The sequence below is a fragment of the Homo sapiens genome, chromosome 16, assembly GCF_000001405.40.
Source record: "Homo sapiens chromosome 16, GRCh38.p14 Primary Assembly".
NCBI classification, from domain to species: domain Eukaryota; kingdom Metazoa; phylum Chordata; class Mammalia; order Primates; family Hominidae; genus Homo; species Homo sapiens.
In genome coordinates, this window is record NC_000016.10 from 22,942,852 (window position 1) to 23,014,940 (window position 72,089).

The following is a 72,089-nucleotide window of genomic DNA, read 5'->3' on the forward strand; positions in this document are numbered from 1 at the left end:
TCTGGGAACCCACTAGATACTCTCTCTTACCCCAGCCCAGAGGACATCTCTTTTTCTTAATCTCAGGGAAGTCTCTCTCTCTCTCCTTTCTGAGTCATCTAAGCCATTCCGCCTCCTCCCACAAACCTATCCTCTCATGTTTAAGTTTTCAGCAACAAAGACATAAATCTTGGGGGATACTTCTGCCTTCAGTCCTGACACATTCCTCCCTTAAAGCAATCAACCACCAAGCCAGCCACCTGCCTGCATGGAAGGAAGGAAAAGAGAGAAAATACAAATTAATGTCTCACAACAGTATCCAAGCAGTACCATTTGAGAAATTCTGATTATATATTCTATCTACCCAGACAGTCTGTCTTTCTAGGAACACACTTAAGGCTATACATTCCGAGTGTTGATGGTCTGTTTAAAAAAAGCCTTGAAGATATTCACTCGCCCACCAACTCCTCACTGGGTCAGCTTGGAGTGTGTAAGGTGGTTCAGGGAGAAGGCAGGTGGATGAGTTTTTGGGAGCGCAGATAGAGCTGGGCAGGATCCTGGTAGACTGACCTTGTCCTGCAGTTTGTGTCTCAAGTCATTTTCTCTGGGATGTGAGGAACCCCTCTGAAGAACAAAATCACCATGTTGCATATACTGAAACACAACCACAATACAGTGACGACATGAAGCCATTGCCTACCTTGGTTTCCATTTAGTCACCAAATGGAAGAAAGTTAGTGGTTGCCTACTGCATGTCCAGATCTCTGCTGGAACCTGGGGAAGTGCCAAATGGTCATTCATTTTAAAATTTATTTAATTGATACTTTTTCATTTATTCAATTGATTATGACAAGCACTGTTCTAGGCTAGAGGGATATCACAGAAAACAAGATAGCCAAAGTGTCTCCTGGGCATAACCTTTTAGAGTAGAGGACATAGGATAAATAAATAGGCAAATAAATTGATGACATAAAGAAAAGAAAGAACAGTAGGGGGATACAGAAGGATGAGGGGCTGTATTTTACGTAGGCTGATCAGGGAAAGTCTCCCTGATGAGGTGACTTTAAGCAGAGATCAGGATGACAAGAAGATGGGAAGGGAATAACATTTCGGGCAGAGAGAGTAGCAAGTGGGATCGCACTGGGTGAATGAATAACTGAAAGGAAGCCCGTATGGCTGAGTGGCAAGTCCTGAGGACAAGAGGATAGGAGATGAGGTCAATGAGACATGAAAGGGCTGGAATCTGTAGAGCCTCTAGTCATTGCAGGAATTCTGACTCTCTTCTAAGTGCCATGAGAAACCATGAGAGAGTTTTAATCAGAAGAGTAACATGATTTGTTTCAGAAAGATCTCTCAAGTTCAGTGTGCAAAATGGATTGTAGGGGGAGAGATGAGCATGCGACCAAGGCCATCTGGGAGGCTGGGGCAGTGGTGCAGGCAGGAAATGATAGTGGCTTGGATCAGGGTGTGGGCAGCAGAGATGGAGAGAAAGGGACACATTCAGTATGTATTTTGGAGTTGGAGGCGGCAGGTCATGCTGAAGCACAGGATGTTGAGGAGGAGGGAAAGAAAGGAACCAAGCATATTTAAGACATTGTCCCTATTCTAGAGAAATCCACAGTAGATTACAAAAGACCCCTTCCCACACCCAGGCAAAGTAGAGGTCAAGGTCTCATCTATTTCACACTCACACATCTTTATTATTATCAGTCTCTAGTCTTTGCTCTAAGAAACTTCTGAAATCCTTTATTTTCTATTAAATGCCAAGGACCAGTTTCTTATTACCTGGCTTGGAACTTTCCAGAAAGATGTATGTTTACACGCTCTGGTTGCCTGCTCATGACAATCTAAAGCTTAGATTTCTACCCAGGTGGTCTCATGGGCTGGAAAAGACTTCCACCAAACTGGGATCTCTTTGGGTTTGAGGAAAAGCAGCCTCGGTAGTGGAAGGGATAGTGGTTGGATTTCAACTCCAGCATCCCAATGACACCAGCCTCTGCACAAATTCTTCCCAGCGATGGTGAGCTCATTACCTCCAAATGGCTTTAATCACTTTGACTACTAGCTCAACTTCCCTGGTGAAAACTGTTCTGTGAACCAAATATGAGAGTTCATACATCTCTTACTTGAACTTATTTTTCTTCAATGCAAAAGGAGGTGGAAGAAGATCAGGAATTGAGGTCTTGAGAAGAAACAGAGATTGAATAGTCCCTGGACAGTGTCTTCCATTCTCTCTCAGTTTTGCTTCATTTACTAGATGACCCTTTCTGAGGGAAGATGAGAATAACCCTCTATACATGCAGTGATGACAAGGTGCATTAGTCAGCATAAGCCAGTTGCTGTAACAAACAATCTCAACATCTTAATAACAATAAAACTTTGTGTCTATCTTGCTTAAACCACAGTCTGTGGCAGGGTAAAGATGGCCAAACATTCTTTTTGGCCATTCTTTTGGTTGAGAGGGGAGATCCTTTTCCCTTCCCTGGAACCTATGATCAAATCTATGATTGATTGGATCAAAGAAATTTGTCAGAAGAGATGCTGTGCCCTTTTTAGGCCTTTAAGAGAGGCCAGACAGCCTCTGCTTGCACTCTTGAGGGGATGCTTTCCCCATGTGAGAAGTCAGATTACTCTGAAATTACCATATTGTGAGGAAGCTGAAGCCAGTCACAAAAAAGGCCACGTGAAAAGAAAGTGAGTAAGAGAAAGAGAGGTGCTGGCTGGCACCCAGCTGTTTCAGCCATCTCAGCACAACCCCCACACATGTGATGAGAGAAGCTATCTGGGACATTCCAGTCCACATCTCTGTGCCTGTCTCCCTCATCCTAGCTCAAGCTTCAAGTAACCCCCAACACCATCTTTCTTGGCTATCACCCAGATAAGATGGCCCCAGCTTCTGTGAGCAGGAATTCAGACAACAGAGGCCTCATGAGAATAGCATGGGCTTCTTTAGCTTTGTAAAGACAACATCTCCACGTGTGTGTGTGTGTGTGTGTGTGTGTGTGTGTGTGTGTGTGTGTGGTGTTAATATGTGCAGGATGTCCAGAGGTCAGAGGTAACCCCAGCAAAACCCCCAGGAAAACCATGATACACAAACTTGCTGTTTTTTTTTTTTTTTTTCAAAATTGCTCTATTTTATTTTATTTTATTTTATTTTTTTGCCCACAGCTTTATTCAAAATTTCTTTCTTATAGACACTTTGGTTGCTTTTCCAACCAAATTATTATATTAGCCATGGGTAATTCACTTCCCAATTGGTCTCTGTTGCTCACATTAACAATTCTTACTATTTAGTTACTGAGTTCTATTGGGTGCATTGCAGTGACTAGCTACAGAGCATGCTGTTAAGACCCAAACTCAAAAACCCAAATTGCCTAGGTTTGAATTCAGGCCATGCCACTTATTACCTGCGGGACCTTGAACAAGTTACTTGACTTCTCTGGTTCTCAGTTCTTCATCTGGAAATGTGGATAATAAGACTACCTACTTCACAGAGTTACTGTAGGGATCAAATGAATTAATATATATCAAGCAGTTAGTACGGTGTCTGGCACAAATATTAACTTTTATTGATAATGTGAATGTGACCAGCAAGGATGAGGTGCTGAGTTGTGATTGGTTGAACTGGCTTAGAATCTGATCGATCCTAATGTCCATGAGTGTTGGTGGTTCTTAGATTGGGTTCCCTAGGAGCCTCAAAATAATGATTCATCTGAAGGTAATTTACTAGGCATGCTCTTAGGAAAAGCCTGCAGGGGAGTAGAAAGTAGGACTGGGAAGGGAAGGAATGAAGTCAGGATGTGGCATCAAGCAGAGTAGATTCTGCTTATGCAGCAGAACCTAATCCTAACAAAACAATGATGCATGGTCACAGCTCTGTGAACTCCACTGTATCTGTATTAGTTAGGTTTCATGCTGCTGATAGACACATATCTGAGACTGGGTAATTTATAAAGAAAAAGAGGTTTAATGGACTCACAGCTCCACGTGGCTGGGGAGGCCTCACAATCATGGCAGAAGGTGAAGGGCATGTCTTATGTGGCAGCAGGCAAGAGAGAATGAGAGCCAAGAAAAAGGGGTTTTCCCTTATAAAACCATCAGCTTTCATGAGACTTATTCACTACCATGAGAACTGTATGGGGAAAACTGCCCCCACGATTCAATTATCTCCCACTGGGTCCCTCCCACAACAGGTGGGAATTATGGGAGCTACAATTCAATATGAGATTTGGGTGGGGACACAGCCAAACCATATCAATATTTCAACTTCACTATGTCTTAATATTACTCTAGTTAACCTTTATTGAGCAAATGTCATGTGCCAGGCTCCATGCTAAGTGATTTACATACATTATCTCATCTAATTTTCCCAACCTGATGAGCTATTACATAATACGTCCTAACAGGTAAATGATACATCAACATTTTCATTTGTTTTATGTAAATATCTAATGATGTTGAGTTTATTAGATTCTGCAGATGAAATATCCCCAGACACATTGTCATCTTCTAAATAATGCTGAGAAGATATGTACATTTATATATTGGCCAACACACACTTCTCTAGTGCAATGAAATTTGAACCACAGTGATGTGCAATTGCAGATTCTTCATTCTTAAAAGAGGCTAAAAACATCTAATTGTAATGAAGTTTGATGCCCATGATTTGGCAAGGCCCAAGGCCAGTGATGCCCTGAAGGTTTCATGCTGTGCACTAATTGATCAGAGTGTGGAGCACCACATTGAGTCTATCTAGGCTTAGCGGGAACGATTGTGTGGATCGATTAGTCCTCTGCATGGCTTAGGATCGGCAGCAAACTGTGTGTGCCAATCCTGTAACAGCAACAACAACTCGAGGAAGCTACTTTATAATTCCATTTTGCGGATGAGGAAACTGAGGCCCAAGGAAATAATTTTCCTAAAGTCACAGTTAGTAAGAGGCAAAGCTTGAATCACCCCTAAGTGTGTTGGGTGCAGGGCTGATGCTGGCAGCTCTCATGTTATTATGACAGCACCCCCTAATGTGACACCAACCCCTGTCTGGACCTTCAGCAGAAACGGGATAATGAGGGCTGCTTCTGGTTGGAGTTGCAGCCCCTTTCAGCTCCAGAATCCAAGTTCCACTTTTCTGAGCCCATCCTCCAAACACTTCCAACCACCCCAAGAGTTCCTAGGATCTGGGGGCTCCAGGTGGAGTCTCCTCCTTCCCCAGCATTCCGCGGGACTGGGAGGACTTGTCGTGGCCTGGCTTCCAGAGCATGCCTTTTGGCATGGCCGATCCCCAGCGGACCCTCCACCCCGACCGCACTGCACTCAGGGTCGTGCAGGTCCAGCACTCCAGTCCTGTCCTCCCCGGGTGAGGATTGATCCCGGCGCTTCCCTCAGCCACCTCTGTCGAGAGATGCAATTTACCACCAGCTCGGAGGTCACCGTAGAGGAACCCGGCCGCCTGCAGGCGCTTTTCTGCTGCTGCAAAAACCACTGAAAGGGCCACTTTGTGAGCCGCAGCGCTGCTTTCACAATCAGAGGAGCAGCCATGGGTCCGCAAGCTCTGGAGCCTCCTTGCGACTCCCCAGTAGGCTCGAAATCCCAGAAACCTCGGCTGCACCCCGCTCCGCGCATTCAGGAGAGGCTATGCCAGGACTGGCGGGCAGAGCGCAGCCTGCACGCGCGCCCCATGGCGCAGGATGGGGAGGAAGACGCCACAGAGACCTGCCGACACTCGTCATCCCTAAGCTGCCTGCACCCCTGCTTTGGGCCAGGCATGCCTGAGCGACTCACTCCCCTTTCGATCTTTGTATTAATAGCAGCTCTGTGAGGGAGCAGGTACTGTTACTATCGTGCCCATTTCTCAGAGGGCAAAACTGAGGCTCTGGGAAGTTAAATGACTTTCCGGAGGTTTCTCAGCAGGAAGGAGCAAAAACCTGGATTTAAACTCGAATAGTTCAACTCCAGAACCAATGGTTTTAAGGTAATCCCGGGTGACTCCACAGCACCCACAGTTTGATAAAGATAAAGTCACGATTTCAGCCTCAAAAGCCAACTGCACAGGGATCATGCGCCACGTGGCTTAACAGCAACAAAGGTGACAGATCCTTGGCCATAAGCCCTTCCCACTCTGGTCGCCTGTTCAACTGCGCCACCTACAGGTTGAGTTGCTCACTGTTTCTTTGGAGCCACATGGAGTTCGTTCATTCCTTCCTTCGTTCGTTCGTTCATTCATTCATTCATTCATTCATTTGACGTGTCATTCCACAGACATTTATTAATTTCTGTTCTGAGCCAGGAGCACGGAACTGGGCAGGATGCTGGGGTACAAAAGATGTCTATAGTCTAGCACAGGAGACAGACAAACTACCATAATACAGGATCAACTGATAGTGAAAAGGGAGAGAAGGAAGGAGGGCTGCCTGGAGGAGCAGTCTTTTCAGTTAAGATCTGAAGGATGAGTAGAAGTTATCCAGGCAAAGTATGGTCAAGAAGTGTGTACCAGGGCCAGGCACAGTGGCTCACGCCTGTAATCCCAGCACTTTCAGAGGCCAAGGCGGGAGGATGACTTGATGCCAGAAGTTCCAGACCAGACTGGGTGACACAGTAAGATCCTGCCTCTACAAAACAAATTTTTAAAAAATTAGCCAAGCATAGTGGCTCACATCTGTGGTCCTAGTTATTCAGGAGGCTGAAGTGGGAGGATCACTTGAGCCCAGGAGTTGGAGGCTACAGTGAGCTATGATTGTACCACTGCACTCCAGCCTAGGTGACAGAGCAAGACCCTGTCAAAAGAAAGAAAAGGAAAGAAGGAAGGAAGGAAGGAGGGGAAGGAGGGGAAAGAGGGGAAGGAAGGAAGGAAGGAAGGAAAGAAGGACAGAAGGAAGGAAGGGAGGGAGGGAGGGAGAGAAGGAAGGAAGGGAGGGAGGAAGGAAGGAAGGAAGAGAAATATGTTCCAGGCAGAAGAAACAGCATGGATGAAGACCCCAGGGTGAGCACAGACACAGCACAGACTCTCAGTCCTCAGTTATAAGAGGAACCAAGCCAAGTTCCACGTGACTGACACACAAAGTAAGAGATGCCAATGAGTGGCTTCCATGTTTTCTGTCATCTCACTGCCTCCATTATTTGAGATGGCCAATCGAGGTTGTCTCAGCCTTATGCAAAGCATAATGCAAGTATAGTTTGAGGCAAGGGTGCAGTCATAGCTCATGGTAACCTCAAAACAGCCTGCCTTCTACACAGGAAAACCTGAGCCCCCTCTGGAGAGAGGAAGAGTGGTAAGAAGTGGTGGGGGAGGAGAGCAGCTCATAATGGGTCTTGCAAGTCAGGTTAGCTCATTTGGCCTTTTTTGAGCAAATGGCAAATGGCAAATCATTAAATGTGTGGTGATAGGACACTAGACCAGCTTCTCCTTCTCACTGGAGAACTCTGGGAACAGAGAGACCGCTTGGCTGCCTTTAGGTTCCTAGGAAGCCTGGACCAACAAATGCATGCTTCTCAGTTTGGAACTTGTAACTGAGTCCAGACTTGGACCGCTCACTGCGTAACAGCCAGTAAGTTGAGAGACAAGTAGTCAGAGCAAGGAAAGCGACTGTATTTTGGAAAGCCAGCAAGCTGAGAAGACGGCAGACCAATGTCCTAAGAAGCTGCCTTAAAAGGCATGAATCTGGGCTGGGCACGGTGGCTCACGCCTGTAATCCCAGCACTTTGGGAGGCTGAGGCAGGCGGATCATGAGGTCAGGAGATCGAGACGATCCTGGCAAACACGGTGAAACCCCGTCTCTACTAAAAATACAAAATTAGCTGGGCATGGTGGCACGCACCTGTACTCTCAGCTACTTAGGAGGCTGAGGCAGGAGAATCGCTTGAACCAGGGAGTCAGAGGTTGCAGTGAGCCAAGATCGCCACTGGACTTGAGCCTGGTGACAGAGCGAGACTCCGTCTCAAAAAAATAAAAAAATAAAAATAAAAAAGGCATGAATCTGAAGCTTCTTTTTATATTGGGGAAGGGGGAACAAGGTGGGGTTGAGCTCAGTGGGAACTGGTGACCACAGACATCTGGGCATCAGCAGGAGTCCGAGGAGGTTGCAGAACTTCTTTGTCCTTGGTCAGATCACGATGCCCCTATAAATATTTAATTCAACATTGTTGTTTGTATGTACATCCTCATCTCCTTGGGTTTTAGTTTTGGGAAGGGGCCACTCTCATCCTTGCTTTGAAATTAAATTAGAAACAACATTTGTCCCATAGTTAGCTTGGCCTATGTGCAGGATTGAGCAAAGGCAGTTCTCTTGTGAGGTTAGAAGCAAGATGGAGCCAGCTACGTCAGATTTCTGTCACTGTTACAAAATCATATGACTTCTTTTTTCGAGGGCGGAGGAGGATGTTGAAGGCAGTCGCTCTAAAGGCCAGGAAAGGAGAGGATGTTTCTGCCCATTGCCATTGGTCTATCAGCACCCATTGTCCCCTGGAGCAGGACCCGAGGGAAGGACTCAGTCCAGAGCTGCTCACACTTTGCCAACCTTGCCCCAACCATCTCCAGCTGCCTCATAAGCCTCCTTCTCCTAATAGAGACCAAGGGGCCCCTGCAACAGAGATACCCCAACTTCCTCCTCTCTGCAACCAGATTCTTGAGCATCTTCCTGCTCTCCTTCCAGACCTCGTCTCCACTCCAGGAGAAGCATCTCCTCTTTTCCTTTGAGTCTAACTTCTCTGTCCTGTTTTCCAAGACTGACTTCCACCTATTGTCCCATCTCTCTTGAGTCTTCAATATTTTTTTCATCCTCCCCCTGCCAATGGGCATACTTAAGTTTCCAGAATTAAACAAACAACTCTTTTTTTCATCCTGGCCACCATCTTTCCTTTTCTCTCTCCTTTTCTCTACTGTCACACTTTTCTCCACAAAAGCAACCTCTGTTCATGGCCCTGCTTCCTCATGCTAGGGAAGTTTGTGTAACATCAACAAGGCTACCACTCCTTAAGCATTCCCTATCTGCCAGTTCTGTGTCACTTTGTATACATCGAGCTCATTCATTTCTAATACAGCCATGTGAATTTTGATCATCCTCATTTTACAGATAGGGAAACTGAGGCTCAGGGGAGGGACAATGAAGTCAATTGCTTAGTCATACTACTGGCTCCAAAGCCTGCCTCTAACCACTCTGCTCCACTGCCCTAATGGGCATCCTATGAGAGTAGCCGCCTGTCATTCCTTGATGTATCCCTAGTATACTTGAGGCATTCAGTAAATATTTAGTGACTGAATCAATGTTCAAATACTTTAATGACTTTTTGCCAGCTTGTCTAGAGGCCTTTCCTGCAAAGTTTTATAATTTAGTCATAAATATATTTGGTTGTAATGTTATATGTTTCATTATGTCTCGTGATCCCAAAATTACTTTATGAATTAAATATCTTGAAAAATAGAGTGGAATTCAATACAATTCTGAACCCATCTACCACATGTCTTCATCCTTGCTGTCAAAATGCCAGTGCCTTCTTAAACAGGAGAGAACATTGACTACATACAAACTTGGTTTAGCTCATGAAGTTTACTCAGACATGCATAGTACAAAACAAAAAAAAATCAAGGAGACAAAAATAATCAAAAGGGATGAATTTAGTAAATCCTGTACAAAATGCTGCAGGTCTGAAAATATTTATTGGAAGAAATATACACATTCAAGAGAGGTTATTCAGCAGACAGAAGAGAAAAAAGGCACCACAAAGATAAAGTGGTACAAATTTGGAAAAATGTTTCACAGAAGTAAAAAATTGTTTGAAATTCCTTTAGGCAAAGTGAAGAAAATATCCTTTCATTTATAAGACCAGGAAACCAAGTGACTGGCTGCAGATAAATGAGCTAGTGTCAATCAGAATGGGTTAAGTCCTGCTGCAGGAACAATCTCAAATCTTAGTGGCTTGACACAGCGAAGGTTATTTCTTGTTCATTTCACATTTCCAGCACAGGTTGATAACTGCTCCATGTTATCTTAATTCTGGGACTCTGGTTGATAGCACATCCTCTACTTAAAATATTACTAAGAGAGGCCGAGCGTGGTGCCTTACGCCTGTAATCCCAGCACTTTGGGAGGCTGAGGCGGGAGGATCACAAGGTCAGGAGTTCAAGACCAGCTTGGCCAACATAGTGAAACCGCATCTCTACTAAAAATACAAAAAAATTAGCCAGGCATGGTGGTGCGTGCCTGTAGTCCCAGCTACTAGGGAGGCTGAGGCAGGAGAATCACTTGAACCTGGGAAGCAGAGGCTGCAGTGAGCTGAGATCAAGCCACTGCACTCCAGCCTGGGTGACAAAGCGAGACTCCATCTCAAAAAAAATAAAAAAAAAAAAGAATACGACGAAGAGGTTCTTAACTGTGTACTAGCTTTTAATGGTTCTGCTTAGAAGTGACACAAGTCATTTCTGCTTACATTTAATTGACCAAAGCAAATTTCGTGGCTAAGAAGGAATGATTGGGCTCCTGGCAATCTCTGCAATATTGTTCTCCACCTTGCTGCCACAATCCTGAATGTGGACACATCTGCCTTCTCCTACCCTCCCCTACTGGCCTTTGTGGTGCTACCCTGTCTTGCTATGTCCATCTTTGCATCAAGACTTCTGGGTCTTGGAGGCTGGCCTCTCTTCCTCCTCCTTTACCCCAAAGTGCTTCTCAGCTTTCTGCTCTCCTTGCCCAGAGGTGACATGTAAGCCACATCCAGCAAAAAAGATGTGTTTTGTTTGGCCCATACAGGGTTGCTCATATTGTTTGTAATTTGTTCCCAATATTTAAAAACCAAACTGAATGCTCTTCTTCAATTAATTGGAGGATCTGGCCACACTGGACCACATTCCTTTGTGGACACAGGTAGCTCAGCTGAGTAAAGCTGGCCCTGTAGAGGAAGCAGGTGCTTGCATCTCTCCCTGGGCCCACCTGGTCCGCTGATGCTACTTATGTTACTGAATAAGCCACCCGGGAGCTCCAGATTTCCCCCCTGGGAAGGGGGAATCGCCTTAATTTAGTTGGTATCTACATGCAAATGACAATTTAAATCACAGTGCAGTCATGATCTCTTACCTGCATTTCAAGCCTGGATTTCTAACATCTATTAATCCTTCCTGCTCCCAAGACCATTTCGATGTGGCTCATGATTCTGCCATGTTCAAAACTATGGGCCTCAGGTGAGTTACTTAATCTCTATAACTCCTTAACTCATATGTAAAAATAAGAAAACGAAGTTACTATAAGACATAGGAACTTTACGACCCCCTGGTAGGATGCACTGAGATGAACACAACCTCATGTTGGTGGAATCCTTGTCTAAAATGCACAAGCACAATTTAATCATGAGAAAACATCAGACAAACCCAGATTGAGAGACAGTCTACAAAATAACTGACCAGTGCTCATCAAAAGTGTCAAGGTCATGAAAGACAAGAAATGGCACAGCCTGGAGGAAACCAAGGAGGCACAACAATTAAATGCAGTGTGGGCTGGGCGTGGTGGCTGACGCCTGTAATCACAGTACTTTGGGAGGCCAAGGCAGGTGGATCACTTGAGGTCAGGAGTTCGAGACCAGCCTAGCCAATGCAGTGAAACCCTGTCTCTACTAAAAATACAAAAAATTAGCCTGGCATGGTGGTGCACGCCTGTAATCCCAGCTACTCGGGAGGCTGACACAGGAGAATCACTTGAACCCAGGAGGCAGAGGTTGCAGTGAGCCGAGATCGCACCACTGCACTCTAGCCTGGGCGACAGAGTGAGGCTCCATCTCAAAAATTAAAAAAATAAAAAAAATAAAACAAATGTAATGTGGGATCCTGGACTGGATCATGGAACAGGAAACAAACATTAGGGGAATCATTGGTGAAATTTTAGTAAGCGCTATTACAGTTGGGACAATTCTATTAAATAAGCGACTTAGCTGTTTCATAATTTCTTAATCTTAATTTCTTGGTTTGGAAAATTGTACTATGATTAGGTAAGATGTTAACATTAGGGGAAGTTGGGTCAAGGGTATACAGGGAACTGTCTACACTATTTTTGCAACTTTTCTGTAAGTCTAAAATTATTTCAAAATAAAAACTTAAAAGTAAAGTTATTGGCTGGGCGCAGTGACTCATGCCTGTAATCCCAGCACTTTGGGAGGCCAAGGCAGGCAGATCACCTGAGGTCAGGAGTTCAAGACCAGCCTGGCCAATATGGCAAAACCCCGTCTCTACTAAAAAAATACAAAAATTAGCCAGGCATGGTGGCAGGCACCTGTAATCCCAGCTACTCAGGAGGCTGAGGCAGGGAGAATTGCTTGAACCCAGAGGCAGAAGTTGCAGTGAGCCGAGATCACGCCACTGTACTCCAGCCTAGGCAACACAGCCAGACTCTGTCTCAGGAAAATAATAATAATAATAATAATAATAATAATAAAGTTATTATAAAAAATTTGTGTCATGGGATCATAATGATGTGAAAGAGATCATATACATGAGGAGCATGGCCCTGCAACCGGTCTGCCTGTCTACTCCTTCCTGCATGGCGGCCTGCCTTCTGCAAATGCTCTGTAAGTATTTGACATATTGAATTAGCTTGAGAAAAAGAAAAGGGAAAGTAACTGTATATAAGTCACACTATTTAATTCTTACAATAACCCTCCGAGGAAGGTATTATTATCCTCATTTTACAGTTGAGGAAATTGAAGTACAAAAGGGTTTATAGCTTATGCACTTGAGCACAATTTGTTTCTGCCAGGTCTGCAGTGAAATGTTTCTTGCCCACAATGCTTCCATCCCAGGGGAGCATCCCTCCGTTCTCCCAATGCCCCCAAGCCCCCCCTTTCCAGCTTCCTGGTTTGTGCTTACAGAAAACAGGGCCGCTTCTGCCAGCTTCCTGCTCCAGCACTTGGATTTCATTAGCAAGCATAATTCTAATTGAACTTTCATTCACTAGCCTTAGCTTGGCAATTAATCAAGCTTCTCCCAAGCTCGGAGCCTATCTTTACTTCCTTTCAGAGTGAGAGAGGAAAGCAAATCTCAGTCCTCATTCCTGGGGCAATGTACCCTGTGCTTATGCTGGTTTCTGTGTCTCTGTGCGTTCCCAGGACACTGTACGCTTAGTAATTTCTAAAGAAGGCTGTTAGATTCAGATGGTAATCTCAGCCCCCTTCTGGCTCATTCCCTGGACTCTTGGCCTCATTAGAAATCCTCTCATTGCCTGCCTCCAGTCTCTCACTTACAAGTAACTGTTGGCCTCTGCTCTCCTGCCTGCCAGAATCTCAGAGCACCTCGTTTACTTTTTCCTTAATGTAACATTTATTGTCATTTCCTCCCTGTTCTCTGATTAAAGAAGGAATAAATGTTCATTGCAGAAAAATTGGAAAATGTGAAAAATCACAAAGATGAGACCAAAACTCAATCATAATGCCACCAGCCGGAAATAAACACTGCTAATACATGCAGGTGCAGGTGATGCTTGTCTTTCTTAAAAGCGGCTTTAGTGCAAATTACATATTATATATTAGAAGCCCTAATTCAGAGATCCAAAATGCAAGTTAAAAACAAGGCAGGGTCACTACATTTCACAATTCCAGGGGGTACCATTCATATTGTAGTCTACAGGAATGGCTTCCTCTGAAGTTTATGCAGTGCACGTTCCGTGTTGCTGTACTTGGTGGCCATGTGCAGGGCCCAGGAAGATAACACAAAGTGAGTTGTAGGTAAACTAAAGGGCCAGGGAAGCTCCTGGGAACTGATACAAAGTAGGGTTGTGGGACCACTGGTGCCAGAATATGTGATTTTTCAAGAAGAGCTGGAAAACAAACAGACCCAATGACTCCAGTGCATCCCAGGGCTCTTCTGTCTCGTAGCCCAGCTTTTCCTCTTCCCATCATCTTTGTTTTTCCCACAGAGTGACCCCAGGAGCCCTCTTATGTAGAAAGCGTTGCTCTGATTGTCCTCTGGTTGGGCAGTGGCAGAGGCCATCAGCAAAGCCCTTCTCATCCCCTGCCACTAAGCCCAGGAGGGAAAGTCGTTTCATCTGCCCCTTCCCTGGCACTCCACAACGTGGAGGATCTAAGGCTGGGGGCTACCTAACCATCTGCTGTGGCTCCTGGGGAGAGAGGGAAGAGAGTCAGCAATACCTGGGTAAGGAGAGAGGCTCACGTCCATTTTCCCATCATCACTTCTAAGGGGAATGGCTGTCATGTTCTTTTCTTTGAGGGCACATTCATTCATGTGACTATTTCCTTAAGATGTGTCCCACCGTCCTCAACTGTGAGCTATGTGGGAATAAGAAATGAGTCTGAGGCAGGGCGCAGTGGCTCATGCCTGTAATCCCAGCACTTTGGGAGGCCAAGGCAGGAGGATCACGAGGTCAGGAGATCGAAACCATCCTGGCTAACACGGTGAAACCCCATCTCTACTAAAAATACAAAAAATTAGTTGGGCATGGTGGCACATGCCTGTAATCCCAGCTACTCCGGGGGCTGAGGCAGGAGAATCGCTTGAACCCAGAGGTGGCAGTGAGCCGAGATCATGCCACTGCACTACAGCCTGGGTGATGGAATGAGACTCCGTCTCAAAATAAATAAATAAATAAATAAAATAAAATAAAATAAAATAAAATAAAATAAAATAAAATAAACGAGTCTGGCTCTGTTCCCCAGCATGTCCCTGTGCTCAGCAGAGGCACTGGCACAGAGCAAATACACAGTGAATACCACTGAATGGATAGAAGAGGGGCACGCCCTGTGCTGTCAACATCCTCCTACACTGAGGTGCAGGCGGAGCACTGCCAAAGAGTCTCCCCTCCACAGAAGATCTGCAGCAACCATAAGTCAGGATTTTCATTGTTTTTAGCACTGTAAGAATAGGAATACTTTGTCACATGTAAGCCTAGTGCTGAACTTTCAGAGAGCCCACTTTCAAAGACACTTTCAGCAAAACGTTATGTATAAAAGGGGAACTTTGTAAATATTCTTTCAATCTTTTTAACTATCTCTCCATGTGTGTAGAATACTTAATATTTCATAATCACACCTTTCATACAACACACGTTATAAATATTTTCCTATGACAATATTCTTCTATAACATTAGTTTTAACAACTGCACAGAATTCAATTGCATGAATGTACCATAATTATTTCCTGTTGATGAGCATTTAGATTGTTTCCAATTTTTTGTATTGTAAATAAATTAGTGATAATCATCTTTCTCCAGAAAGGTTTGTCTGTATCTCTGATTATTTTATTTATATCATTTATATTATAAATTTATTTACTTATTTTATGTTAAACTACCTACTCAAATGGTATGCCAATCTGGATGCACAAGTTGCCCTATATAAAGATTGTAACTAATTTCTTTCTTTTTTTTTTTTTTTTTTTTTTTGCTTTGGAAGACTTATTTGACTTTATGTAAATACTCATTCTTGTTGACTGTTTCAATTATTTTTCTTTCATCTTTTATTTTAGAATCAGTGAGTACATGTGCAGGTTTATTATAAAGGCATATTGCGTGATGCTGAGTTTCAAAGTATGAATGAATCTGTTACCCAGGTAGTGAGCATAACATCCAATAGGTAGATTTTCAACCGTTGCCCTCCTCCCCACTCCTCTGTCTGATGTACCCTCGTGTCTATTGTTCCTATCTTTATATAAGATTGTAAAAAATTTCCACATACAGTATATAAGTGCTTATTTCCTAATCCCATGATCCACTATAGACTTAGTGCTAGATCATAGGATGAGACACCTAAACAGTCCTTCAAATGACTGTTTAGCATCTAAGTACTTTGAAGCATCACTAAAGTACTCAAATATTACTGAACATTGTATTCACCAAAATTCCTAAGGAACAAATAGATGGTCATTGAACCACTGTCTAAGAAGGATGGTCCAATTAACTATAGGGATATGATTTTGCTCAGTGGGACATTCATGCAAGTTCTGGGTCAGAACTGAATTGTTGGGGCATCTGTGGAGAGGCTGAAGTCTACTCCTTTCCCACTCTTCCCTACCAACACCCAGCCACTCTGCTTTATAAGTACTACATAAATGTTTAATGAACATCAATTTTATCATATAGAGTATTGTGTATTAATTGGAAGATTATCCATGATAAACTGATAACTGATTAAAGAAAGCTGAAGAATATCTTTTGTACTTTCTACTTTTTAAAGAGAAGGGGAAACCTATGTAAGTAGCCATACATTTCCATATGTTTATATAAGCAAAGGAAAATATAGACAGTTACCATACAATAGTTTTAACAGTGTTTATTAGGGATATTAGTTTGGAGACGGGTAGAAAAGATTATTAATTTTACTTTAGATGCTTCAATTGCATCCATTTTTTAACTTGTTTCAACGAGCACATACAACTTCTATAATTCAAATGTTTAATATTTAAATTAGGTTTGAAGCGGCACCAAATTGTAGTATGCTGACAAGAGCCCACATCTCATTCATCTTTGACTAGATATTGTTATCTTTTAAGATTTTTTTTTATTGTTTTTTGTTTTTGTTTTTTGAGATGGAGTCTCGCTCTGTTGCCCAGGCTGGAGTGCAGTGGCATGATCTCAGCTCACTGCAACCTCTGCCTCATGGGTTCAAGCTATTCTCCTGCCTCAGCCTCCCGAGTAGCTGGGACTACAGGCATGCATCAGCATATTCAGCTGATTTTTGTATTTTTAGTAAAGACAGGGTTTTACTGTGTTGGCCAGGCTGGTCTTGAACTCATGACCTTAGGTGATCTGTCCACCTTGGCCTCCCAAAGTGTTGGGGTTACAGGTTTGAGCCACTGTGCTGGGCCCTTTCTGCAATGTTTTCATCAGATTTTGTTGTCAGTTATGCTAGCTTTATAAAACTATTTGAGAAACATTTCTTCCTCCTCCTCCTCCTCCTCCTCTTCTTCTTCTTCTTCTTCTTCTTATTCTTCTTCTTCTTCTTCTTCTTCTTCTTCTTCTTCTTCTTCTTCTTCTTCTTCCTCTTCTTGTTCTTCTTCTTCTTTTTTGCTCTAACTCTTCTAGGAGTCTGTAAATAACCTGCTCTTTGCATGTTTAACAAAACTCATCCATAAATTGTCTGAGCATACAATATTTTGGGGAAGTGGGGTTTTGTTTGTTTACAACTTTTACTATTTCTTTCAGGGCTACTTGTCTATTTACATTTCCCACTTCTTTCTTTAGTCAATTTTATTCATTTGTATTTTCCTTCAAAAAATCTAGTTCATCTAGTTTTAAAATTCATTTGCATTATCTTATAGTATATCCTTTGGTAATTCTTTTAAAATAGCCTCTAAGTCCATAGTTCTAACTCCTTTTCCATTCTGAATTTTGACTATTTTCTTATTTTCCAGAGATTTGTCTATCTCACTGGCCATTTAAAGAACCAGATCTGGGATGTAGCTATCAATTTTTATTGGTGTTAGGTTTTCAGATTCAATGTATGATTCTTTAAAGTCCTCCTTCCTGCTTTGCTTAGGTTTATTTTGTTCACCTTCTCTTTCTAATGCTTGAGGTCAATCTCATTTCACTTATTTTCACTTTTTACTCATCTAATGACTAAAATATTCAAGACAAGTATTTTTCCTGAATTCAGCTTTAGCTTATCCCATAAAATCAAAGATGTTGATTTCATTTCTACTTTCTTTGAAATGGTTTATATCCACAACTGAGTTTGTAAGAGACAGTTTTATGGTTGTTTTTTAAAGAACTGTTTTAAAGATTATTTTAAATTAAAAGTAGGTTCATTATAGAAAATGAAAAGAAGGGGAAAATTGTCCAGAATTCTACCACTCAGGTGGCTGCATATGTCTTTCCAGTCATTTGTGCCTATGGTTGCTTCTTTCCTTTTTAAAAAATTGTATTATCTATTTTATCTTAAAGGCCACTTTGTTCCTGAGACATTATAAATGCCATTATTAGGGCCTCTTGCTAGTTTTGAAGGTTGTGACATTTTGGGGTCCCATAGTAACTTACCTGAACACAGATTGTCAGGCAGATTTTAGGAAATTTCATTGATATCTTTTTTCCTTCCTTATGAGAGTCAGAAAGCGAAACTGTGACAAAGATTTCATATGAGAACATATCACTCTGCCTTCATCTCCCCTGAAGAACTTCATCTCCTTCTCATCAAGCTTGAAGACAAAGAGAGCATGAAAAGGTTTCCCATGCCCTCCTGTCCAGGACCCCCGGCTCTTCCCTAGCTTCCCATCATTTACATCCATCTTCTGTCAACTGGACAAGTCACATCACTTCTTCTGAGCCTCACTTTCTTCATCTGTACAATAGGGAAAATAGTAGTCCCTGTTTCATATAGTGGCAGTGAGTTTTAAATAAAATAATGCTCATAAAGCACTTCACACAGAGCCTGGCACATAATAAGTACTCACTAAATGAGAGCTGTTGCTGTTGTTGTCATTACTCCCACCCCTTTTCAAGCACACAAGATGAATAAAGAGCTCACTTCTCAAGTGAGACTCAGGGGGACCTCAATGCCTGCTACTCATCTGCAGTTTTACAAAAGCAATTAAAGCTTGCCTGTGATTGTGTGTCTCTTGATCGTCCTTGAAGCTGAGATGCCCTATTGAAAGAGGAAGTCAGTGCCCTTCCCTGCATTCTGGTGCTGTTTATTATGCCAGAAAGGCTGCTCAGGCTCATTACTGCTGCAGAATACAGGCCCCCAGGGGCTGAAGTGGAGCCGGATAATTACCAACAGATCCCTAATACGTATGGACTCAGTGGAAACAAGTCAATCAGGAACACGGCATTTATGTCTAAACTATTCCCATCCATGCTCAGGGGCATGAGAGACTGCTAATGAGGGCCACACTTCTGAGGCTGAGGGCCATGACCATTAGCTCCACCCTGAGAGCTCTGTGCCTAAAAGAATCCTAACAAGTGGATCCTCTCTAAACCTCCTGTGTTAGTCTATTTAGTGTTGCTATAAAGGAATGCCTGAGGCTGGGCGGTTTATAAAGAAAAGAGGTTTATTTGGCTCATGATTCTGGTGGCTGGAAAGTTCAAGACTGGACATCTGCATCTGGTGAGGGCCTCAAGCTGTTTCCACTCATGGCAGAAGGTGAAGGAGAGCTGGCTGTGCAAAGATCATATGATGAAAACAAGATGCTAGAAAGAGAGCAAGGGGAGGTACCAGGCTTCCTTTAACAACCAGCTTTTGCAGGAACTAATTTAGTGAGAACTCACTCATCCCCAAGGTAGGACATCAATCTATTCAGGAGGCATCTGCCCCCATGACACAAACACTTCCCATTAGGCCCCACCTCCAACACTGGGAATAAAATTGCAGCATGAGGTATGGAAGGGATAAATATTCAAATTATAGCATTGTGCCCCTGGACCCCCAAAACTCACATCCTCCTCACATGCAAGATACAATCATTCCATCCCAACAATCCCAAAAGTCATAAATCATTTCAGCATCAACTCAAGAGTCCAAAGTCTCATCTGAGACTTAAGGTAAGCTCCTTCCAGCTGTGATCTTGTAAGGCCAAAAACAAGTTATTCACTTCCAAGTTACAATGGTTGTACAGGCATTGGGCAAATATTCTCATCCCAAAAGGGAGAAATCAGCCAAAAGAAAGGGGTAACAGGCCCAACGCAAATCTAAAACCCAGCAGGGCAGACATTAAATCTTAGAGCTCCAAAGTAATCGCCTTGACTCCATGCCCTGCATCCTCAGCATACCAATACAAGGGGTGGGCTCCCAAGGCTTCAGGCAGCCCCACCCTGATGGCTTTGCTAGGCATAGCCTACATGACTACTTTCATGGATCAAAGTCTAAGCCAGAGGCTTTTCCCAGGTGAGATGAGAAGTGGCCGGTGGCTCTACTATTTTGGGGTCCTGATGGTGGCCCCATCCCTGCAGCTCTGGTGTACAGTCCGGGTGCCCAGGCAGGAACCTGCCTCAGTAGTGGAGTCATCACTAAGAGTTCCCACCTAGGCAATGCCTAGTAGAGCTGCATAAGCCTTGCAATGCCTCGTAGAGCTGCATAACAGATTCCACATAAGCCTTGGTGGCTTCCACCTCTGAAATCTAGGTGGAAGCCACCAAAGCTTATGGCTTGTGCCCTCCAGAGCAGTGGCTCGAGCAGTACCTGGGCTGCTTGGAGCCAAGGCTGAAGAAGAAATGGCCTGGATGCAGGGAGCAACATTCCAAGGTGGCACAGGGCAGTAGTACCCCAGGCCTGTCCCCTGAAAGCATCCTGTCCTCTTAGTCCTCTGGGCCTGTGATAAGAGGGGGAAGCCTCAAAGTTTTCTGAAATGCCTTCAGGACCTTTTCCTCATTGTCTTGGCTATTAGCACCTGGCTCTTTTTTAGTCATGCAAATTTTTTTAGCAACTTGTACTTCCCACCAAACCCTTGAATTTCTCTCCTGAAAATGCTTTCCTTTTCTACCACATGGCCAGGCTGTGAACTTTCCAAATTTGTATGCTCTGCTTCCATTTTAATTATAAAGTCTGCCTTTAGCTCATTCATTTGCTGCTGTAATTCACTGTAAGCTGTTAAAGTAATCATGTCACTCCTTGAGTGCTTGGCTGCTTGGAAATTTCTTCCACCAGGTATGCTTGGTCATCACTCTTAAGCTCAGCCTTCCACAAAGTCTAAGGTCATGGACACAGTGCAGCCAAGTTCTTTGCTACAGTGTAACATGGGTAACCTTTGCTCTAGTTCTCAATAAGTTCTTCATTTCCATGTGCGACCTCTCTGGCATTGCCCATAATTTGCTTTGCTTTGCTTTGCTTTGCTTTTTTTTCTTTCTTTTTTGACAGAGTCTCGCTCTGTCACCCAGGCTGGAGTGCAGTGGTGCAATCTCGGCTCACTGCAAGCTCCGCCTCCTGGGTTCAAGTGATTCTCTTGCCTCAGCCTCCCTAGTAGTTGGGATTACAGGCACCCACCACCAAGCCTGGCTAATTTTTGTATTTTTAGTAGAGGCAGGATTTCACCATGTTGGCCAGGCTTGTCACAAACTTCTGACCTCAAATGATCCACCTACCTCGGCCTCCCAAAGTGCTAGGATTACAGGTATGAGCCACCATGCCCAGCTGTATACTGTCTATATTTCTATTAGCATTTTGGTCACAACCACTTAACCAGTCTCTAGGACGTTCCAAACTTTCCCTTGTCTTCTTCTGAGCCCTCTAAACTCTTCCAGGCTCTCCCCATTACCCAGTTTGAAAGGTACTTCCACAATTTCATGTGTGTTCCCCACTCTTCTTCCCCACTGAGAAGACTCATTTATTTTTTTGAGATGGAGTCTCGCTGTCACCCAGGCTGGAGTGCAGTGGCACGATCTCAGCTCACTGTGGGCTCTGCCCCCCCCCGGGTTCATGCTATTCTCCTGCCTCAGCCTCCCAAGTAGCTGGGACTACAGGCGCCTGCCACCTCACCCGGCTAATTTTTTGTATTTTTAGTAGAGACGGGGTTTCACCATGTTAGCCAGGATGGTCTCGATCTCCTGACCTCTTGATCTGCCTGCCTCGGCCTCCCAAAGTGCTGGGACTACAGGCACGAGCCACTGCGCCCGGCCGAAGACTCAGTTTTCTGTCTTATTCCGTCTAGTGTTGCTATAAAGGAATACCTGAGGCTTAGTAGTTTATAAGGAAAAGAGGTTTCTTTGGCTCACAATTCTAATGGCTGTAAAGTTCAAAACTGGACATCTGTGTATGCTGAGGCTGCATCCATTCATGGTGGAAGGTGAAGGGGAGCTGGCTATGCAGAGATCACATGGCAAGAGAGGAAGCAAGAGAGGGAAGGATCACCAAGTTCCATTTAATAACCAGTATTTGTGGGAACTAATAGAGTGAGAACTCATTCAACCTAAGAGAGGGTATTAATCTATTCATGAGAGATCTGCTTATAAATATGCTCTGCTTCCCTCCATGACCCAAATGCCTCCCATTACACCCCACCTCTAACACTAGGCATAAAATTGCAACATTTGAGGTTTGGAGGGAACAAATATCCAAACCATAATACTTCCCAAGGGCTGATACCAAGGGTGAACTACAAGGCAAACTGGTTTAATTTGATGTCAGAATCTTCTCTGACTTCTGACCTGCCCTCTCTAGTAATAAATCTGCTTCTTTCAGAAATGCCACATTTAAGGGAACTCTGAAGCAAGCCTCCCTCCTTTTCATCTTTCTTTCCCTCTCCTGCTCAGCTCCACTTCTCTTCCTCCATTATTATCACAGGTAGTGTAATTTTTAAAATCAGCAGTGACTTCTGAAAGCCATCTCACCTCCACTCACCAATTCTCTCGGGCTGCAGCATTGCCTTGAGCTAATGTGGCTTCATTTCTAATGTTTGCTATCAGTACGGCATGCAGGCACACAATTAAATCTAAAAACACAGTTGATTAGAATTCCTGACAGATTGCCTCCTCCAGAAGTAAGAATTTCAGTCCACAAATTAGAGGTGCAGTAAATCGAGCCTTCTGGATGGTTCTATAGCTGATCCTTATTGGTATCCCAAGCCCCATTTGCTTTGAGTGGTGAAAACACGATCTCAGCTGCTCAGGGAGGACCCCTACTTGTTCCCCGGGTGGGAGGGGCAAAGGAACCAAGTGCCAGAGGGTGAACTGGTCCCTTATCACTGCCTGCTGCCCACGCTGGCATGCCCCAAGCTACCCTGCTCTCTTGCCTTGGCCATCGTCCATCATCCATGCATAGTCCTTGCTGAGATCTGCTCATCCCCACAGCAAAGTCACACTGGGTCCAGTCAACCAGGTATTTCCAAACCCTTCTCTCCAAATAGCAAACAGTCACATGCTTCTCTGCTGTACCATCCCTCCTCTGGAGCACTAAAACCCACTAACTTGATGGACAGGAAAAGCAATGACATATGGGGATCCTTGGCTAATATCTAAAATGATTGCTCCCCTCCAAGTGTTACAAAGGGAAAATGGAAAATGGTTGAGAGTCAGTCAAGCCATCTGATAAGGAAGACCCCTATCACTTGGGAAGTGTCTGTAACACAGGTATGACAATTTTGGACACAGCTGCTGCTCCTGAAAGGAACATGATAGGGTGAATCAGTAGAGAAGATATTACCTGTGGACATTAGCACCAGGGAGGGAGCTTCATCTGGACTCAGGGCCAGCAGTGGCTTTCTTCATCCCAAAATTCTACAGAAACATAAAGCATACCTATGAGGAGGAGTAAATAATTCCACAGAGGGAATTAAGCAGCAAGACTTTTTTTTCTCACCTAAGGCTGTAGTTGCATGTGTGATTATGTGTCACCCAGGTAACAGTTGAGTCCACCATGCAGTTGAGTCCACCATGTACCTGCCCATCCCCACTCCTGGATTGCAATTTGCTTTTGGAATTAATTATTTGTTTGTCAATACCTACAAATTATGGCAGACCTTGTGCAAACCTCAGAGGCAGCTAGGGCTTCTTGGGCTCCTGTAAATCTATAGCCTGACCTGGAAACTTGAAGGCAGTTCATGCCACCAGGCAGCTCTGTCATTCTTGGCCATCTTACAAAATGCAAGCAGCTTGGAGCATTTATTCTCTGGAACTTTCTCATCCCCACAGTATCCTGAGCTTCTTCCTCATCAACTCTTCCAAATTCAAGCAAAAAAAGAAGTCCATGGCATCTGGTCGTATCTCCCTCCAGCCTCATCACTGACATCCAAAACCTCCTCGACACTCCCCAGCAGCTTGGGTAATTTCAGTGTCTATGGAGAGGACCTGTCCAACAAGAGGCTCCCTGTTCTTTGATGCTGCAACTTTCCCCATTTCAACCAAAGCCATGCCTAGAACTTCTTGGCATCTCTTATAAGTGTTCCATGCCATAAATGCTCAATTCCCCAGCTGCAATATCTTACCCTCCCCACTGCTGCCTCGTGCGTCAATGACATTGAAGCCTTTAGGGTCTTGTCCTTCTCTTTTTCTCAGACTGTGAACTGCTAAGCTTCACATTCTTCCCTAACCAGCCTAGACCCCACAACTCCCCATTTCAACTACTTGCTCGCTACCCACACTCTCAATCCCCTTGTCCCTCTGTCACCAACTGCCTATACCCAGAATTTGTTCAGGCTGCTAAACACCTCTGCAGAAACTCCTATGGCCAATCAGTTCACTGTCACTACAAATACATGATCTCCAGCATCAGCCTCACTCTTGAGCCTATCTATCTAGGGATCATTTAAAGAAGGAAATCAAGCATAAGTATGTTTTGGTTTACTTGTCAAGCTCAATTAAACCTTTTAGCTTCCCTGAAATTTTGATGCTTGTACTTAGGAGAACCTGAGGCAAAGGTAAGATCAACCTTTGACTCTGACCGAAGTAGTAGTAAGGTCCTTTCTTTAACAGATTCTGCAGGTTACAGCACTGCAGCCATTGTTCCATTTAAGAGACCACAATCCTTGCCCCAGGGACAGTTTCAGAGGCTTCTGAAATCAATTCCTGACTATGCTGCAGTGGAGATTGCATTGGAGATTGGTGATAGCATTTCTCACAGACCCCCTCATTGATCACTGTGTCCTTGCACTGTGACCTATGGAAGCAAAGGGTTGTTCATGCATGGAGAAATCAGCATTCAGGGCAGGAGCAGCCCACATGTCCAGAGGTGTTCTAATCTCTACAGTGAGGAGGGGCTAGTCTCTTTGACAACAGATCTCCCTATCTTTAGAAGCTAAGAGCAAATCAACATCTTTGCTCATGAACAAAATTTACTAGCCTGATCCATGGAAGTGGTGCATGAGGCACTCATAAAGAGTCAGCCTTTTCCTAGTAGGATGAGCACGTATAACCCTTTTTATGAAATGCATACAGCTCATTGCATTATAATTCCTTAAACAATGAGACAGCTGTGCTATCTAGATCTAATTTAGCTCTAGCTGTCAGGGCATGAATTAATCCAGCCCTTGGCCCACATGGCTGCCTTGATAAATGCCTGAACTATGGCCTCACCTTGGTGGCCTGTGTGGCCTGAGTGATGGGGCTCACTTGGCTTGTCTGCTTCTAGAACTCACACTGTGATGTGGTCACTCACCCATCTCCCTGTCAGCAAATCCCAGGCACAGGAAATGGGAAATGAATAGCATGGGAGAGCTCAATCTGGTGCAGTTAATGGGAATTATACTAATTGATAACCCAGACCAGAGTTCCAGCCATACTCCTATTTTCCATTTGGAACTAAATGAGATAACAAAATATAAAGGATTTAAAACAGGGCCTGGGACATAGCAAATTCTCAGCAATTGCTAGTTGGGCAATAAAATTAGACAGTGTAGTGTGGTGGCTCAAAGCATGGACTCTGGAGCTAGATTCTTTTGCTTAAAATCCAGCTCTATGGCTTGTAAACTGTATGACTTTGGTCTAGTTACTTAGTGTCTTGTGGCTCAGTTTCTCTTCCTTGAAATGGGAATAATAATAGTTACCAACCCATTAGCTTGTTGTGGACAGCACTTAGCACATAGAAAGCACTTGATAAGTGATAGCTACTTTTATTAACTAACTGATAGAAATGAAGGGCCTTTTGGAGACTGTCTCATTGTCTTCCATTTTTTTTTCCCTATTATTTTATCCCCGCCCACCTTGCAATACCCCAACCCAGCATCAACGTACCCTCTGCTGTCTCTGCTGGGGCACTGGGGAAACATTTTCATACCTCTTTAGCTTGGCCTCTGTGATGGATTAGAAATGAATACAAATTCTTTGAAACATCTCCCTTTGGAAGGTAGAGCTTAATGCCCTGGCCTATAAATCTGGAATGATCTTAATGACTTGCTTAGCCAATAGAATGTGGCAAAAGTGATGTTATGAGACTTTCAGGACTAGGTCAAAAGCAGCCTTTCAGCTTCCGCTTGGATCTTGCAGAAGGCTTGCTCTTGGGATGGACTTTCTCAGAAACCAGCCTCTAGGCTGCGAGAAGCCCAAGCCACATGAAGAAGCCATGCACAGGCAGCCACAGAACCAGAGCCAAATTCCCAAGTGTCACTCAGCATCAACTGCCAGACATACAAGTGAGCCATTTTTTATATCTGGCCCAGTCGAGCCTTCACATGACAGCAACCCAGCTGCCACCTACCTACAACTGCACAAGAGACCCTAAGTAAAAACCACCTGGCTGAGCCAAATCAACCCACAGAAACTTGACAGATCATACTAAATAGATGTATCAGCCATTATGTTTTTGGATGGTTCATTACAGCAGAAATAAATAACCAGAACAGTGTCCAACCTGAAAGAGGTTTTCAGTACCCCTGGATGTCCTCCCACCTGTCTTTGCACCATTCCTTCCTCCTCATCTGAACCTTCACCCCTCGCCACCTGCCCCTCCCTTTGCAGCAGTGCATCTCACGGTACAGATTAGAGTTTAGCCTGCAGAAAAGGCAGGGAGAGGAGGATTGCTTAGAATGCCCATGGGGCATTAAGGGTTGCAAATCTCTCAGAAATCCAACAGCAGGAATCACTCCAGCCAAGTGGATGAGGCTGGGAAATGGCAGGTGAACAGAATTCAAGGAAGTTCGAAGTATTTCTCTTCCCCTGCTGTCATCCACCATACATTCCAAAAATACTTGCCAAGTGCCCATTCAGGTTTGCTCTCAACTCAACCCTCCAATATGTGCCTCTCTTGGCTCTTCACATCTTCTGATGCTTCCCACCAGTGTCCACATCATCTACACTTTATCTTTAGTTTACATTATAAATCCTGTTGCTCCACAACTGCCCCTTGTTCATGACACACACTTTCTCCCTTGCAGGGGCCCTATTCAATGTGATGACCTCTCAAAATGCAATTTGGCCACTTCAGCTTCAGCTTAATGTCCCAGGCCAAATTCCTGAAAGCAAGAACTGATGGGCCACCCCTTGGGCCAAGTGTCTATCTCTGGTCCGATCAGCATTCAGAAAAACACACGTGGTTGTGGGGTGTTTCCTAATAGGAAGGGCGGACAGAGTGACAAGGCAGGTGCTTGGAAAGCATAATGACTCAGTGATTCTTGGCACAACCAACTTCCCATCTCAGGTTTTTTTTGTTTCCTCCTGTGTAGAATGAAATTGTTCCATCAAGTGGGTGGAAGGAGGGATTGCACCTGGTAGATGTTCCAGAATCTAAAAGTAGTTGAAGCCTGTAAAGTTTGGGAAAGAATACCTGCTTTATTTTTCAATCCTCAAGCAACCCTACCCAGTAGCAACTGGTATTATCTTCATTTTACAGTTGGGGAAACTGAGGTGTGGCAAGATTAAGTGGCACATTCAACTCACACAGCCAGTAAGTGACTCAGCTGGGACCCAGACACAAATCTGCTTGCCATCAAAGCCTGTGTTCTTATTCATTCCCTGTACACCCTTTATCTATGCCACAGTCTGTGTGCCCAGGAGGAAAAAAATGATATAAAATGAAAAGGGTTGAGAAATACTAGAACAGTCTGTAATATTTCTTTCAGCACTCCATCTTCCTCTCTTATGCTGTAATATTTTGTTCTGTTAAGCATTTCAGGACACCAGCGGCCTGGTAAGTAATAATGAGCTGGATGTAAACCAAAGGCCTCAAGGAGAGATGACTGCTCACAATGACATCTCCCCCCATGGGACAGTTTCACGATATCACATAACACAAGGGTGGGGAGATGCCTCCATCCCTTTCTATTAATACCATTCAGTGGAAATTTTAAAGAAACAGGACTTCATCAGCTGCGTGGGTGGAAAACTGGCCAAAGGACTTAGTCTCTGTAACCCTGAGCGCCCTCCAAGGCTGTGCATTCAGAGCATGTCAGGCCAATGAGCACCCCCATTAGCTGAGCAGCCCCTCTAATTAGCATAGCCCCTGAGGAAGGAGGGCAGAGGCCTGGGTCAATGCAGAGAGGGTCCTGCCCTCCCTGTGGATCATGGTCTGGAGACCAGGTTTCACAGGGTCTCCAATGTGCATTTGAATGTCTTGCTCTGTGCTGTCACTCCCTGGCTTGAATACAGATTAACCCTGCTGAAAGACAGCAGCTGCTGCAGGGAGGGGGCTGACTGGAGCCTAATGTCTGCCAGAAGATGGAGAATTCCTCCACCCAGGGGCTCTCAGCTGGGGCTCCCTGAAACTAGAACACACTTAAGATATCAGTAACAGGGGATGGCACCCAAAACGAGGGAGGAGCGCATGCTTATGACACTTAGCATTCAATAATTTCCAGAAAAACTTTGTAGAGGTCTTTACATTTACCAATTTTGTTCAAGCAGTTTTTGTTTTAATTACACATGGCATAGGTGGTGGAAATCATCATCTTTCATGATAGCTGTGCTCATGTATAGCAGTTACTATATCCCAGGCACCATTCTGAAAATTCTTAAAATATTAACTCATTTACTGTGTACATGAATGCTGTAAATTACATAATCCATTTTTGTCATTATTTCACAGGTGAGGAAACTAAGACACAGGCAGGTTAAAGAACTTTTCTTTCAGGCTAAACAATTAAATGATGAGGCTTGGATTTAAACCTAAACAAGGGTGCATTGCGGTTTTATCAGTTAGCTTCTGCTATGTAACAAACATCCCAAAACTTAAGGGTTTAAAATGGCATGTTTATTATTCTTAATGATTATGTAAGTGACATGGTTCTTTTGGTCTGGGTCATCTCAGCTGATCTCTTTGGTCAGCTGGCAGCTCTACCAGGGCTGGATGGTCTAGGACGGCCTCATCCATGTGTTTGGTGGGTTGGCTTCAGGTTGGCTAGGGTGCTGGGAATGACTTGGCTGTGTGTCCCTCATCACCCAACAGGCTGTCCTGGATTTATTCACATACGGGTGTCACAGGGTCCTAAGATGAACAAGAGAGGGAAGATTCTCAATAAGCAAGTGCTTTTAGAGCCTCTGCTTGTGTCATATTTGCCAATGGTCCATGGGGCAAAGCAAGTTACCAGGCCAGCCCTGAGTCAGTGTGGGAGGGGAATACCCAAGGAATAAATAGTGTCTATTTTTACGATCTCCACAATAGTCTGAAATCTGAACCATTCATTTGTCTGCCTCATAGGCTTCTAATAGTCTTAACCCAATTTTGGTTCTCAGCGGAGCCCAGAGCAGGAATAATTGAGAGAAAAATTTCAACTATTTTCCGAAAGGGGTCACATACTCCTCACCCATGCCCAAGTCATTCGTGCCTTTCTTCCATTGCCCCCACCTAATTGTCATCCCCGCCACCACCACCACCATTGTGCGGAAACAAAATCTGATTAAGTGCTCATGGATGGAAAAGAAAATGGATTGTGATTCAGGGAATTTGAATTTAGTTACTCGAAACTAGCTGTGGGACCTCGGGCAGGTCACCTCGATTACTCTGACCCTCAATGATTTTTACTTTTTCAATGTAATAGCCCCAATTTTTCTATAAACATGAATTCAGTTCCCACTGTGTACTAGGCATTGCACTGAACAACACAGATACCATTGTGAAAACAGACACAGTCCTTGACTTTATGAAGCATATAGCATAATGGGATAAACAGATGTTTATCAAATAATCTCCATAATGGCATATAATTACAGACTGAGATAAGTGGTCTGAAGGACAAGAGCCCAATTCTATGAGAAGTTACTACAAAGGAGTCTGGTGTAGACCATGAGAGAGGAGCATGAAGGAAAGTCCCCGTCAAGTGAAGGACAGTTGAGATGAAATTAACTGGGAGGACCAAGGCAGATGACATTGAACCCAGAGTTATTGGGAGAAAATTCTCCATAGATCTCTTGTATTTCTGCATGTTTCGAAAGCAGAGGGCCTGTCTGCCTTTGTCTTGGGCTATATTTTCAAGGATATTTGGAAAACAACCTTGAAAGATAGAGATGATATCTTCCTCTACAGTGATGGGTAGGCATGCTCACTGCCCAGTGTAGAAGATTCAGTTTCCAGCTGGGTATGGTGGCTCATGCCTGTAATCCCAGAGCTTTGGGAGGCCAAGGTGGGAGGATTGCCTGAGGCCAGGAGTTCAAGACCAGCCAGGGAAACATAATGAGACCCCGTCTCTAACAAAACAAATTTTTTTCCAATCAACTGGGCATGTACCTGTAGTCCTAGCTACTCATGAAGCAGAGGCAGGAGAATTGCTTGAGTCCAGGAGTTTGAGGTTACAATGAGCTATGATTACATCTACTGCACTCTAGCCTGGGCAACAGGGCAAGACCCTGTCTCTAAAAAAAAAAAAAAAGAAAAAAGAAAAAAAAAGAAAAAGATTCAGGTTCCCTTTTCACATCACACTTTTGGAACTGGGGCTTAGAGAACCAACACAAAAATGATGATATTCTGGATTCTGCTATTGCTATGAGTCATAAACTATCCTTTGTCTCTGACCCAGGTGTCTCATGTCTTTTGCAGCATCCTTGAAGTTATGGCCAACTAACAGGTTAGCTTGCAAGGAAGCTAAAACTCAGATCCTTCACAGTTCTTAATATTTTCAGGTTCCCTGAAAAAAGTGACATACAAACTGGAGCTTAAAGGATGAATAAAGCAGGAGGACAGAGGGAAGGAAAGGAATTTTAGGCAGAGAATATATGCAAAGACTTGGAGGTGATGAAAAGCAAGGACACACCAAACAAAATTTGCTCAGTCTAGCAGGACTACAGAACCTGGTGATGAAATGGAAAGAGATGAAGCCAGAGGGGTGGGAAGGAGTGGGAAGATGGTGTTTAGGTATGTTAAGCAGGGAGACTTTATCCTGAAGGCAAGTGTAAACCACTGAAGGCTATTTGGGGCAGACTGGACTCAAAAGACATTGAGGGAAATTTTGAATGCCCTCTACCACCTTAGCCTCCAGAACATTTTCTACCTCAATACTGCCCATGAAATAGCCTTGGTTGCAACTTAGGTTGGCATAGCAACTGATGATGTGGTTGTTTTCACCACAGCTTTATTTTTATTATCTCTATATTGTCAAGCTGGCCCTAAGTGTCTGGACAATCACAGAGCACTGGATGTGGGGAAGAGAGCTAGAAAGCCAGCCTCCCTCTGGCTGAAGAGTGAACAGCAAAAAGAGGTAATTTCTTTTACAAGACTGAGACCACTAACCAGTCCTCTGTGGCCTGACTAGTGACTACTTGTTTAAGCCAGTCAGGCCAGGCAAAATAACCTCTTCCCTGCAACTTATGCAATACATAGTGAGAGATATTACACTTGGGGCTTCAGAAAGAACTAATTTCTCTTATTTGAGTGTATGTGGGATATACAGTATATTTGAGTGTAGAGTCAGACCACTTGGGTTTAAATCCTGGCTTTATGACTTCAGGTAAATGAATTAATCGCGCTGTGCCTCAGTGTCCCTACCTGAGAAATGGGACCTAGTTCAACAGGCTGCCATGAAGATTACACATTAAGTGTTCAGAACACTGTGTGGCACCTTATATGCATTCAAGAAATATTGACTATCATTATTAGTGTTTATTTGAAATATATCTCCTCACAACCTCTATCGTTCAAAAACTTCAAATATTTACATCATTCCCAATAGAGTAGGTATCATGCAGCAAATTAAACACCTGTAGCTACTGCATCATTTTCAAAGAAACTCCCTCTTAGAGTCCGTGGGAATCACTAAGCTTTGCTATTCAAAACCTGCCAAAATACCATTGAATGGCCCTACTTCAACACAATTTGTTGATGGCTCCCAAGTACTTACAAAGTTTTCTTCCTGAGGGAGACCTGGGGCTTGTAGATTATGGGGCTCATCCACAATTGCTGGTGCAACCCAGAGTCTTTAAACTGGGGAAGATCCACAGAACATGAAAAGCAATAAACTATTGTTGTTTTAACCCACTGTTTCAAAGTGGTTAGTCAGGAAGACACAACTGATAGAGGGAACAGACAGATTCCTCGCGACGCCTCCAGAGATTCTGACTCATGAAGTCTGGGGTAGGGCCTGGGTAGCTACTGTTAACTTATCTCCCCAGGTGATTCTAATTTACTTGGTTTCCATCAGGGTTCCCCCCAACCCTTCCTGATGATAAGAATCACCTGGAGATTCCTAGACCCTCACCCAGGCCTTCTGAACCAGAAAGTCCAGTGGGGAGCTCTGGGAATTGAGAGACTGAATATACAGGTGGACAAAGGCTAGACCATAATAAAAATTGAATTCTGACCCATTCTCTGTAGCAAACTCTCCAGGAAGCCAAACAACAACTCCTGTAGCCATCGGCTCAGACGAACCAGGACTTAATCAATAACTGACAGTTTTCCTAGTTCTTTTTATTTATTATTATTTTTTGTAAAGATGGGAGTCTTACTATGTTGCCCATTCTGGCCTCAAACTCCTGGGCTCAAGCGATCCTCCCACCTCAGCCTCCCAAAGTGTTGAGAACTCAAGCTCGAGCCACTGCACCTGGCCCAATTTCCTTAATTCTTGGCCTTGCTTCCAATTTAAGACCAACCAGAGAAAGTCAAACATGCCCCCTAACAAATCACATAGGATTTCCTGCCCCTAGTTAACTTGCCTCTAGCTTCCTCTGGCCAGCAGCCTCCACTCAGGGCACACCTGAAGTCTCCCCTGCTTCCCGCCTCTACAGCCTCCCCACTCCTCTGCCTACCTTTGAGCCTCTACCAAACAAAAGTGAGGATGGCTGACTCCCTTGCTGGAGCAAGCCCCAAATAAATATCCTTTGCTTGTTCTCATTTAGGTGGTCTTTTAAAAATTACAACTGAATTTATATATTTGATAAAAACAAGTGATTCTCTTATCATATGGAAAATTTGGAAAACACTCTCCCAGACCCTTGCTGCTCAAAATGTGATTCCCAGAACAACAGCAGCAGCATTGAAATGTAGAATCTCAGTCCCCTCCCCAGACTTACTGATTTTTAACAAGAACCCCCAGGTGATCCTCCAGCACACCAAAGTGTAAAAAGCATTAACCAGGAGCATTGATCAAGTCAGTGGGTCTCAACCCTGGGTGCACATTAGAATCCTCTGGGCCTGATTAATTGGTCCTGGGTAGGACTTACACATCAGTGGTCGTAAAAGCTCTCCGGTTGATTCTTATGTGCAGCCGGTGCTGAGAATCATAGATGTAGGACAAGGGTTCCCACACTTTGGGCTATGTCAGAATCATCTGGAGAACTCACCAAGTACACAGAGGTCCTGACTTGATAAAAGAGGATGCGCCTGGGCCTTGTTTATCTTACCAAGTTCCCAGGTGATTCTGAAACTGACCAAAGTATGAAAACTGATCTAGGAGAAGTGCTCTAAGGGAAAGAATCCCATGGTGACCTCCTTGGAACTCCAAGGAGGGTGAGACGGTTCTTGTTTCTTCCCAATATCTTCTCCTTCCTCAATTCGACTTGGCCAGCACCATGGCTCATAAAGTTTATGGAATGAAAGAACTCAGAACTGGAGGGAACTGAAGGCATCTTCAAGTACAGAAAACAGGGATTTGTCAGCCAAATTCAGCTCATGACTGTGCATTTTTTTTAATTAGATAGTTTTATGGTTTTTAAGGTTTAAATCCATTGCCAACACTTTTTTTTTTTTTGGAGACAGAGTCTCACTCTGTCGCCCAGGCTGTAGTGCAGTGGCACGATCTCGGCTCACTGCAATTTATGCCTCCCGGGTTCAAGCGATTCTCCTGCCTCAGTATCCCGAGTAGTTGAGACTATAGGTGCATGCCACCACACCCGGCTTATTTTTTATATTAGTAGAGATGGGGTTTCACCATGTCAGCCAGGATGGTTTCAATCTCCTGACCTCATGATCCTCCTGCCTCAGCCTCCCAAAGTGCTGGGATTACAGGCATGAGCCACCACGCCCGGCCACCAACATTTTTTAAAAGGAGATTGAATTTTCAGATTCTTCTGGAAGATCAAAGACCTAGCAATAGTAGACTACATTCCTACATGACTGCAATTGGCCAGAACAGCCCCTTAAAATGCAGCATGTGCTCACCAGTTTGCCACCGTCCCTGCCTGATCCACATCACTCATTTTTGTTACCCGCTTGGCCCTGCGAGCATCTAATTTGGAGTCTTTCTTTATATAGAGAGAGTCCAACCTCGCCTTTTGTGGAAGAAAAAACCGAGCCCTATACTCCAGTGGAAGCTGTTTGTCCAACGTCCCTCACTTATGGCCAGAGCTGAGACGGGTCAAAATTCTGACTGCTTTTTGCTTGTAGGGGGTTGGGGATTCTGTTGGGTTAGTGTCTCCCTTCCTGAGATCCCAGCCAGAGGCCAAAGACCTAGAGATCCTCAGTTCCCACTTAGAATCCAGGGCAAAGCTCTCTGAAGCACTTTGCTCTTGGCTTTTGGGCTGTCACCTACTAAGACACACCTATGCAGCAATTTACTTAGCCTCTCTACGTGTCAACAAACTCATCTACACAATGAGAGTAACAACAGTGCCTGATCTATAGGGTTGTTTTGAGGGTTAAATTACACTGTGTTTGTAAACCATTATTCTGGCACTTGAGACATAGGAAGGGCTCCATAAGTGAACGTTAAATAACATTAATGATTTTTTTTCAACATATGTGCTCATCTGAGAGCACCACCACTGTCCAGCTTTAAAATGGTCTTCAGTTTCTGCCTGTCTCAAACTGACTCAGAAAGCAGTGTGTTGAGAGAGCCACCTATTGGAGAATAGCATTAGGCAAAGCTCTTAAAATGTGCTAAGCCTCAGCTTTTTGTCATCTGTAAAGTAGGGATAATAATAGCACTTACTCCTTAGAGTTGCCGTGAAGTTTAAATGAGATAATGCATGTAACAGCGTTGCTTATCAAGTGCCTAGCTCCCAATCAATAACCTTGGGGTTTTGACTCCTTGAAGCAGAGTCACCACCTAGTGGCATTAAGAGAGTAAGTAACTCCAGGCTTTGCAGGGCATAAGAGAAAACCATCATTCTCAGCAAACTATCGCAAGGATAAAAAACCAAACACCGCATGTTCTCACTCATAGGTGGGAATTGAACAATGAGAACACATGGACACAGGAAGGGAAACATCACACACCGGGGACTGTTGTGGGGTGGGGGGAGGGGGAGGGATAGCATTAGGAGATATACTTAATGCTAAATGATGAGTTAATGGGTGCAGCACACCAACATGGCACATGTATACATATGTAACAAACCTGCACGTTGTGCACATGTACCCTAAAACTTAAAGTATAATAATAAAAAAAAAGAATGGCAAAAATACAGCCCCCCATGAGTGGTGGGTACAGAGGTCTGATTTGACTGTGGAAGTCAAATTCAGGAAGTGACTGGCCCCTCCATGAGCTTAGGAGTTGTCCCCAAGTTCATCCCCGGACCACTCTCTGCCATTGCACTCCATTCTCCATGAACACCCTGGCTTTTCAGCTTGTTTGGGAATTCTCCTCTTGACCTTGGAGTCTGGAATGAACTTCCTGGCACCTGGGTTTGCTTCTTGGTTGTCTCAGTCATTGAGGCTGCTATCACAGAGCACCATAGACTGGGTGGCTTAAACAACAAAGTTCTTGAAGCTGGAAGTCTGAGATTAGGGTGCCAGCATGTTGGGTTCTTGGTGAAGGCTCTCTTCCTGGTTATGACCTTACAGGGTCTTTCCTTGGTGAGTGCAAGGAGACAGAGGGACAAGGGAGGAAGTGGGAGGGGAGGGAGGGGGAAGGAGAGAATGGAGAGATGGAGAGATGGAGGCAAGGAAGTGGAATAAGAAGGGGCAGAAGGAAGGTGAGGGGGAGATATCTTCTGTGTCTTTTAAATTTTTTTCATTTTTGTGGGTACATAGCAGCTGTATATATTTATGGGGTACATGAGATGTTTTGGGATAGGCATGCAATGTGCAATAATCACATAACAGAAAATGGGGAATCCATCCCCTTGAGCATTTATCCTTTTTGTTACAAACAATCCAATTATACTCATGGTTATTTTTAAACGTGCAGTTAAATTATTTTGACTATAGTCACCCTGTTGCGCTATCACATACTAGGTATTAATAATCACAGCATGGAAAATGGGGTATTCATCCCCTCAAACATGTATCCTTTGTGATTACAAACAATCCAATTATACTCTTTTAGTTATTTTAAAATGCAAAGTTAAATTATTATTGTGTGCCTTCCTCTTTTAATAAGAACCCTAATCTCACCATGAGGGCTCCACTCTCATGACCTAATCTAACCCTAATCACCTCCTGAAGCTTGGGAGACATGGTATTTAACCATGTTCAAATACCATCACACTGGAGGTTAGAGTTTCAACATATTAATTTTGGGGGGTATGAAAACATTCCATCCATAACAATGGTTACTTGGCTTACTGTTTGACCACTAGCTTGGTTAAGGTGGCCGGTTTCTGGACCCAACTATTTAGCTCATGGGTAGACCCGAATTTGACTGTGTGCCATTCTCATGGCTGAAGCCAGCTGGTCTTCCCTAGCATGGATAAGAGCTGCTCTTCTCCACTTCACAATGTGGCCAGCTAGAGATGCTCTTGCCCTTCCATAAGAGCCCTGGAAACTGCCCCTGTCCTGCCCAGAAAAACCCAAACCACAGTAAGGTGGCATCATCTACTCACTGTAAGCCACTCATCAGTCTACAAAAGTCCCCTGTGCTGGTTTCTAACAAGGTCACTTGAGGCTCCCCTTCTCTTCCACTATCCTCACCCTGTTTCTTACTTCTCCCCAAGCAGAAGCCATCATCAAGAGCAAGATATTCTTTCTGCAAAGAGAAAGAGTGCTGTTAGGATGAGTTGAGTTTGAGGATATCTTATTTTTTCCCACCATCCAAAAAACAGACAGGGAGAGCCATGCCATGTGAATGGTGCCTCTCTCCACCCTTTCTCTTCCTCCCAGTTTCTTTATTAAGACAGATAGAGGGGACTATACCCACGAAGAAGAAAACAGAAATTCATTCATTTCTTTCTTTCAATAAATATATAATAATCACCTACTATGAGCCAGGAACTGTTCTAGCTGCTAGAGATCCAGCTGAGAACAAAACAGACAAACATCCATCATCCCTGGACCTGAATTTCAAAGCAGAGATGGACAACAAATCAGATAAATAATGAAAACACATAGTGTGTTAGTGATAGGTGCTAAGGAAGAAAAAAACCAGGGAAATGAGAAGGTGACATTTGGATACAGACCTGGAAGTGGCAAAGGAGCCAAACATATGGATATTTGGGAGAAGAACATTCCAGGTAGAGGAAAGAGCAAGTGCAAAGCCCTGAGATGAGACTGTGGGTTGTTCCAGGAGCAATAAGGAGGCCATTGTGTCTGGGGTGAGTCAGGGTAGAACTGTGGTCAAAGGGGGACTGCATGGGCTGGAAGGTGAAGGTCTTGTCACCCTCTGAAATGGGAAGCACTGGGGAGATGATGAACAGAGGAGTGACATGATTAAATTAAGCAAAATTAATTTAAATTAATCTAAATGTTTAATTTAGATTAATTATGCTTAATTTAACTGGAGCCAGAGTGACAGGGGTCACTCTGCTTGCTCTGTGGAGAATGAATTGAAGGGAGCAAGAATGAAGCAAAAAGTCCACTTAGGAGGCAAAAGGTGATGGTGGCTTAGACAAGAGAGGATGCAGTGGAGAAGGTTAGAAGTGGTAGGGATCTGAAAATGACTTTGGCAATGAGTCTTACAGAGGAGTCAACACTTCTCATGCGCAGTGCTTACTACTGGTGCAATTAATTGCACAATCATTTGTTTTCTATCCATTTCATCTGACAGACTGTGATCTCTTTGTTGTCAGGAACCATGCCTGTCTTTTTGATTCTGTGTCTCAGAGCCCAGCACAGTGCCTGACACTGAGTGGGTACTCAATGAATGGATGGATGGGTAGATAGGCAGATGAGTAGATGGACAGATGGATGAATGGATAGCTAGATGTGTGGATGCATGCATGGAAGGATGAATGAGTGGATGCATGGATGGATGGATGGATGGATGGATGGATGGATGGATGGATGCATGGATGGATGGATGCATGGATGGATGCATGGATGGATGGATGGATGCATGGATGGATGGATGGATGGATAGATGCATGGATAGATGGATGGATGCATGGATAGATGGATGGATAGATGAGTGGATGGATGGACGGATGGGTGGATGGATGGATGGATGGATGGATGGATGGACGGACGAATGACAAGGATGGTTTCCCCACTTCCCCTTGTTCAAACTATAGAGTTTTGAGTAGTCCATTTTAGAACAATTCATGGAGCTCACCACCGACATAAGGATATTCCAGCAATGCCCCAACTTAAAAAAAAAAAAGAAGAAATAAATAAATAAATGTTGTGGGCATAGCTGAAGCCCTAAGGAGGCAAGGAGCCTCATCAGATGCCTGGGAGAAGCTAGAACTGGAGCCTCTCTTCCTCTTTAGTCATCCCAACTGAGGTGAGAGACATTCTAAAAACTGAGATTTGGGCACTCAGGGGAATTTTTAGTTTGTGTGAAGCATCTGCTCACTTAGAGCTTGGTGCATGGATCTTTTTGTAAGCACGTTTTACATAACCTTGCATAAATAGGACTCTCGGGACCATACCTGTCCCATATATAGTAAGTATTCCCAGGAGACCAGGGAGAAGGGCTGCCAACCAGGGGGAAATACCTGAAGGGCTTGCTGTCTGGGTGACATTGAGAAAAGTTTGTGCCTCATGTGGGTGTTATATTCAAAAACTTATCCAAGGACACCTTCCTCCTCCACTGCCCCAGGAAACAACCTTTTTATTGTTAAATGCCCAGGCTCCCAGGGGACACCAAGCCCTGCCCAGACTGTTTTCCTGGCTGTACCTTTCCTATAGCCACAAGGAGACTGGAGAAAGAAAGTTTATCAAAAATAAAACCCACTTTGACTACTTCAGCAGACGATGTCCCAGGAATGGTTAGTCATGCAATTCCAAGTCTGGATTTAGTCTGGCCACAAAAGCTTCTTCTATTCCGCACAGTCATTAGCAACCCTGAAATCAATAGACTGCCCATGCCAGCCCTAAGAAATGCAAAAACAGTCATAGCCACAGCTCTAGTTAAGCTACCGTGGTGTTTTAGGAGCTCACAGAGGGAGGCGGTGGGGAGAGCGGCAATCAAATGATTGGATATTTTCCCCTTTATCATAAAGATATTTGAATTGCAGTTTAAGTGGCTGTGAGGGTCTTTAATCTCTCTTTCTGTTTCTGTCCCTCTCTGTCTCTCTCTGCCTCTCTCTCTCTCTCACACACACACACACACACACACACACACACACACACACTTAGTCTGTATATCTCTTTTGCTTTTATATGTTGCATTGGCAAGCATATACAATGATAATGGTGCCTGAGACTGTTAGCCAAAGAGAGAAAAAAAGTCTGCATGAGGAAAAAACAAAAGATTCATAGCTGGATCAAAAGTTCAAGGGGGTATCTTAAGTTATGGTTAAGATGCAGCAACAAGAAGTAATTGCCTGCTTGCCATACCAAAAAAAGACAAAAATGCTTACTTTCAAAATGGAGAAATCAGCCCATATATTTTAATTTGCCTGTAAAAAAAATTTAACAAAACAAAAACCTCTCATAGAAATCTACAAAGAAATATACAAATAAGTAAATACTTTCATTTATAAAAATATGTTTTAAATGAGTATTTATTGGTACCAAATATGTTATATATTGTTAAGGGAAGAAATGAAATAAAACAACATGAGACTTTCGTTTCTAATAATCTAATAGGTTGGACATCTTGGGAAAACCCCTGGCACAAAACATGTAGAAATTCTTCTAAATGAATATATGAACAGCATCCAAATAGCATAAATTCCCAGATGTCAAAATATGAAGTGGGAGCTGAAAAGCAGAGTGACAAGTTGACACTGAGGCTATAGCAGGCCTAGAGGCATTTGCCAATCTCAGTAATCAAGAGGTTTTTTACAGTTTTACAGATTTTAGCAGTCAGATGAAGACAAATGACCAAAGTCCTTGACCTGCCCATGGTAGGAATATACCCACACAAGGTCAGGACCCTCAAAGGGCTATTCTTTTGATGAGAGGTTTGCCTAGAAAATAATTCACCCACTGGCAAAGGAATAAGACTGAGGACACCTGTTGAAATCAGTTCAATTCAAAAGGAAAAATATTTCCCTGACAGTTCTTTACCATAGAGTCATTCTCATGTGGATCTGAGATTCAAATTATGCTTTCCACATGGCCTGGAAAACCCCAGCAGAAAAATTAGAAGAGTAAGTCCACACTGGTAGCCCTTCAGAGTACCTAGAAGAAAAAAGTGCAAATTCTCCCTGGAGGTACCCACCCTTAACCCAGGTCACCCAGGAATCCACAGATAATACCTTACTAAACATTAGCTCAATAGCAAAAACTAAAAAATACACAAAAGAATAACCATGAATGAAAATAAGTAGAAACAATGAAGAACACAAGAACTTTAGACCCCAAAGAACTCTGCAATGTAGAATTATCAAGTTCAGAGTATGAAATATATATTTTTAAAAAGGAGAAAAAATGAAATATTCAAAAACAGAGGTAAGAGTGAAAAATAATCAAATATAACTCTTGGAAATTAAAAATAATTTAAATTAAAAACCCAGTGAACAAATAAACCAAAAGACTGTAAACAAATGAAGAGAAAATAATGGCCTAGAAAATAGACCTGAATAAACTACCTAGAATATTGCACAAAGAGATAAAGAATATAAAATTATGGAGTGGTTAAGAGACACTGATTCTAGAATACGTATTTAATCATATTGCCTAAATAAGGGAATATAATGAAGAAAAACAACCCTTGCAGAGAGAATAAATGAGGATTTTCCAAACTGACAAAGAAATTAACCCTCGGACTCAGAAAGCATACAAATACAAACTGTTTTTTTTTTAAATTCACACCTGCGCACATTGCAATGAAATTGAAAAATACTCAAACTACTCCCCATTGCCAAAGAAAAAGATATTAAAGCCAGCCGAAATTAAAGACAAAGCAATGGAGTTTGAGTAGCAGAAGACTTTCAATAGCAGCAATGGAAAATTGAAGATAATAGAATGAGATCTTAAATGTGCTGAAAGAAAATAGCTGTCAACTTAGAATTGTATACCTAGCTAAACTATCATTCTCTAACAGGAACTAAATAATGCCATTGAAGAAAAATAAAATATCTTCATTAGGAAATTAAAGGAAGTATTTTAGGAAGAAAGAATGTGAATCCCAAAAGAAAGGACCAAATTAAACAAGGAAATCCACAAACAAGTATCAGGTTTGTGGATTTAGTGGTCTTATGTAAGTTTGGTCAAAATCATAACAGCATAAGACATCTCAATGGTGTCATAAAGTGGAGATGAACACTTGCTCCTTTTGCAGATGCTAATGCATGCAAAAGTTCCCCTCTGATACATGCTGGTCCAGAAAATCTTTTGCCATCAGAACTTTAGAAAGTTTTTTTCTGACTATGTTATACAGTTCCTTCCATTGCTCCTAGGGTACTCTTCCCTCTGTATGAACTCAATCTTAAACTTTATCCTCCCTCAAAGCTACAGAACTGTTAATTTTCCAGACAACCCTTCAAATCTACACGCCAGTTTCCTACTCAACTGATTGCAATTCTGAATAAATCAGCCTGATATCTAAAATGAGTAGAAAGTGGGTTCAAGTAATCTGTTTTGTATTAATCACAATTTCTTTTGCCTTATGAAGACATTTGCCAAGAGAAAAGTAAGACTGTTGGCAGCTTTTATTAATTTTTCCCCATTGGTCTTTGATTTCATGAATAGAATTGCTAAAGATCAAAGAACTTGAGATAAATTTTCCAGTAATAAGTCATCTAAACGGTCTGTATCTTTATTTCACTAGAGGAACAAGAAAAATTAAGACAAGTTTGGGGACAGATCAAATCTCTCTCCATTTTTTTAAAAAACAAGGTTGTATTACAGCCAAGTCCTCTAACTTAGACATTGGTAACTTGATACTCTTCTCCATGAATTGAGTCCATGTCATTCTGCTATAAAAAATAGGAAGAGAAGCATATGCTCATATGCTGAGGACATGGTTGTAATACCCTATACCAAGATTTACTGCCATGAATCTCATGAGACAAGTAACTCTGGTGCTTAACTGCAATAAAAAGAGATAGCTTGATGTCAGTCTTGTAAACCTGAAAATTATTGTCTTGGTAGACATTCCCCAAATTCATTAGATCAATATTAAATGACTCTCTACAGCAAGTTAACATGTTTTAGTACCTGTGAATATTTTGCTGCTAACTCAACCTGGCATACTCATAGGGAGATAGTGTTTGTTAAAGTCAAATGTTTTTTGGAAACATGACTGAGGTTTTTCTAGTCCATGCAAAAATAACAGTATGAACAAATTCATAAAGGTGAGAAAACATGGCTTGTTCAAGAACTGTGAATATTGCTACTAAATGAATTTTAGGGTGGAAAGCAGTATATTAAATTGGAGAAATAAGTAGGAATCCATTCACAAAGACTGTATTAAGCCATGCTGACAAATTGGAACTTTATCTAATAACTAGATTTTCCACCCAAAGGGTTTTGCTCTGGGAAGCAGCATAAAAACACTGCATGCCAGAAAGTATGGAATGTATCCAATGCAGTATACAAGGTAAATTTATAGCCTTAAATAATACTAATGTTTAAAGAGAAGAAAAAACATTTCATCCTAGAATTTCGAAAGAGAAAAATAATTATGCTCAAACAAAAATAAAACCAAAGAAATAACTGGGCTCTCAAATCACATTTTATACCTCATGTTTTATCTGTGTCCTAGCTCTCAAAATATTCTTACCCCTTTTTGCCATATGCAAACTCCTACTCATCCCTCATGACTCAAATCAAACATAAGTTTTGTAAAATATGCCCTGATTACCTCTATAGTAACATTATAACTTGAAATATTATACATAATATTTCAGTTTTTCCATAATTTCTACGTGTCTGTCTCCACCTCTAGACTGTGACCCTCTTAAGGGTAAGAACTGTCTTTTCTTAATTTTTATCTTTTTTATTCCCAGCTCCTGAACAGATTCTGGCACATAGTAGGCATTCATCATACCTATTTCATATTCATTGAATGAATGAATAGCCCCATGGCTCTAGATTTATAAATGAAGTTATCCAACAGATAAAGACTATCCAATCATTAGGTAATCAGGTCCTGCATCAATGTTCTGGATCCTGGGATAAGTCTAACTCACAAAGTGTAAGACCCCTAGTAAATGCTTTTCTAATGAACTGGAAAAATGTGATCCACTACAAAGTAAGGAACCAAGCCTTAGTAATATCACTATATTGATGTCCCAGTAGGATCTGGGGTCAAAGATCTCTGGCATGGAAGTAACACAAAATTGAGAACTGGGCCTGCAAGAAATATCAGAGGATTTCAGACCTTATAAACAACCATGGCCCTAGGGAAATTTATTGAGAAATGTATTTATCAGGGTTGGTGACATATAGATTTGAATTTGTCTGCCCACTCTTTTTTTTTTTTTTTTTTTTGCCCAGGCTGGAGTGCAGTGGTGTGATCTTGCTCACTGCATCCTCCACCTCTGGGGTTCAAGCAATTCTCCTGCCTCAGGCTTCCGAGTAGCTGGGATTACAGGTACCCACCACCACGCCTGGCTAATTTTTGTATTTTTAGTAGAGATGGGGTTTCACCATATTGGCCAGACTGGTCTCTAACTCCTGACCTCAAGTGATCCACCCTCCTAAGCCTCCCAAAGTGCTGGGATTACAGGCATGAGCCACCAAGCCTGGCCTGTCTGCCTACTCTCTAAGCCACTCATATAGGATGTTTTCTGAGCCTTGATCACTACTGTCTTCTTAGCATATCATTAATTTCTGTGTAATGTAAGGTTCATAGACCATCACTGTGACACAGTAATTCCCCAAATGTACAGAACTGAATTATTTGAATTTCTGAGCAGAACTGGGAAGATTATGTCTCAAAAACTTATTCAGTGATAACAGAACAGAAAGCATCCTTGAGTCAGAAATGTCATTTTGTAGAGTAGCAAAGAGAATGTAAAAAATTCCAGGTGAGGATCTCGTTAAAAATGTAAATGTCCAGAAAAGGCAAATCTTTAGAGAGAGAAGGTAGATTCGTGGTGCCTGGGGCTGGGGGTGGAGGTAGAGATTAAGTGTAAATGGGCTCAGGGGATCTTCTTGGGTGATGAGAATATTCTAGAACTAGATGTGATGGGTGCACAACTCGGCCAAATTGCTAAAAATCATTGAATTACACACTTAAAATGGGTGAATGTTAGGTATGATATGTTAATTATGCCTCAACAAAGTTGAAGTTTTTTAAAAAGGCAGTTTTAGAACATCAAGGCTGCAACAGTGTTTGGTCAGATAGAATTCACAGCTTATTTGGACACAGCCACATCAAGAATTAAGGAGATGGAGATCAGGGAAGACCTAAGAAGGGGTTTATGATAGGATATTCACTGCAGCACAGTTGTTTAACTTTTCTTTAGAAAATGTCAAGCACATACAGAAGTAGAGAGGATGGCTTAACAAATCCAGCACCCAGCTTCAACAGTTATTCAATTGATGGTTAGTTTTACTTCATCTAAAACCCCACCCATTCCACCCTGCCTCACACGCAAGATTATTAAGCAGTTTTTAACAATGTTCTCATTGTGGAAAATGTCAAAAATATACTAGCAAATACAATACAGTACAATATATCCCCATAAGCCTCCCTCCCAGTTTCAACAATTATCACTACATGGCAGCTCTTTTTTAAAAAAATCTTTTTTCTGAGGGTACATAGTAGGTGTGTATATTTATGGGGCATATGAAATGTTTTGGAACAGGCATGCAATGCATAATAGTCACATCGTGGAGAATGAGGTATGCATCACCTCAAGCATCTAGCCTTTGTGTTCCAAACAATCCAATTATATTCTTTTAGTTATTTTTAAATATACAATTAACTATAGTCACCCTGTTGTGCTATCAAATACTAGGTCTTAATACTCGTATCAAATACAAGGGTGACAGACAATAAGCACATAAACAATCAAAATGCATAGAATGTCAGATGGTGGTGCCTACAATGAAGAATGGTAGACACCATCCATCAAAAGAAAGTCAGGTAAATAAATGAGGCTATCACTATGCAACAGAATTCATAAAAGTGATGTGATTAATTTACATCAACCAGAAAGATGCAACAAATATTTATTTATTCTTTCTATTTTTTTGTACTGTTAACCATTCCCACTCCCCGCCCCCGACACTCGCTACTACCCTTCCCAGCCTCTGGTAATCAGCCTTCTATTGTCTGTCTTGATGAGCTCAATTGTTTTAATTTTTAGCTCCCACAAGTAAATGGGAACATGTAAAGTTTGTCTTTCTGTCCCTGGCTTATTTCACTTAATGTAATGACCTCTAGTTCTGTCCATGTTGTTGAAAATGACAAGACTTCATTCTTTTTTATGGCTGAATAGTACTCCATTGTGTATATGTACCACGTTTTCTCTATCCAACACATGGCCATTCTTATTTCATCTACACTTTTCTCACTTCTCCCATCTTTGTATTATTGGCAAGTATACCTCATACGTCATATCATTTCAATTGCAAATATTTCATTAAGTATGTCAAAAGGTGAGGACTTTATTCTTTTAACATGGCCACATACCATTATGACATCCCAACAAATTTCCAATTGTATCATAAATGTCAAAAAAAGAAGTTTTTTAAAGAGTTTGTTTATTTGAATCAGAGTCCATCACATGTTGCTATTTGTTGATATGTCTCTCAAGTTTCTTTTAATCCACAGACCCGCTTCCCCATCACCACTCCTTTCTCTTTTTTCTTGCAATGTCTTTGCTGAAGAAACCAGATCAATTATCTGTAAAGTTTTTCACAGTCTAGATTTTGCAGCATTATATTTAATAACAAAACATTAGAACCTGTAGACACCATCCATCAAAAGAAAGTCAGGTAAATAAATGAGGCTATAACCAGGCAACAGAATTCATAAAAGTGATGTGATTAATTTGCATCAATCAGAAAGATGCAACAAATACTTATTAAATATATACCATGTGCCAGGTTCAATTCTAGGTGTTAAAGACATAGCTGTGGACTAAACAAAATCCCTGCCCTCTTGGAGTCTGTAGTTTAATGGAGGGTGACAGACAATAAGCACATAATCAAAATGCATAGAGTGTCAGATGGTGGTGCCTACAGTGAAGAATGGTACAACAGGAAAAAGGAATAAGGAGTCTGAGGAAGTGGGGAACAGAGAGCTGCAATTTCAAACACCAAGGTCAGAGAAGGCTCTAATGAGAAGATGACATTTGTGCAGATGTGACAGAGGTGATAAGCTAGCAAGTTGTGGAGATAGCAGAGGTAATCCAATGCAGAGGTCACAGTCAATATGCAGGTCCTGGAATGGGAGTGTGCCTAGTGTGTTCAAGGAACAGCAAGGGGGTCCACATGATTGGAGAGAGTGAGGGAGACAGGAGCAGAAATGCATCCAAGAGGTACCCAGGACCAGACTGTACAGGGCTTGGCAGCCCATCACATGGACATTGGCTTTCCTGTCCCAGACATTGCTCTGGGTACGATGGAGCCACAGGAAAGTTCTGAGCTGAGAAGTGACATGATGTGATAATGCAACATGAATAAAGAAAGTTGCTAAATTTCCGATGTGGCTTGATCCCATTTGTGTTTGATACAGAACTTAATATGCAAGGGAAAAAGTCGGAGCCCTGATGAACTCTTTCCCCATCACCGTCTCAGGTCCTGCATGTGACACCACATGCTGATGACAGATCATCTTTCACTTATCAAACCTTAGGGGACCAGCTCAGGGTGCCCTAAGCCCCTTCACTGAAGCTGGGGACAAAGAGGTGTTGCGTGGGTAAAATTCACTAGGAGGAAATTTCCCCAGAAACCTCAGTTCTATGGGGAAACCCTGACTTTCTGAACTTTAGCCTGGGTGTTAACAGTTAGCACTAAGTCTGTCTCTCAAAGTCCTTCTAAAGCAGGGGTCAGCAAACTACAAGCTGTGGACAAACTCTGTTTGCTGCTTATTTTTGTAAATAAAGTTTTATTGGCAGGCACCCATGCCCGTTCATTTATATATTGTCCAGGGCTGCTTTTGTGCTACACCAGTAGAGTTGGGTAGTTGTAGAAGAGACCACGTAGCCTCAAAGCCAAACATATTTACTATCTGATCCTCAATAGGAAAAGTTTACCAAGCCCTGCCCTAGCAGAAACTAAGCCTTCCAAAGCTGAGGATTTCCCCAGCAAGGTGGCCCTGGGTCCTTGGAGAGTCACAGCCTGGTTCCACTGTGACTTCACCAATATGTCTCCACCACTCTGAGTGGCTTTGTCCATTAGGTCCAGATGGATTTCCAGAGAGTAGGTGATACTCACACAGGGTTCCTCTGTGGCTCCCCCTTTTTTATGCTTGGAACTCAGGCAAATGGGCCCTGCCTCCCTTAACAGCCTCCTCCCACACCCAGGGTGAGCCCCACATGCAGTGTGCTGTATCCTCATGGATTCAGACTCATAAAACAGTCCTGGGCCCAAAGCCCAGCTCTGCCACTTACTTGAACACATCACTGAGCCTTGAGTCCCTCAAATGAAAAACAGCTTCTTCAAAGACTGCTGGGGGAATTAAATGCAATTGTGCACGTAAAGAGGCTTATTACAGTGCCCAGCACACACTGTGTTCAATGCATGTTGACTGGCATCACATATGCCAGCCTGTTAGCCTATATGCTTGGCCAAAGTACAATTCCACCAGGAGGCAATTGTGAACACTTTGTCCCTGACAGGCTTTTGCAATCACAAGGTTCTATTGACCCATCTCCATCATTATATCATACATTCAGCTTATCACACGGTCCAGCTGTCACTGGGGAAGCCCTGACCTCTTAGGCACTAATAGACATCTCAAGCTTTCCTGCTCCCTTCTCCCTTCTCCCTTCTTTGGATAAAACCACCATGATTTTCCTTTTGGGAAACCACACCCACTATCAGTCTATGTGGTCTGAGTGGGGCTGACGACACCCCAAAAGAGGTCCAGCAGGAATGCTGAGGACACCATGAGACACCCCAGCATACCCACCAACCCAATCCAAGAACCTCTTCTTCAGCAGCTGGAGAGACTCCGGTATCTTCCAAAAATCAAGCCCATTTCCCAGCAGAGATTTTTCACTATGTTTGTCAATTTTTGAAATGCCCATGCCCATGTTGGCACAAGCTAAAAGCAGCTCCTTACTTCTGGCGCCTGCACCATCAGACTCTCAGAGTGTCTGTGGTCATCAAGCATACACCATTCCTTTGCTCTCTTTCCTAACCTCCACCTCAGGGGCTTGTGTCCATATTCACATCACGTTTCTGGTCTTTCATGGTCACAGAGGCTTCTGGGGCTAGAAATAATCACCATAGGACACAGCACCCTTTCCAGACTCAAACTGCATTACACCCTTAGGTGTGAGCAGAAAGTGCTCCTTGTGTCTCCTTAAACAGGAGACAGAAAAAACTGTATGTGCCAGGAGGAGGTGGGGAGCTGGAGTGATTAGATGGGGGTCTCCAGGGCCTTCCAGAATAATAGCCGTGCTCCAAAGTTGCCACTCTCAGAGGCAACTGTGCCACTTTTGATTATAAAGTAATGAGAGGAAGCCAATGGAGGGACGATAATCAGAAACATCTCATGGGAAGAAGGGGGATCCCATCCTTTCCTAAGTCTCATTATTTTATCTAGGATAGGATCCAAAGGAAAGAAAGTGCAACAACACAAGAATCAGCAATCATAAAAGAATGGCCAAGAAAGACTTGATATGCCCAGGTCCAGCTTGTGCAACCTACCATATGATAAAGAATGGGTTTTCTGTCTTTGGAGGTGTGGAAATGCTGTGATGGAGATGTTGTTTTTCTGTGCAGAATACTATCTCCTCTCTTTTGACAAATCCACCACAGTTTTCTTTTGTGAAACTACCTTCCCTCTCTGCACTCCTTTATCCCCTGAACAAACAATAAGTCCATGAGGTTTAGATGGGACAGATCCCACCCTCTTGCTCCAGGAATCAGCAGGCAGCCCTGGCCAACCAGGGCACTGCATGTCCTTGGTTGTGGTGAGTGGTTCAAAGGTGAGCAGGTGGCCCAAACTGAACCAATCAGAGTCAGCAAGCATTATTCCTGGGGCTTTAGCTAGAACTATGGGGCAAGAGGTTCCTTCTGACAGATGAACCAGGTAGTCAGATGCGAACTTGCAGCCATGGGAGAGCCATCCTTGCCAATACTTAAGGAGGGCCTGCCTGAAAATGAAAATATCCCAGACAATTCAACAGAGCCAAGAGACAGAGATGAGTCCCAGTGACATTGTCTGAGCCCCTGAACTCAGCCACGTCTAGAGTTAACTGTACTCTGATCTTTTCAGCTTATAAATTAATACATTTTCTTTTTATATCAACTAAATCAAGAGCGCAGCCAGATGCAAATATCTGCCAGCCACCAGGAAGTTAGTAAGGGATGTTTTAAGCATCTTTTCTTTCTTTCTTTTTTTTTTTAGACGGTGTCTCACTCTGTCATCAAGGCTGGAGTGCAGTGGCGCAATCTCGGTTCACTGCGACATCCGTCTCTGGAGTTCAAGTGATTCTCCTGCCTCAGCCTCCCGAGTAGCTGGGATTACAGGCACACACCACCACGCCCAGCTAATTTCTGTATTTTTAGTAGAGACAGGGTTTCACCATGATGGCCAGGCTGGTCTCAAACTCCTGACCTCAAGTGACCCATCCGCCTTGGCCTCCCAAAGTGCTGAGATTACAGGCTTTTCTCTTTTTTAATGAGACAGGGTCTCTGTCACTCAGGCTGGAGTGCAGTGGCACACTCGGCTCATTGCATCCTCAAACTCCTGGCCTCAAGGGATTCTCCCACCTCAGCCTCCTGAATAGCTGGGACTACAGGTGTGTGCCTCATGCCTAGATAATTTTTTTAAATTTATTTTTTGTAGAAAGGGGGTCTCATTATATTGCCCAGGGTGGTTTCAAACTCCTGTGCTCAAGCAATCCTCCCGCCTCAGCCTCCCAAAGTGCTGTGATCACAGATGTGAGCCACCATGCCCACCTTTATTTTTCCTTTTTTTTTTTTTATTGGCACTGAAAATTCAGTATACTACATTTTTTCCTTCCCCTTTGGCATTCTCTAATAAAATGAAAAATGAACCAGGGAAAAACATTCCTTGACTTGGGTCAAATGAAGGTCTGTATTATCTAAGTAGTTCATTGAGTTTGATAAGTAATGCAACAAAATCCCAATAGAGATATGGAGGAAAGGCAGAAAAACTTTATGCAAATGTCAGGCAGAGAGAAGGAAATACACATGGCCAAGCATTCCTTTTGAACTGTGATTCCCCTCAATCAGCCTGACACCACTCAGCAACACTGTACATCAGAGGGTTCCTGAGCCCACAAGAAGACAGCTCCCCAGATGACGCTGTTAAGGAGAAACATCTCCAAACTGGGGAGGAGATTTCCTCAGTAACCTTGCTTCTCATACCTGATAGCATCCCTGCCACTGTTCACAGGATGTGAGCTGTTATGGAGGTGGTGGAGAGGGCTGGAGAATGGACTGGGAAAAAATTGTGAACATTTTCCAATGTGAAGATGATTGCTTGCTGATATGGTTTGGCTCTGTGTCCCCACCCGAATCTCATCTCAAATTGTAGCCCCCATGTGTTGACGGAGGGACCTGGTGAAAGGTGATTAAATCGTGGGTGTGTTTTCCCTCACGCTGTTTTCATGATAGTGAGGGAGTTCTCACGAGATCTGATGGTTTCAAAGTGGCAGTTTCCCCTGCACACGCTCTCTTTCCTGCTGCCATGTGAAGACATGCTTGCTTCCCCTCCACCTTCTTCCATGATTGTTAAGTTTCCTGAGGCCTCCCCAGCCATGTGGAACCATAAGTCAATTAGGCCTCCTTTCTTTATAAATTACCCAGTCTCAGGTAGTATCTTTACAGCAGTGTGAGAAGCGACTAGTAGACTTGCTTTACATAAGTTTTACGTGAAATATATCCCTTTGAGCGAAGCTTGCAGTTTGGCCACATGCACTTCCCATTTCCTTGATGCCAGAAGTCACTATGAGGCCTGTAACATTTGCTAAAATTCTTTAAGCCAGAGCTGTCTCTCCCTTTTCCATTTGACCCTGAGAGCCAGAGAGCCCCCTTGACTATGAAGGAGAGGGTCACCACAGAAATAGCACACAGCTAAGTGATGTTCACCATGGTGAACATCACTTAGCTGGTCCAAATCTCTCCTATCCCTCTTGCCATCTCACTCAGCCTTGGTTACGGAAGTAAGGTGCTCTTGGATGATTGACTGCTATGGACTGAGCTCCAGTCTCACCATTCCAAAACTGTGTATCAGTTTTTCCCCCAGAGATGGACAATCCTTGGTAGCTCACCTTCCTACGGTTAAGGAAGCCATTATACATAAACCTATCATCTACACAGCCACAAATGCAAAAATAATTTATTCACACAGTAGCAACAACAAGCTTTATAATAATATAATATGATAATAATAATCCATGCAACTACAAACTTTTTTGAGCATCTGCTTGTGGCAGCACCCACTTAGGCATGGAGAATACAAATATAAACCAAACTTGGTCCTCGCCCTCGAGGAGTTTGTGGAAAACGTAGGCAAATAGTAAAAGGATGTCACTCAATGAAATCATCAGCTGTGAACAGGATTCCATAAGACGTTTACTGTCCAGTTTGGCCACCTGCCTCTTTTCACCCCTCTGTGTTCCCCCGGAGTGCTCTGTCATTGTCTGACTCTTCTCTGCCCCCAGCCCTGACTCCTCCACCCGTCCACTCTTTCTTCCATTTGCAGTTTGGATTTGTTCCATTTCCCCCAGGATCTGAACCAATCTTGACAAAGCCTTCCTTCCTCTGGCTCTGAGCGTGGTTGACTTTTTCTGAACTGAAGGTCTTCAGCAGCCTCTACCTTTCTCTCCTGCACCCACTCCTTTTCCTCTTAGAATACAGCCTTAGTCACAGATTCAGACTTGGGACCTGGGTACCCCAGTGCTCACTCCCAGGCTGTCTCCCTATATCCCATCTCTTTTTCTGCTACTTTGATCTGAAATCAGGAGCCAAGGATAACTGCTGGATGCTGTGCCATGCCCTGAGTTGCACCCTCCCCGGTGTTTATCCGCAGCACCTCATCCTGCCTCTCTTGGCCTTGCATCATCCAAGGAACAGAAGCATTTCCCTGAGTCCTGCCTAGAGCCCATGTCAAGAAAGGACTTCCTCTACAGAGACAAACAGGATTGTCCCATGAGTAATCCTAGAGGTTCAGATTTCCTGGCGGTGAGCTAGAGGAATCAGTTTCCATCTCTCCCAGAGGTGCGGCTGCAGCTCACATCCAACTTCCACAAGGCTTCCAGGTGCAAGAAGCCGGCAAAGTCTTGTGCAATTTCTACACAGCTGCCATCTAAACCTAGATTCCTGGGCCAGAGGCCTATTTTTCCCACATCCAAGGCCACATTCATGCTTGCACTATACCAGGGTAAAGGAGAGGGGCAGGGCTCTTCCCTGGAGCACAGGCCCACATTGTGTCCAGCACCTGTGGGGTCCTGAGAGAATGGGGTGGGGTGCAACGTGTTCATCTTGGTGGCTCTTGGCTTATGAGTTTTACTAACAAAGTCTGCTCCTCACCACATGATGTGGGCAGATTTGCCCTCACCCACTTGGCCACAATTTTTCTCGGTGAGGGTGTACTGGTTTCCTGGGGCTGCCGTAACCAAGTACAGAGGCGCCTCAACTTATGTTGAGGTCATGTCTTGATAAGCCCATCATAAGTTGAAACTCTTCTAAGTAAAAAATGTGTTTAGTACACCTACCAAACATTATAGTTTAGCCTAGCCTACTTTATTTTTTTAAATTTTTTTAACTTTTAAGTTCAGGGGAACATGTTCAGGTTTGTTATATACGTAAACGTCGGTCATCAGGGCTTGTTGTAAAGATTATTTCATCATCCAGGTATTAAGCCTAATACTCACTGGTTATTTTTTCCTGATCCTCTCCCTCTTCCCACCCTCCACCCTCCAAAAGGCCCCACTGTGTGTTGTTTCCCTCTGTGTGTCCATGTGTTCTCAGCATTTAGCTCCCACTTATAAGTGAGAACATGCATTATTTGGTTTTCTGTTCCTGTGTTAGTTTGCTAAGGATGATGGCCTCCAGCCTACTTTAAATGTGCTCACAACACTTATGTCAGCTACAGTTGGTCAAAACCAAAGCCTATTTTATAATAAAGTGTTGAGTATCCCATGTAATTTATTGAAAACTGCACTAACAGTGAAAAACAGAATGGTTGTGTGGATACTTGAAGTATGGTTTCTGCTGAACACGTATGGCTTTGGCACCATTGTAAAGTCGAAAAATCAGAAATCGAACCACCATAAGTAGGGATCTGCCTATACCCACAACTGCGTGGCTTAAAACAACTGAAATGTATTGTCTCGCAGTTCTGAAGTCTGGACATTCAAAATCAAGGTGTCAGCAGCTATATGCTCTTTCTACGGCTCTAGGGGAGAATCCTTCCTGGCCTCTGCTGGCTCCTGGTGTTTGCTGGCAATCCTTGGTTCTTTGGGTCATAGCTGCGTGACTCCAGACACAGGCCATCTTCTCCCTGTGTGTCCAATCATCGTCTTCCCTCTGAGTGTGTCTGCCTCTGTGTCCAAATCTTCTCTTCTTATAAGGACACCAATCATATTGGATGAGGGCCCACCCTGATGCCCTCATTTTAGCTTGATTATCCCTGAAAAGATCCTATTTCCAAATAAGTTTACACTCTGAAGTACTGGGGGCTAAGATTTCAACATATCTTTTTTGGGGGACAAAACTCAACCTATAACAGAGTCTCCCTGACAAGACCCATCTGCTTCCAAATGGCCTCTCTAGTATCATCAGACCTGTCTCTATGACCACCTGCAGAGCCCCAAAACTTTATGTGAGATGCCCCAGAGCACACGCTCAGGCCCATGGAACCTGCCCTGCCTTGGGACACTTAGTGCCTGGGACACTTAGCCATCCCATTGTCAATCTTCATAATCTGTCTAGATTCCAGTTGCGTATTTGTCTAATATGTTATTGCTATGTAGACATAGTGAGACTGTTGGGTCTAAGCTGCTGAATTAGCCCTGGAACCTTCTAATAAACTGTCCAATATACTCAGGATATGCTGAATGTCTTAAGTCACGAAGATCTCAAAAACAGGAAATACAAAGAAATCATGCGAAACTATCATGTACATGAAATTTGCTTAAACGGCCTCTTTTGATGAGTAGGGTCCCTCCCAGACACTTGACACAATAGTAGGTCATTAAGATGACGAGAAGAATGGCGGGATTGGTTAGTGACTTATTAAACACTGTTAAAATGCATGTAACTCCTTTGAGTTTTCTGGGGACATCCAGAGTCTTGTTCCCATACTGTGGGAAATACCATGACATTAATACAATTTCAAAGGTTTTGTGGGTCTCACTCTGGTCTCTGCTTTTCTGTGTTTAGCCCAGGAGTCCAAAGGGATGCAGTCACAGCATTTTGTCACATTCCAAGTAGATCGTTCTCTCTCTGCATTCTAGATGCTCCTCCAATTCCTAAGTCAATGGGACCCTTCCTGCCACTGCCCTTGCACCTTACACTGTCTTCATCCAACTGGAGTAGGACTGGTAAAACCCCAACAGCTGCAAGTCTAGGAGACAGGCATGCAATAGACATAAGCCATTCTAGCTGGGTAGAGAGTCTAGAACCAGGACGGATCTGAAATAGTTCAACCCTAAATTGATAGTCCTTGTCAAGAGCCTATGTTTGGCATCCCTTGTTTTATCTTGTTCAATTATTCACCCATTAGAATAATACATGAATTTTTTTTTTTTACTAAATAGGGTTGAAACTCTAGTTTGAAACCCATTATTTTCCTTAATTATTCCCCTTTCTTCTGATTCCTTTCTCCAGCCTATGTATTCTAGGTCTTGTGTCTGGAAGGAATGCAGCAAAATATATTGAATTTTCCAACAAATTTCCATCTTATAAAATCACCGACATACGATAATGTTGTGGGCCAGGAGACCAGATCAGCAGTGCTCAACATTCACTTGCAGTCTGCTTTTCAGGTAGACAAAGTCACCTGGCTTCATAGCTAGGAGTCTTAGCAACTTATTGATTTAGTATAAGGTTGCTCACTCCCATGCCTACATTTCTGGGAGCTTCTCTGAGGTCGGCCATCTCTAACCCAAAGAGTGTTTCCATTACCCATTTTGTGGAGTCTACCCTGAGAATTTCCCACACATAAAGGGAATTGTTAGCTATACTTTCTTTCTGCTAAATTAAACTCAAACACCACTTACAAAACACTTTTCATGGGTTGAGCATTACGGAGGTCACGATAATGGGGAAATCTTTGTTCCTGTTCTCTCTAGGGGCTGATAAATTGACAGGAAGAGGTAGACATACATAAATAAGTAAATACTATAAGGCACATTTTGCTAAATACTATGCATGGGGTGTGTAGTGGACCCCATCTGGGCTGCCCAGACCTTCATTTTGTGACCCCATTCCCCCAGCTGCCAGGGGTGCTGGTTGTCATTAGCTCACAGCTGTATCCTTCTCAGAGCAGCCTTCAGCTGAAGGAATCTTCCCTGATTAAAGTTATGCCTTCTCCTAGGGTAGCCTAATCCAATAGACATCTGATGTGGGGCTACAAGAACCTTGCCTAATTAAGGAAATCTCTGCAGGGCCATCTCAGCTATGAAGTTCCCCCAGATCAGCCGATGTCTCTCTTGCAACTCCTTCTTGCTGCAACCTCTGTCTCTGCCCATTCTTGCTTCTCTGGCTCCCTCATGGGTGTTTTGTACCTAAGAGCTGTGCCCGGCACATTTCCTACTTGCCAATCTCTGCCTCAGTCTTCTCTAGATCCTAACCTATGACAGAGTACAAAGGGAAAAGGAATTTGTTTGAACTAGAAGATATGGAAAGGCTCTTAAATATTTATTCAACTATTTATTTAATGTCTATTCTGACCTGGTATTGACTAGCTACTGGGGGGTGCGGCAGCTAACACGACAGATCTGGCCACTGCTCTCAAGCAAGTTTTAAAAAAAGTATTTTTAGCTAGTGATAAGTGGAAAGAGAAAGGAGAAAATAAGCATGCAAGCAAGAAGGAAGGAAAGAAGGAAGGAAGGAAGGGAGGAGGGGAGGGGAGAGGAGAGGAGAGAAGAGAGGTTATTAGCTCATAGTAAGACAGAAAGTGACAGGAAAGGGCTCCCTCTTTGGGGGTAGGGTGATCTTCACCCAAAATGCCAAAGTGGTCGGCCATGTGCAGATCTGGGTATAAAAAGTCCAAATGGAGAAAATGGCAAGTGCAAGGTCCTGAGACAGGAATGAGCTGGGTGTGTTGAAGAAACAGAATAAGGGACAGGTGTGTTTGCTCACCCCTGTAATCCCAGCACTTTGGTAGGGTGAGGTGGGAGGATCAGTTGAGGCCAGGAGTGCAAGAGCAGCCTGGGCAACACAGTGAGATTCTGCCTCTACAAAAACTTTAAAAATTAGCCCAGCATCGTGGTGCATGCCTGTAGTCCCAGCCACTCAGGAGGCTAAGGCAGGAGGATCACTTGAACCCAGGAGTTGGAGGCTGCAGTGAGCTGTGATCACATCACTGCACTCCAGCCTGGGGAACAGAGTGAAACTCCATCTCTTAAAAAAGAAAGAAACAGGATGAACACCTCCATGACAAAATGAGAGTCAACATGGAAGAAAGATAGGTAGGGCTCAGATCATGTAAGGCCTTGAAGATTAAAAAGTTTGAATTTTATTCCAAGTACAATGGACAGACATGGGGGGATTTAAAGCTCAGGAGTGATACGTTCTGCAGTTTAGAAAGCTGGTTCTAGTTGTCCAGTGAAGAAAGGATGGAAGCAGGGAGGTCTTGTTAGGAAGTTTCATCATAGTGCAGTTGAGAGGTGACAGTGCCTTGGACTAAGGAGGTTTCAGAGGAGACAGAATTGGATGGATCATGAATAATGTTGGAGACAGAGGCAGCAGGACTTGCTGATGTATTAGATATGAGTGAGAGAAAGCAACGAAGCAAAGATGACTTCCTGATTTGGGGCTTCCACAACAGAAAGGCCATTGGTGCCATTTATTGGAAAGGGGAAGGGGGAAGTGTAGGCAATTTATGGGAAGACATTACACAAAAAAAATTCCAGGTGCAGGTTAATAATAAAGCCATTGAGATAGGAAAATCCAGCATGCATTTGAGCATCTGCTATTAGTCTAATGGGGTTGGAGTGCAAGGTATGTCGGGGTGTGAAGAAGTTGTTCAACAGGACGAGACACACAGAGAAAATCGGGTTTGAGAGGGGAATATAATTGAGTCTGTGTTGGGCATATTAAGTTGGAGATGATGAAGTGGCACTTGGTGGAAAGCACTTTTTGCAATTAAAAGTGCTTATCTGGAGTTCCAGAGAGGACTAAAGGCTCCACACAGCTGGCTGGTGGTTAAAGTTATGAGCATGGCAGGCAGACTTGAGTGATAAGAATGACTGAGAGTGGGGTCCTGAAAAATAGTGTTTCAGGGTAGGGAAAGAAGGAAATGTGAAAGGATTCTTCTGGGTCAGGGAAAATCACGACAGCTCAGGATCATGAAAGCCAGAAGAGGAGAGAAAGACTTTTGCAAGCTACAACCTTCTATTATTAAGAATAGTGATTGGGGCACAGTGGCTCACACCTGTGCTCATCCCTGTGCACACCTGTGCTTGGCACATTGGGAGGCCAAGGCAGGAGGATCGCTTGAGGCCAGAAGTTTGAGACCTGCCCGGACAACATAGCAAAACTCTGTCTCTACAAAAAAATTTTAAAATTAACCCAGCACAGTGGCATGCCTGTAGTCCCAGCCACTCAGGAGGCTGAGGTGGGAGGATTGCTTGAGCCCAGGAGTTCGAGGTTGCAGTGAGTGAGCTATGATTGTACCACTGCACTCCAGCCTGGGCAACAGAGTGAGGCCTTACCTCTAAAATAAAAAAAAAAAAAGAAAGAAAAAAAGGAAAAAAAGGCCAGGTGCAGTGGCTCATGCCTATAATCCCAGCACTTTGAGAGGCCGAGGCAGGCGGATCACGAGGTCAACAGATCAAGACCATCCTGGCCAACATGGCAAAACCTGGTCTCTATTAAAAATACAAAAATTAGCCAGGCATGGTGGCATGTGTCTGTAGTCCCAGCTACTCGGGAGGCTGAGGCAGGAGAATCACTTGAACCTGGGAGGCAGAGGTTGCAGTGAGCCCAGATCGCGCCATTGCACTCCAGCCTGGGCAAGAGAGCGAGACTCCATTTCAAAAAAAAGAAACAAGGAAAAAAAAAAATAGCCACCCACCCTCCTCCTTTGCATGGTGAATCTTCCAGAGAGGGGTGTGGCCTCTGGAGTCTGCTCCTACCTCTAGGTCCCAGTGGCCAGAGAGCAGCCTCAATGCCTCTCTCCTCGGATCCCGTTGCTTCTCTTTTGTCTTCCTCCTTTCCATCATTTCTCACAACGGCAAGCTGTGGCTTGGTAACATCGCTGCCTGGAGCTACAGTTAATGTAAAAGCACTTTAAGATGGTGGTTCCCAAACTTTTCATGCAGGTAAATCACCAGAGAGCTTGTTAAGCTGCAACCCCCACTCTTGAGATTCTGATTCAGAAGGTGGAGCCCATGAATCTGCATTTCTTTTTTAAATTTTTTTATTTCAATACTTTTTGAGTTTTGGTTTTGGTTACCTGGATGAGTTCTTAGTGGTGATTTCTGAGATTTTAGTGCATCTGTCACCTGAGCAGCGTACACTGAAACGAATATGTGGTCTTTTATCCCTAACCCCGCATCCAAACCTTCCTCCCCACAAGTCCCCAAAGCCCATTATATTATTCTTATGCCTTTGCATTCTCATAGCTTAGCTCCCACTTATAAGTGAGAACAGACCATATTTGGTTTTCCAGTCCTGAGTTACCACTCAGAATAATGACCTCCAACTCCATCCAAGTTGCTGCAGAAAGCATTATTTTGTTCCTTTTAATGATTGAGTAGTATCCCACACTGTATATATACCACCTTTTCTTTATCCACTTGTTGATCGATGGGAACTTAAGTTGGTTCCATATCTTTGCAAATGTGAATTGTGCTGCTGTAAGCACATGTTATGCGTGTCTTTTTTAGATAATGACTTATTTCCCTTTGGGTAGATACCCAGTAGTGGGATTGCTGGATCAAATGGTAGTTCTACTTTTAGTTCTTTAAGGAATCTCCATACTGTTTTCCACAATAGTTGTACTAATTTACATCCCCACCAGCAGTGTAAAAGTGTTCCCTTTTTATCACATCCACACCAACATCTACTGTTTTTTGACTTTTCAAATTATGGTCAATGAATCTGCATTTCTAACAAGCTTCCAGCTGATGCTGACACTTCAGGGTCTACAGACCCCACTTTGAGTTGCACTGTCTTAAGCCATCCTGGATTGAAAAGCTGACTTTTGTAAGCCAGGCTCTGGAGTTGTACTAAGATAATAAAAATAATGGTGAATATTTATTGGGCTTTTACTATGTGTAGTCACTGCCAAGTGCTTCCTAGGCATTATCTTATTTAATCCTAACATAATACTATGAGGGAGGCACAATTATTAGTCCCATTTGTTCTCAGAGAGAATAAGTAATTTGCCAAATGTTACACAGCTTTGGCAGCCCTGGGGTTGCAACACAGGCTGTCCTCTTTCAAGCCTGTGATCTCAGCCAATGTTGCTCTCAGCTGCCCACACAGGTGGGACTTGCCCAGAATGCAGCACCTTGAGAATTATGCCAGCCCCACCAAGTGTCCCTGAGACCTCTCATGATGGAAAATGGCTACCTGTCCCTTGCAACAATGGTTCTCAGTCATTTCCTTCCATTGACACACCCCAGATGGAATTCACGGTATTCTTCCACTGAGACAACAAAGTTTCTACTTTGCCCATGGGTGAAATGTAAAAGAAACTTGAAGCAACTGTAAATCGCAACTCACAAGCAGTATAATAATTCCCAGCTATCACAGGTAAGAAAACAATGGAACAGTAACAATCGATCATTATGAGCTATCACCAAGACAAGATCGTCTGCAGGTGCATGTAATTCTTAATACACTAACTGTGATGCAACGGAGTGAGAGCAAAGAATTATGAACACTGTCTTTCTTTCTTTTCTTTTTCTTTTTTTGAGACAGAGTCTCACTCTGTGGCCCAGGCTGGAGTGTAGGAGCACAATCATGGCTCACTGCAGCCTCGACCTCCCTAGGCTCAGGTGATCCTCCCACCTCAGCCTCCCAAGTAGCTGGGACTAAAGGCATGTGCCACCATGCCAGGCTAATTTTTGTATTTTTTGTAGAGACAGCAGTCTCACTATGTTTCCCAGGCTGGTCTCAAACTCCTGGGCTCAAGTGATCCACCCACCTCAGTGAGTTACTGTTTAATCCCAAAGTGCTAGGATTACAGACAAGCATAAGCCACTGTGCCCAGCCAAATGTAATCTTAAACCCATTCTAATTTGGGGAGTTGGAAAGTAAATCAGTTGAAGACCTCATCTCTCTCCACCTGGTTGACATCTGTGTTTTTGCATACCTGGCATTCATTCCACCTCCAATTTTGCCTGAGAAATAAGTTCTCCCTCCTTCTAATGTGTTTTGGGAAGAGCTGACTCCAGTCCTGGTCTTGGAGATGAGCATTTAACCCATGCTTGGCTAATCAAACCATGATATGCCCCCAGCCAGACTATTGCTTCCAGGTTGGGAATCTGACTCCATCAGAGCCTGTCAGGCTCAGTTTGGAGACTCTTGTCGGAGACTCTTGTCAGAGACTCTGTCTCTTGCTCTTACAGCTGGGAGGAAGTGGGCCCGGAACTACTGAGATACACACAGAGAGATTGGGTGGCCATGTAATGTATCATCCAAATCAGGACACTTTTGAGAGCAAAAGGGAAACTATTAATAATTATGCTGGACAGCAGACAAAAAATGGAACTGTGTCAGGCAAACTGGAGTGACTGGTAGTCCTACCCATGAGATTTGCTCACAGCTAGTAAGTCAGAGCTCAAAAATAGAAACTTTATTTGCAATAGCCAAAAGGTGGGATCAATTCAAGTGTCCATCAGTGGATGGATGAGTAAACAAAATGTGGTCTACCCACACAATGGAACATTACTCAGCCTTAAAAAGGAAGGGAAATCTGACACATGCTACAACATGGATGAAAATTCAGTACCTTATGCTACATGAAAGAAGCCAGTCATAAAAGAGCAAATACTGGATTATTCCACTTAGATGAGGTACCTAGGGCAGTCACACTCATAAGGACAGAAAATAGAACGGTGGTTGCCAGGGGCTGGAGGAAGGGGGAATAGATAGTTATTGTTTAATGGGTATAGAGTTTCAGTTTGGGAAGATGAAAAAGTTCTCGAGATGGATGGTGGTGATGGTTGCACAACAATGTGAATGTACTTAATGCCACTGAACTCTGCACTTAAAAGTTAAAATCACAAGTTTTGTTATGTGTGTTTTACCACAATTAAAAATGTTAAAGATAGTAAAAACATTAACATATATTTTTCCTAATAAATATACAGGTTTTAAAAAACAGAAACTGGGTCTTGATGATAGTTTTTTAAATTAGCTATTTTGAAACAATGTTAGAGTCACAGAAAAGTTGCAAAGAAAGCGCACAGAGTTCCCTGACAGCCCTCACCCTGTTTTCACTATTGTTAATATCTTACATTACCACGGCACATTCATTGCAACTAAGACACCAACACTGGTGGATTGCGATTAACTAAACCCACACTTTCCTCAAATTTCACTCCCTTTTCCACTAATGACATTTTCCGTTATGGGAGCCAACCCTGAAGACCACACTGCATTTAGTTGTCACATCTTGGTCTGCAACAGTTTCTCAGTCTTTCCTTGTTTTTCAAGGCATTGAGAGTTTTATAGAGTCTTGATCATGTAGTAAATGAACTTTCCCTCAATTTGGATTTGTCTGATGTTTTTCTCATGATTAGACCTGGAGTTATTGGCATGGGGAAGAACACTACAGAAGTGAAGTGCCCTCCTGATCACATTATAGCAGGGGCTGCATGTTGTCAAAATGATTTATCACTGGTGATGTTAACCTTCATCACCTGGCCAGTGTTGGCCAGGTTTCTCAACTATAAAGCCACTTTGTTTTTTCCCCTTCCCATACTTCATTCTTTGGAAGCAAGTCCCCAGATCCAGCCTATGCTCAAGGGAGGGGGGTAATTAAACTCCACATTTTGGTTAATGATAGTTTTGAGCCCCTGGATCGACCTATACCTGAAGCCAAGCACTTCCAGCCTTCTCCGTTACCTGAGTCAGTATGTTCTTTTATTTTAATGAGTTTAAAATGAAAGACGCCTAACTCTTTTTTCCTTCCAGTCCGTCTTCCATGCAGAAGCCACCATGATTTTTTTAAGTGAATATATGACAAGTTCTCAGAACTACCACTAGGTCATAGCCTATTTGTACAGTCTGCATGATGAACATCCTTTGAGGTCTCTAACTGATGTAGCCCTGAGGCTTCAACCCCATCTGTCTCTCTGGGATAATATATTCTGTTGACCCAACCCTGTCAGGGAAGTAGTCTATTTAGACTTGCTGTTTTACCACACTTGAAGAGCTTAAATGCCCAGAAGTATTTATAGACACGATCTCTATCAAGGGAGAAAGGGGGACACTTTGTCAATCTCAGTGACCCAAATTTGAGGTTAGTGATCTTGCTGGGCTGTTAAGTTCAATCTTGCAAGTCTGTGCATTTCACAGTAATGAGAGGAGTCCTGAAATATTGGAACATCCAGTTCCTTGATTTGTCCATCCATCCATCCATCCATCCATCCATCCATCCATCCATTCAGTGAATATTCACTGATTTTCTGTTATGTGTCAGGGACTATGCCAGGCTCAGGGAAAGCAATAGCGAAGAAAACAAAGTCACTACCCTCGTGGGTCTTATTGCTAGTGGGTAAACAGATGATAAAGCAGTAAACAAGAAAATAAACTAGATAGTTTCAGATAATAAACACCACAAGGAAAATAACACAGAGAACTGATAAGAGAGTAAGTGATGAGGGAGGTGAAAAGACAGTTTTACTTGGGATTTCAATGGAAGATGTCTCTAAAAAGCAAAATGAGGAAAGGAACCAGTTACGAAAAACACCAGGGGAAGATCTTTCCGAGCAGATGGAACCGCAATGCAAAAGCCAGAAGGCAAGAAAGAGCTTGGTATGCTCAGGAAATAAGCAAGAAGCCAGTGAGGCTATAGCACAGTGAGTAGGGAGAAGGGTAGTGAAAGATTATGGTGAAGAAGTAAGCAAGGGTCAGATCATGTAGGACCCTTGTAGCCATGGAAACGAGTAGTTGCAAGGAAGGGAGTGACATGATCCAATTTATGTTTTTTAAAGACCTCTCTGGCTGCTCGGTAGAAAATGAATTGTGAGATGTCAGATTGAAAACAAGGAAGACCAGCTAGCTGTCTCTGCAGCCCAGGCAAGAGATGATGGGGACTAGATCCAGGGTGGTGCTTATAGACAAGAAGAGAAGTAGGCATATTTTAGTTTCATTTTGGATAAAAGGACTTTGTATTAGTACATTCTCACACTGCTATAAAGAACTACCTGAGATTGGGTAATTTATAAAGAAAAGAGATTTAATTGACTCACAGTTCCACATGGCTGGGGAAGTCTTAGGAAACTTACACTCGTGGCAGAAGGGCAAAGGGGAAGCAAGCATGTCTTCATGTTGGTGGCAGGAGGGAGAGAGAATGAAGGGAGAAGTATTACACAATTTCAAACAACCAGATCTCATAAGAACTGTATCACAAGACAGCACTAGAGGGATAGTGCTAACCATTAGAAACCACCCCCATGATCGAATCATCTCCCAAGAGGCCCCACCTCCAACAACTGGGATCACAATTCAACATGAGATTTGGGTGGGGATGCACAGCCAAACCACATGAGACTTGTTGGTAAATTAGAAGTGAAGAAATAATTAAGACTGAGTCAGGTTTTGGCTTTGGTGATGGCACCATTACCTGCATTGAATGGACTGGGGGGTGCAGAGCTTCATTTTGGATATATTTGTGACATCGGTAAGTGAATAATGAAGCCAGGGCATCTGCTGCAAGTAGAGGTCAGGAGAGGGAGGGATAAAGGAGATTTGAGAAGAGACAAAAATATATGAAATAATAATCTCAGAGAGGAGAAAAGCAAATTTAACCAGATAAATGTGTTAAGGTTTCTGGGGAGCATTATATGTCCATTTGAAATGTGTGACCATGAAGTGAAAGTGAAGCAAGGCTTCACACACCAGAAAATCCAGATGTGTGATTTTCTGCTGTAATATTCAATTGCATGGGTACAGACCAATGGTTTGGTCCAAACAGTAATGAGTTTTTTTCTAGATGAAAAAGTAAAGAGTGGAGGACACTCTTGGAATACTATGATGATAGTAATGGGATATGGAATCTACACTGGATAAGAATGAATAGAAGGACATTGGACAGGATAGATGAAACCTAATTAAATCAACAGACTACAGCTTCTCTGTCCAATATGGTAGCCACTAGCTACGTTGAACACTTGACATGTGGCTGGTCTGGATTGAGATGTGCTGGAAGTATAAAGTACATGGATTTCAAAGACTTAGTATAAAAAGAATAAAATGTAAAATATCTCATGAATAATTTAATATTGATTATACATTGATAATATTTTGGATCTATTAAGTTAAATAAATTATATTATTAATTTTAACTGCTTATTTTACATTTCTTTTTTTTTTTTTTTTTTTTTTTGAGACGGAGTCTCACTCTGTCACCCAGGCTGGAGTGCAGTCGCGCGATCTCGACTCACTGCAAGCTCCGCCTCCTGGGTTCACGCCATTCTCCTGCCTCAGCCACCTGAGTAGCTGGGACCACAGGCGCCCACCACCACACCCAGCTAATTTTTTGTATTTTTAGTAGAGATGGGGTTTCACGGTGTTAGCCAGGATGGTTTCAATCTCCTGACCTCGTGATCCACCTGCCTCGGCCTACTAGAAAATTTTAAACGACATGTGTGGCTTGCATTATATTATTGGATAAGGCTGAACTAAAGGTCTTACTGGGTTGGGGAAATGTTTAGGGTGAAGACTATCACAGAAGGAGAGTGGTCAGAGAGTGGGAGACTTGAAATCCAGATTTCAGGGGTTGTACAGTTACCACCAATGGCGAGGTCCAGGATGTGGCTATGGAAAGAGTGGGCTGGTCGGGGAAAGATTATGGCTGGGTGGGAAGGCCCAAGGATGGAGAAATCAAAGGGTTACACGAGTTATCTGTGTAAATGTTGAAATCATCAGAATGATGAGCAACGTGGGGTGGGAAGAAAGATGGTGGTGACGTAGGCATCAGAGGCTTTAATAATTGAGACGATGATAGATGACCACTTTTAGGAGGAGCAGCTGATGACATGAACCATTCCGAGGAGAAGCAGCTGATGCTATAGCTGTTCTGTCCAATATGGCAGCCACTGGACCACTTTGAGGAGGAGCAATTGATGCCATGAACAACTCTGAGGAGAAGCAGCTGATGCTATAGCTGTTCTATCCAATATGGCAGCCACTGGCCATTAAGCACTTGAGATGCAGCTGGTCTGAATTTAGATGAATCTGAGGACTTCACTTGAAAGGGTCTGGGATTTTATTTTTTAGGTAAAATGGGAAGAAATGTCTTGAAAGTGGCAAAAGCAATGCCTGAGGTACATGGGGTGAGGAGAAAAGCAACCTACACTTGGGAAGGCTGACCTTAAGCCAGTAAGAAGGATAGGGGACTACTAGGTTTAAGCTAAGACAAGAAATGAAAGAAAATGTTTGGAGAAGACATTAGGAATGTAGGATGTTTCCTGGTTATAAATTGGGAATTCCATTGGTGATGGAGGAAATAATTGGGGAGGGAAGTGAGGGGAGGCAAGAGGAGTGGGGCAATCAGAGATGTAGCGAGCACCATGGGTCTAAGGTTCTGAGTGATGACAGAGGCCCTAGGAGACTTCCATCCACTGCTTCTGGAGGTGAGCAATGTCATCAGATATGTGTGGCATGATGCTATTGGTCCTGGAATTCTCCTAGAAACAAGTGGGTAATCAGCTGAAGCCATAGTCCTGAATATTTAGCTTGATGTTTTGGAAGTAAAGTGACAGTCTTCAGGCATCTGCCATCCTCATTGATTCTGAGGGATGTTTTAAAGCAACAGGAATTAGTAATGACAAAGAAAGAATAATTATTGTAATGAGAAATATCAGGAATAATTAGAACTTGCAATGACGTTGCTGTTGTGGAGAAGAGTTAGAAAAGACTTCTCATTAAACTAGATCAATGAGGAAGGATATTGGAAACAATGAGTGAGAATGTCTGTGAATGCATGTCAGAAAAATGCTGCTGATGGAGAATCTAAGAATGCTTACCCAGGAAAATTTGCTTACATAGAGATTTATTTCTTTTTTTGGTACTATTTTAGAGATATGTATAGGTTAGTTTATGCACAGAAAAGAATCTGTAGGAATCTGCCCTAGTTAACTAGGGTAGGACACCAACAGGAATTAAATTAAAAGGGGATGGTTACTATTGTCACTACGTATTTCCGTGATGTTAACATTTTTATAACAAATTTATATTACTTTTGTAAACAGAAAATATACATCTGTAAATTTTGAAACTGTATATTTTTGAAAATGGAAATATACATATACTGTATAAAAGTTGAAACTATGTGTAAATGTAAATCCTTTCAAAAGAAATTGGAATTTTTGATAAATACAGGGGTTGGCAAACGTTTTCTGTAAAGGCCCAGATAGTAAATATTTTAGGTTTTAAAGGCCACACAGTCTCTGTTGCAACTATTCAACCCTGCCACTGTGGCATGAAAACAGCCATAAATAAATGATTAAATATGTATTATTACAGATGCATATAAATTATTAATATATGTGTATATGTATACAATTACCTATATGATAAGTAAATTAATGAGCATGGCTGTGTTCCGATAAAAGTTTTTTTTTTAACAAAAACAGGCAGCGAGCCCAGATTTGGTCCATAAGCCATAGTTTGCCAACCCCTGAAATAATATAATAAACACATAGAACGAACTAGTAACAAAATGAAGGGAAATAAAAAGACAAAAGGCTTAAGCATTTTTCATGTATGCTGAGTAAGAGTAGTTTAATATAATTCCAGGTGCAATTTGTACCATAAGTTAAAATTTCTAAAGAGAAAAATGTAAAAAGCAAAGTAGAGGCAATGAAACAATTATTTGGTACAACCTAGACTGACAGATGCTACTGACATTACCCATAAACTTACCTTGGAGCTACTTTGAGGCCAAGGCAAAGAGGGAAACATGAAAGCTTTCAAAACTGCCATGAGAAGATGAAAGGAAACACCCCAATTTTGCAGGAAAAATGTATTTTGTTATTTTTTGAGCTTCAAGAGAATATTGTTTTTCTTTGGGTCTTTATTTAGGGTAGGGTGATGAACTCATCTCCCTTTTCCTGGAATAGTCTCTTATCCTAGGAAATCCCTCCATCTCAGGTTTGGGTTTTGTTTTTTTGTTTGTTGTTGTTGCTGTTGTTTGAGACAGGGTCTCTCTCTGTCAGCCAGGCTGGAGTGTGGTGGCGCTATCTCGGCCCACTGCAACTCACTGCCTTCCGGTCTCAAGTGATTCTCCCATCTCAGCCTCCCATGTAGCTGGACTACAGGCACATGCCACCATGCTCAGCTAATTTTTTAATTTTCTGTAGAGACAAGATCTCACTATATTGCCCAGGCTGGTTTCAAACTCCTGGGATCAAGCTATCCTCCTGGCTCGACCTCTCAAAGTGTTGGGATTACAAGTGTGAGCCACCATGCCTGGCTCCATCTCAGCTTTAAAACTGTAAATCCTACATCCCAAGAACTCCCTCAGTCCTGAGAAAATTGGTATGGTTGGCCACCCTAACTAATTAAGGGACCTTGAGCAATGCAAGGGATGAGTCCTTTAATAATAGTGATTACAAAGTGTACAAAGTTCTTTTACATATGTCCTTTTCTTATACTATCAAAAAATAATGGCCAATGCATCATGTGTCCAACCCTCAAATATTTATAGAGTGCCTACCATGCACCAGGTACTGTAGACACAAAGGTAAATAAAATATTTTTTTTCTGTCCAGAGCCAGATACTAAGTGCTGGGAAGTGGAACAGGAGACTGTACCATTGCCTGAGTCGATGAGACCACATGAAGGATAAGGAAGAAAAAATACTGGATTCAGGAGAAACAATCAATTAAATTAAACTGTGAGCCTCTAACATGCACAGCAGAAAGGGCAATGGGATTGTTGTCATCATCACAGTGGAAGGGGAACTCTCAAGGAGCAGACACAAGATTCCCTCTGCTGAAATCTAAAAGGTGTTTCTGAAGAACTTCTGAATTGGGAGCCCTGAGATGCAGAGGCCACCTTCACGCTCAGAATTTGTCTTGGTTCAAGCTGGGGGTGGAGCATCCAAAAGACAATTCAACAGCGACAATCCTGAAGGCCACAAACGGCCGTGGGCCATCAACATCTTCACATCCATCACCCCATTAGAGGTCCTTACATTTTAAAAAATGACTTAAATTTTAAATTACTCAGTTTTTTAGAAATCTAAAAGTTTCAGAAGGTAATCTGAATTTTGTTAAAAGCCAGAGAACCTGACAAATTGTCCCCCATGGCATAATCAGCCAGACTAAGTACTGGCAACCCCCTTAGAGAGGAGTCCACGCTCCTGTTTAGTCCCTGATTAATCTCTAATACTGAGGCCGTGGGCCGGTTGCCATTTGCCAAAACACTTGCCAGGTTCTTTAGTTTACACACAGCCTGTTTCTCATATTTATGTTAAATTCCAGCCCTAGTATGCATGTCTACTCAAGTTAGTAACCCCTAGACTGAGCTAATGAGCTAAGACATGGTTTCCTGGTGATCCATGGGACCTGAGGAGAACTCAGGATTCTTAGAGGACTTGGAGCTCTGTAGACCAGATTATAATGGTTTAAGTTCTAACTTCACCTGGGAGTTGGTGTGTTTTCCATTCACCACAGAAGCTGTACTTCAAGCTATGTTGATCCCTGCTCACTTTCTCCTTTCTAACATTCTTGCCTCAGTTTTCCTCCAATGGAACCCTCTACTTCTGCTTGAGGAACAGTCATTGCCCTTAATATCAGCTCCCCACCAGACCATAAGCTCCATGAGGGCATGGACTATCTCTGTTCTGTTGCCTGCCAGATCCTGAGCAACTGGCAATAGAAGTTCTTAATAAACATGGCTGGATGAGTAAATAAAGTGTCAGTCCTTTAACCAAGACTAATTCATCTTCCTGGCTCTTACTCCTACCACCCCGCCCCCGCCCCCCCACAACAAGAACCCTTGAACACCTGGTCACAGTGAGGTTCTTCTCCTAAATCCAGCATCAAGAGATCACCTTCCCTTCCCATTGAGGAAAGGTGAAGGTTAAACATTCTAAGATAAAAGGGGCTGTAGATGTGGTAGGCAGAATTCCAACAGGACCTGCAAGATTTCCTACCCTAATCCCCAGGACTGTGGATATGATGCAGTATCACACCGGGATCATGTTACTTTACTCAGCAAAAAGAATTTTGCAATTGTAATTAAGGTCACTTACCAGTTGACTTTGAGTAAATCAAAAGGAAGGTCATCCATGGGCCTGATGTGATCACATCAGCCCGTTAAGAGCTGAGAGTTTTCTCAAGCTGGCAGCAGAAGGGTAAATCAGAGAGATTTGAAGGATGAGAAAGATTGGAGGTACCATTGCTGGCTTGGTATATAGAGGGGGCATGTGTAAGGACCAGGGAATGCCATCTGTGAGATAAGGGTGACTCCAGCTCACAGCCAGCAAGGTAACCGGGACCTCAGCCCTACAGTCACAAGTTACTGAGTTCTGCCAGTAATAAGAATGAGCTTGGTTGGGCATGATGGCTCATACTATAATCCCATCTACTCAGGAGGCCGAGACAGAAGGATTGCTTGAGTCCAGGAGTCCCTGACCAGCTTGGGCATCATAGTGAGACCCCATCTTTACAAAAAATTTTTAAAATTAGCGAGGCATGGTGGTGCATGCCTCTAGTCCCAGATACTTGGAAGGCTGAGGTGGGAGGATTGCTTGAACCCTGAAGTTCAAGGCTGCAGTGAGCTCTGATCATGCCACTGCACTCCAGCCCGGGCAAGAGATCAAGACTGGGTCTCCTAGAAAAAAAGTTTTTTAAGGGATGAACTTGGAAGTAAATTCTTCCTCAGAGCCTCCAGATGGGAGCCTATCCTGGCTGACACGTTGATTTCAGCCTTGTGAGACCCTAAGTAGAGAATCCAGCTGTACCCATGCCAACTTCTGAGCTACAGAACTTGGAGACACTGAGGGAGTGCCAGTAAGTTTGTGGTAACTTGTTACACTGCAATAGAAAACTAATAGTACAACTTATCATCACCAGGTTTTGTTTAATAGAGAAAGAGATTTGGGATGATCAAGAAGTGAAAAGCTGCCCACCTCTGGAGGACAAAGATGAGATGACACAAGCCAGGGCACGTTTTTTCCAGAATTGCTGCCCATCTGTTGTGGATCTCAGATCCCCAAAGGTGACTGAGTATTCCTTTATAAGCCCCTTCCACACAAGACAACCTGGGCACCAATGTGTAGCCAAGCCTGGGAGGAGAGGACACTGATATAGTTTGTATGTCTGTCCTCACCCAAATCTCATGTTGAAATGTAACTCCCAGTATTGGAGTTGGGGCCTGGTGGGAGGTGAGTGGATCATGGGGTGGATTTCTCATGAATGGTTTAGCACCATCTGCTGGTGATGTCCTTGTGATAGTGAGTGTGTTCTCGCAAGATCTGGCTGAGCAAAAGTGTGTGGCACTTCTCCCCCAATTCTTTTTCTCTTGCTCCTGCCTTTGACAGGTGACATGCCTGCTCCCCCTTTGCCTTCTGCCATAATTGGAAGCTTCCTGAGGTTCCCCAGAAGCAGATGCTGCTATGCTTCCCATACAGCCTGCAGAAACATGAGCCAATTAAACTTCCTTTTAAAATAAATTAATCAGTCTCAGGTGGTTTTTTTGTTTTGTTTTTTTGCTCTTGTCACCCAGGCTGGAGTGCAATGGCACGATCTTGGCTCACTGTAACCTCCGCCTCCCAGGTTCAAGCGATTCCCCTGCCTCAGCCTCCCAAGTGGCTGGGATTACAGGTGCCCACCACCACACCCAGCTAATTTTTTTGTATTTTTAGTAGAGATGGGGTTTCACCATGTTAGCCAGGCTGGTCTCAAACTGCTGACCTCAGGTGATCCACTAGCTTCGGCCTCCCAAAGTGCTGGGATTACAGGTGTGAGCCACCATGCCTGGCCTCAGGTATTTCTTTATAGTAATGCAAGAACGGCCTAATACAGACAGAGATGCAAACATGTTACATGATAGGTGATACAGGCTAAGGGAGCCACTGAGGTCTGTGACAAGTCAGAGAGGACCCTGGGTTTCTGTAGTGCCCCAGGAGCTTCCCTGACTCTCAGATGCTCTATAGTGCTTGACACACCTCAACACAGTTATGTAACCTGAATGTCCCGGGGCCTCAGGGCACAAAATGAGGTCACATAAGTATTTATACCCATGATTTACTTGTTCAGATCCCTTCTTATTGACTGTATTAGTCCAGGGCACTGGATAAGTTGCTGGAACAGAGAGATTCAAATACATAACAGTTCAAGCTGAATAAAAGTTTATTTCTCCCTCATGTAACATCCCATAGATGGATGGTGGTCCTGAGAAGGGAGGCAGCTCTGATCCACCGTGTCACTCAGGGTCCCAGGTTCCTTCTACCATGCTGCTTCATCTGCCCCTGAGGTGTTCTTGTCAGAGCTCAGCACCACCACCAGCAACTTCCTTTTAAGTAAGTGACTCATCACTTCCACTCACATTTCATTGACAAGAACATGGCTGCCCTAGCTGCACGGGAGGCTGGGAAATGTACTTTCCATTGGGCAGCCTATGGGATCCTAAATGGGAAGAGTAAATTTTAGGGGGCAGAAAAGAGTCTCTCCCACAGCACCACCCA

General features: G+C 43.2%; 3 annotated features.

The window, feature by feature from the left end:
- Nucleotides 6,165-6,214: an enhancer, noted in NCBI's record as "active region_10575". NCBI's record gives its function as "activates an Ori minimal core promoter by ATAC-STARR-seq in GM12878 lymphoblastoid cells {active_cell/tissue: GM12878}" and the evidence as "EXISTENCE:reporter gene assay evidence [ECO:0000049][PMID:35858748]".
- Nucleotides 10,700-11,210: an enhancer, noted in NCBI's record as "OCT4-NANOG hESC enhancer chr16:22964872-22965382 (GRCh37/hg19 assembly coordinates)". NCBI's record gives its function as "activates a minimal SCP1, AML or CMV promoter by ChIP-STARR-seq in primed H9 embryonic stem cells {active_cell/tissue: H9 hESC(primed)}" and the evidence as "EXISTENCE:reporter gene assay evidence [ECO:0000049][PMID:30033119]".
- Nucleotides 33,920-34,100: a silencer, noted in NCBI's record as "fragment chr16:22988092-22988272 (GRCh37/hg19 assembly coordinates)". NCBI's record gives its function as "represses an EF-1alpha promoter that drives an FKBP-Casp9 reporter gene in an ReSE screen in K562 erythroleukemia cells {active_cell/tissue: K562}" and the evidence as "EXISTENCE:reporter gene assay evidence [ECO:0000049][PMID:32094911]".